This window comes from Lolium rigidum, chromosome 4 (assembly GCF_022539505.1).
Source record: "Lolium rigidum isolate FL_2022 chromosome 4, APGP_CSIRO_Lrig_0.1, whole genome shotgun sequence".
Lineage (NCBI taxonomy): Eukaryota > Viridiplantae > Streptophyta > Magnoliopsida > Poales > Poaceae > Lolium > Lolium rigidum.
In genome coordinates, this window is record NC_061511.1 from 7,566,739 (window position 1) to 7,638,827 (window position 72,089).

Below are 72,089 nucleotides of genomic sequence, written 5' to 3' on the forward strand. Positions count from 1 at the left end.
TAAGTAAATGATGCTAATAATTTTTCAAGTAGAAATTTAAGCATTCCTAATAAGGCAGTACGAGCTAACAAAACTAGGCAGTTCATATGAACAATGCGTTTTCATAGAACTCACAGTAAATTCATTGACGGTGTTGTCTTGACGGTGGCTCAATGAAAGACTGCGAACGGTCGTGCAATTGTGTTACCCCGAAACCTTATTACCGTATTCGTGTAGATTTTGACGTGGAAAAGGCTCGAAGATAACCACTTAATGCTCAACTGATGTGATACTTCCACAACATTAAGAAGTAAAGAAACGAGTGCGGTTCTGAATTTAATGGTGCTCAACCATGACGGCTTGTACCTTTTTTTTCTAATTCAATGAAAAGCAGTCATCAAAAAAAAGTTATGTACCCCTTGAAATTAGCCAATTAACACTACGTACATTGTATAACAATTAAAAGGAGAATTTTTTTTCCTATGTAACTGCCCAAATAATAGCTTGAATGAACTATTCAATTCAAAGTTTAAATCTCATTCAAACTTCCAGAATAAAGAGCAAATTACACGGTTTAGCATAAACAAAATGGACTTTATTTGCTAACATCCGCACTACGCCACACGACTTCTGCGAGTCACAAGTAACAAGTCAAGTAGGTAATAAAAAAAATCTTCCCCGTGTTTGTGTCACAAGCCACAAATTCTTAAATCATATATGCAGGTAATCACACCCTTTGCGCGTTTCAACTCTGAAGCATAGCTCTGTGTGTTTCTAGTATTTGACGAAACAACATTAGCATCGTAGTAGAAGTTAGTCTAAAAATTATTATCCTAGTAACATGGAAATAAACTTTATGGATTGTGTTGGGAATTTTCCAAATTTTAGAATGATCTCATGCAGGTATATGCCAGCCTATCTGGAATGTCCTAATATTCCCGTCGAGACCATGCATACTATTGGGTCATCTCCCTCCACATTGAGGCGTGTTGCCAGCCCAACAATATCACCTATCCAACACTTATCAACCTTAATTAGTTAATTTGATAGACGTTGGCTGAGTTGTCTTCTTGTAAGGTAGAAAGGAGAAATCTAGCCACCCTTGGCGGTTGTGTGTGAGAGCAAATGAAGCAAGCCAGAATATGGTTGCTGCTGCTGCTGTGAGAGGATGGGAGAATACAGTAGAACATCACGCAACCAAGTGAGAAGAGAGGAAGAAGAAGGTGAGGTGATGTTGTCCAGATTTTTTTTAGATCTGACCGCTCTGTCTTCAAACTGGTGTTTGGAGGCTTAAATGTTCTTGAATTAAATTCAAACTCGGTAAGCTTGTTTCTTACTTCGAGTACTTCGATATGGCTAGTTGGTTTGAGATTTGGGTCAGTGGAGAATCAAATTTGAGAGCGACCTTATCAGTTCGGTCTGCTGCAGTTTCGAACAGAGCATATTTGGGAGAGAACAGTTTGGGCAGGCAAACGGTGTCCAATTGAGTTGTTTTTTGTCAGTATGTTGGGAACTTATATGTCTACTTGTCTACCAGATTTGGTGCGGATTTCATCCGCGGTTTAATGGCAGTTTGCTAATTACTGAAGGGGGCAGAAACAATGATATCTCCTTTTTTGCATCTTACCTCTTATTGTTGTTGTTGTTGTTGTTGTCAATGGACAACGAGCTAAAGTGTGTTGTAATCTCTAGATATTCTAGAGAAGCATCTATACACAGGTTGCTCATAGTGAAGTTTGCATGGGCTGGTTGGTCCATACCCGTGGTTTTTTCCCTCGTCGCGTTCAGGAGGTTTTTCAAGTAAATCCTTGTGTCAGTAGTGGTGTGTGTGCTTGTGTTTATTTTTCCGCTGAACATGTATTTCACATAGGCTGGTGGGTTGTGATGTTGTTTATCTCCCCTCCTTGCCCCAACACATATTCCATATTCTTAGCATCCCTCCTGGACCGCTTTCTTAGGTGCTAGCATGTGCTTTTGACCTTATGGGTGTAATCAAAGATTATAAAAATCACCATATCCATCTCTAAACCATTTTCCGCCATAGCTAGAGTATTAGATGCCTCTTCTTTGCCAACGGCCAAAAGAAAGACGTCATCCTCATCTTCTCCCGCCCCACAATGTTTTCGGGGTCAATCCGAGGAGTCAGGCCCGGCCCTGGGGCAGGGAGAGCGGGACGGCCGCCCTGGGCCCATGAAACCAGGGGGCCCTCCAGGTGTACTCTGTACTGTATACTACGTTGGAGGCGGCCCAAAAGAAGAAGAGCCCGAAGGCAGGCCTAGTATGCTCCGACGGAAGACGGCCAGGCTCTCAGGCGTTTCCACGCCGAGTCGCTCAGATACGGACTAAAAAAATAAGAAGATCGCCAGATCCGGGCCTTGACAGCTCCAGTGCTGCGGTTGATGATCTCATCTGCGCGGCGGCGCAGGCCAGAAGCCGTGGACACCGGCCCCGACGAAGGCCCCCCGGCGGCGCTCTCTGGAGAATTGGTGAGCATCCTTCTCTATCTGAGAATTCAACATGATCCCGCTCTGTCGCCTAAGCTGACAGTATGCTATTTGGGCGTTTGGCCTTGCACACCAGGAATGGATAGAAAGGTCGGGGCAGTATAGTGTATGGAGGATTCATTGGTGGTTTAATTGGGTTCGCGTTCGTTGGGAAAGAAAGCCGCCGGTTTGGTATTAAGAGTTTTATCAGGTTGGTTTGCTTTCATTTTGTGAACCCTCTTTGATTGGCAGGATTTCTAAAGAGAAGTTCAGAAATAAAATTGTACAGATTTGATGTCATGGCAGTTGTTTTCTGCATTAATTGTAAACATCATGGATTTTCAGGAGTTCCGCTTAATGCAATTTTATTCCCTTGAAATAAAAAGTGAAATAACACCAAGGAATTTTACAATTATATAATAAATCAAACAATCTCAATAGGAAAATTGCAAGGGATCAAACCCCAGCTTTGATGCTTTGGTGTTCCATCAAAGGCGGAATATTTTTCTAGTTGGAGGCAACATACCGTCAATAATGAGATGCATGTGGTGACTTCGACAATCCTAATACCCATTGGCTCAGTCTCGGTATTCATATGGATATGGATATGGTGTATGTGTGTGCGTCCATAGAGGTCAATATATGTACATACTTCTAAGTGTCTATATTTATACTATATTTCTCAAAAAATCCTAATGGTTAAAATGTTATTTCCCTTTTGACTCAAAGAGATCTTTTGACAATCTCTAAAAAAGGAGACCTTTTGTGCCTTGAAATATAAAATGTAACAAGAAAACAATAAAGTTAATATGTATAAAAATGTATTGACTATTATCCATATTTTTATAAACTAAGGGGTCTCGGGTTCTAGTTTCGCCCCGGGCCCTCGAAATCTCAGGACCGGCCCTACCAAGGACCTGAAGGAGTGGGCCACAAAATACCTCTCCCTAGATGTTGCCCTCGTCTTCTGTCATTGCGTGACTGGCGTCGTTCGAACAACATCCCTCCTTCGTGTTGGCAACAGATTTCACACATGGTGCTATTCGACTATGTGTTCCCGGTCTGACTGCTCCATTATGGTAGGCCATGACGTGACCCTACCTACCTAGTCACATCGTCTCTATTGTGGAGCTTGTCTAACACAACTTTTTTTATATATAAATACTGATTCCCGTCTCTTCGAATTTGAAAGCTGATAAACAATTGTTTAAATGCAAGTTCATAATGTGATTGAAAGTTGATTCCGAAACTTTGAAAGTACAAAAAGTAGTTGAAAGATAGTTCTCAATACTTTGAAAGCTCATTTCCTTGGAAGTTCAGATAAATTGTGAAAGTTGATTCAGAAACTTTGGAAGTACAAAAAATAGTTGAAAGAGTACTTTGAAAGCGAATTTTCTTGGAGGCTCAGGTAAATTGCAAAAGTTAATATGAAAATTTCTAAATATCTTGGTAAAATATTTGAGAGTTCATGTACAGATGAGAAAAATGGATGGCTCAAGTCGTAGGAAAAAAGGAATACCACGTGGAAGATGAAATTCGAGTGAGACATGCTCGTCGATGTCGAAATTAGCCAATTAGCCACCCCTAGAGTATGATACAGTACGTGGGACTCAGACCTGCGAGATTGTCTTTCCACCACCGCACAGATCATAAAGCAAGATATCAATGGATTAACATGCACGTTTTCATGCGCACCAAATTCGCCGCTCCCCTGGACTTGCCCTTTGATCACCTGACGGAACTACTGGCTCTGGTTCGTATTAGGCTGTTCATAGTGGAGAGTAACTTAGTTTAGTAACATATGTCATGTTACTAGTCTAAGTTACTATCTTTATAGTGGGTGGTAACTTAGATGTGGTTTCATGCAACGTGTTATTAATTATGTCGTAGACTCGTATTGCTTTGGGATGTGTGATGTTATGGTAACATAGCTAGTTACCACCTCACTCTCTTTCTTCTTTATTATCATGATATGTCATCAAAATGCCTTGAGATGTGTGATGTTACTACCTATGTTACCCCTACTATGAGCAGTCTTAATCAACACGAAACAGTGTACACAATTTGCATGCAAGGATGGTAATCTCCGTGTCGATTAATTGAGACCGGAGGGAGTATATAATTGGATGGCTCGCCATCTCTGAACTGTTCGCACAAACGCACAGATAAATTACTTCATGTCCTGATTAACTAATACACATGGTTGAAACATTCGCCGATCGATCGGGTGTCGGATGATCAATATGGGAAATTTGATTCATGACGCACAGCTCTTTGTCAGGAAAATAACGGCACGACAAAGACATTCGCGTATAAAACCCCGTTGTTTCCAGTCGAGTGACATAGTTTCAGCACTTCGTGGGATACGGCAACGACACAGTTTAAGAGGTGTCCGCTTAGATTATCCCGTGGCAAGGCGCGACAAAAGCGGACCATCCGGAGACCAAGCCCCTGGAGCTCATGGAATCTGCCTTGGTCGCCATCACTAGGCATTGTACAGACGCAAGGCTCCAACTGACACCTTTTTCGGCCCTCGTCACCATCGATCAGCGATGTAGACGCAACGGCAAAACAACTCTTTGAGGCATGCAAAGCTCTCTTCCGGCCGGTAATGGTATCCTTGTTGCCACACCAATGGATCATGCAGCTGTACACATCTGCTGATCTGCACAATTTATATTTCTCGAGAGCACGCCATTGCCTTGCCCCCCTTGTTAATTCTCTATGATTGGTCGGCTCTATCTTAGTGTGGCCCAATTCTCCCTATAAATGGAGGCCAAAAGTGGCTATGTGTTCTCATCGCTGGGACATACAGTACAATATAGTGAGCTTTCTCTTCTACTCGACTATTCCTCAATTCTTTTGATACGATCAAGATGAACGCCAGGATTTTCGGCAACGGCGGCGAGACGCTGGTGCTCGCGCACGGCTACGGGGGCACCCGGTTCGTCTGGGACGACGTCGTCCCGTCGCTGGCGGAGAAGTTCCGTGTCGTCGTCTTCGACTGGAGCTTCTCGGGCGCGGCGGCCGACAATGGAGGGCGCTCGGAACGGCCCTGCTCGTACCACGGCTTCGCCGACGAGCTCGTCGCGCTGATGGACGAGCTGGAGCTGAAGGGGGCGGTGTACGTTGGGCACTCCATGGCCGGCATGATCGGCTGCATTGCGTCCGTCGCAAGGCCGGATCTGTTCAGCCACCTCGTGCTGGTTGGAGCGTCCCCTAGGTCCAGATCGAACTCTCAGACTCTCACCAAATAAGACGATTTATACGAAAGAAAATACCGTAGAGGATGTCACTGAACCGTGCACGTTTAATTTGTACGTACGTTGGACCAGGTACATCAACGAGGACGGGTATGAGGGCGGCTTCGACCGCGGCGAGGTGGACGCCATGCTCGCCGTCGTGGAGGCCGACTTCGCGGCGTGGGTGCCGCTCTTTGCCCAGGCCGTGGTCGGGGAGGACCACCCGACCGCCGTCGCGAGGTTCGCCAAGCAGCTGGCCACGATGCGCTCTGCCACGGCGCTCCGCGTCCTGCGCGCCGTGCTCACCTGCGACGTCCGGGCCGTGCTCCCGGACGTCACGGCGCCGTGCAGCATCGTGCACTGCGGCCGGGACACCGTGGCGCCGCTCGCCGTCGCGCGGTACATGCAGCGTGCGATGGTCAGCTGCGCCGGCGGCCGTGGCGCGGACACGGTGGTCATCGAGTCCTCCGGCCACTTCCCGCAGCTCGCCGCGCCCAAGGAGTTCGTGCAGGCCATTGAAGCCGTCTTGATCGACCACTGAACTGCTACACATAGAACAATCCATGGCGATGTTGAACGTTAACTATAAAACTGCGTCGTTTACTTGTTTGCATGCATGCTTGTAATCACGCTCTAATAGAGTAATAGTACATTCCTACGTCATCAGTCCTAGTTCTTTCCAGGTTTCCTCTGCGGCAAACATGTGAGCCGTGAGCAGTAAATAATGCAATTGGAATTGGGTTGTAAATGCCAACGAAATACATATTTGGGAGCTTTCAGAAGTGTATCGGAAAATCTCACTGGTTGATCTATTTGATTTGGAGGTTCTAAAAATGTACAATTGCTATGTCATGCCATCTTGACATAGAAGAGTTCTTGATCTACATGCTGTTTGAGCTTTTTTGTCCGTTGACCAAAGTTACCATTGGTGATGGAAATAAGGCTAGCTTTTGGGGTGATCCTTGGGCTGATGGCCTATGTCCCAAGTGCATTGCGCCTTCCGTCTATGCTATCTCTAGGAAGAAAATTTGGAACGTCCGGAAGTCAATCAACAATGATGCTTGGATCCTCCATCTTGACATATCCGCGGCCTTTTGGTTCAAAACCTCCATGAATTTACCTTGCTTTGGCAACATACCTCGCAAATCGCTCTCCAAGGTGATGTGCCAGACTCTATTAATTGTTTGGAAGCTCACCGCAAATGAGGCATACTCTTGCACGTTGGCCTACAAGGCACAATTCGCCGGAGGCATCCGCTCTTCCATGGAGATGGTCGTTTGGAAGGCTTGGGCGCCCCCAAAATGTAAGATTTTCTCTTGGCTTATCATACAAAGCCGGGTTTGGACGGCGGACCGCCTTGAGAGACGCGGGTGGCCTAACGGGAGGATTTGCCCCCTTTGCCGCTGCCATGACAAGTCGGCGGCCCATATTCTATTCAAATGCCGCCTCTCCGTTCGTATTTGGACTATGATTTGGGATTGGCTTCACATCCACGACTTTGATCCCGCCTCTTGGAGTGAGTTTAATAGTGTGGAATGTTCGTGGACTTCCATGGTTCTTGCTCATGGCGGAAGAAGGAAGGCTATGGCCTCTCTCCTCATGCTAATCGCTTGGGACATTTGGAATGAGAGAAATGCGAGAACCTTCAAAAACTTGAGCACTATGCCAACCATCATCTTCGATAGAATCAAGTCGGGAGCTAGAACTTGGGTTATAGCTGGCACGAAACATTTGGGTCTTGTGATTGCGGGAGAGTTTGCTTTTTCCTTGGTGTGGTTTTAATTCTAAAACTTGGTTCTATGACTTCTCCTTATTTAATGAATTAAGGCAATTTTTTGCCTTTCTTTCAAAAAAAGAAAAACCATAACAAAAAAGATTCTAAGAAAGTGAAGTAAATGGATATTTGGGTATACAGTTTCTAGTAATTGGGAAAAAATCATATGGATTGAAATGCTACGAAACAAATAACATGTGTCCAGATACATCCTGGAAATATGTGAAATTTCTTTAAACCATGTAAGCTCTTAGAGCTTTTTTAAATTCATAGGATAGGAAAAACACATTAATATGAATGAAAAAATGTGTGTTTTACATAGCAGAGCTCGATCTACAAGTTGTTTGATTATACCATAACAATAAAAAAAAATTAAGAAAGTGAAGTAACTGGATATTTGGGTATACACTTTTTAGTAATTGGGAAAAATCATATGGTTCGAAATGCTACGAACAAATAATGTGCGTCTGGATACATCCTAGCAACTGGAAATATGTGAAATTTCTATTAAACCATGTAGGTTATTAGAGCTTGTTTAATTCATAGGATAGAAAGAGTACATGAATATGAACCCTATAGGATTACAGGAAGAGAGATTCTCTTTATTATAGTGAATGAAGTTCCCTCGAACTTGACCTCGTGATTCTCTAATAAAATTTACACTATAAAATTCTTACACTAGTACAGAATAAGCATTCACACACAGCTGAAATGACCCATCTCACACATTTCCCACATGTTTAGTTTAAACCAACTGGATGCTAATTGCAAATAGTGCACACGTTTTTACATACAGGTCCGTGATACAAGAAGATCTATGCCCAGTTGAACCAGCAACCCATAATAGTATGATGATATCAATTATATTTGTTTACATAGTTCATACACCACATATGCATGCATTTTGACACAGATTCATTACTAGCTATACAAATGAGGTAGATACACAAAGAAAATAATTTAGTTTTTTCTTGGTTGTCTCCCTTGGTAGGTTCCCAAAGGCTAGTGCTAACACCATCTTCCGAAAACTCTGACAATATAGCTCTTGTTGTAGCTCTATACGACACGAACTCCATGTCATAGCTGACTTCCTGGCGTGAAGTTCTGAACTTCCTCAAGTGAGATGCAGTTCTTGACCACAAGTGAGGTGCAGTTGTGGAGTTCCTCACTGGAAGTGCAAGTCATGACTCCTCAAGGAAATACTATGTAGTTGTTAGCGTTACGATTTGTTGGACCCTAATGGGTCATATTATCACACATGGTTTTTTTTGGTAGTCGAGCGCCTAGGATAGGACCTCTTGGTACATGATTTGATTGTTTGTGATTAACCTTATGGCACACGTTTCTTTGTAATAAAATCGTATGTATTATTTCACGGATGAACTTATCGAGGAGTCAAAAGTTGTTTTACATTATGGTACTCATTCTTGAGAAATGAAACTGGCTGGAGAAACTCGTCGCGCTAAATTGGAACCACCCCTAGTGGGTGAATAAAAGGATCCCACCGCCCACATACATATTTTAATCGACATTGCCTTCTTCTTCATCAGTTGCTCTACACACGACTCTCTTCCTAGCCATGGCCGACTTAAATTTGACATGCTAGTTCTTAGACTTCAAAAGGTCACTATTAAGCTAGAAAATACACTATTACTACTCATGTGCTGATCATCTGCATCCTAACTGCAAGCATCTCCAAAAGAACACTGCATAGCTACAAACTAAAGTAGCACTACTCATGTGCTGATCACCTGCACTAACCCAAATTGTCTCCAAAAGTTGTCTTCTTCTTCAAATTGACATGGTACTTCTACCCTGCACACCATCTTCTTCACATGTGGCAGCAGCTGGGAAGATGAAGCCCTGGGACTCATGTAGTCCATGCCAACGGCAGCCCAATCATTGGTGGTGGGAACTGTTGAACATGCACCAACAATTCACTTTCTGCATCGAAACAAAATTCAGTGAGGCCCTCTTGTCTCCTCCATACTCGGTGACTTGCAGCACCGCTGACATCGGCTCTGAGGAGGTGCCTGCCGCTGTCGCGCGAGCCCTGGAGTCTGCCATGCTAGCAACTGGCAACTCCATCAGCATCATCACGCTGAAATCGGTGTCCCTCTGGATAACGAGCTCCACCCCCCTGCGCCTGCACTCCATCCCCATCCGGAGAAGATCCATCCCAGATCGAGGCATGCTCAACTCCTACTGCGGCACCCCCGCCAAATCCAGCAATGCCGCCGCTGCTTCCTCCATCTGCTGCCTGTCTTTCGTCGGTGGTTGCAAGTACCAAATCTTCTCAATCTCCATCCCGTCGGTGGCGCGAGAGGTGGTGTGGGAGGAGGTGGCGGTCGGATTTTGGACAGAATAAGGAGGATCAGGCTAGATTGGCTACGGAAGAGGCCGCCACGGGAGGAGGAGCTCGCCGCCGGAGTCCATGGAGAAGTGAGGAGTGAGCGATGGAGATGTTAGGAGTGAGAGTCAACGATCCCAGGGGTTATTTAGACGAGCGTCGTCATGGCCTTTCGGAGATGAAACCGATGTCCAGCGTCTCCAAAACCTGGGACAGATGTGGAAACAAATGAACAAATGCTCTGATCGTCCACTCTCTAGAAAAGAAAGTGAGCCATTGCGAATCAGTGGTGGGAATGGAAAATGGGAAGAGGAAACTCCATTGGCGCTCTTGAGAATGGTTGTCAACGCCGAAATCTTTGGGAGGCTTGGGCTTCAGAGATATGGTCTTGTTTAATCAAGCAATGTTGAGGTGACAATGTTGGCGCCTAATATCTGAACCGGATTCTCTGTGTGCCAGAGTGCTCAAAGCACGTTATATATTTTCCGGATTGTGATGTACTGGATGCACCGCAACCGCGCTCCTCCTCCTATACTTGGTGGAGTATTCAGTTTGGTATGAAGTTGGTGAAGAAAGGGATCCATTGGGGTATTGGCGATGGAGCAAAGACAAAGATCCTAACTGATTCTTGAATTCCCGATTTGAAACCATACATGCTGCAACCTTTGGTGCCCATCCCTCAAGACCATACAGTTGACTCTTTAATTCTTGAAGACGTGCTTGGGATGTGGAGTTAGTTCCCTCAATCTTTGATGGGGATACACCTAACAAGGTGTTGCAGGTGCCTATTAGTCGCCATGGTGGAGCAGACCATATGTCCTGGCCTCATGCTCCCTTCGGTCAGTATACGGTGAGATCCGCTTATCACCTGGCCCGTGAGGATCGCTTTGCGGTCAATCGGAGCAAGTCTGGTCTGGGCTCTTCTTCAACAACTCTTGAAAGTGTTGACTCTTAAGCTGTGGAAGAAACTCTGGGCAACTAAAACGCCAGGCAAGATGATTATCATTATGTGGAGGTTTGCCCATGATTGTCTTCCTTGTGGACACCAGTTTCAAAAACGCAATATTCCGGCGTCAACAGAGTGTGTCTTATGCAACAAGCATGAAACATTTAAACATGCCATGTTGTTTTGCCCATATGCCAGGGAAGTTTGGCAAGGAATCCAATCTGAACATCATATTCATCTTCGAAGGAAGTCATTTATATCTCCAAAAACCTGGGTTATGGAGTTTCTGGAACGTGGTTCGGATGTTCAGTGCTGCTATTACTGGCACATATGGGATGCAAGCAACAAAGCTCGAGAGGGAGAAGGTGTTTTGCATCCTACGTCCTTGGCTGCCAAAGTGAATGCATATATTGATATGATCCTGGTTCATCTTTACAAACCTGCTACTAACCATAGGCGTGAGCTCTCTTCAGGTGCTAAATGGGTTCCGCCGCCGAAAGATACGGTTCTGGTGAATGTTGATGCAACTATCTTTTCGCCATCAAAGCAAATGGGGGCTGGTATTGTTGCAAGAGACCACACTGGTAATTGTATCGCTGCTTGTGGCGAGCGATCGGATAATGTTGTGACACCAGAACTGGCGGAGGCTCTTGCCATCCGCAAGGCTGCCTTGTTTACTCTTGATGAGGGTTTTTCGAAGATCATCATTGCATCCGATTGTCTTTCGGTGGTATAAAGAATAAAATCTTCTGTGACTGATCGTTCTCCGTACGGCATAGTCATCGAAGATATTAAGGCTATCTCAAGACGGTTTACTTCCTGTGGTTTTCGTCATGTGCTTCTCGTGCTCAACGTTGCTTCTCATCGGTTAGCTAGGGAGTGTTTTTCTTTAGTTAGCGCTGTGTGGCGTGGTGTTTCTGTTAGATGTATATATCTGTCTATTGTAGTTTCCCCAGATGTTAGGGGGCTTTCTGCATATGTGCACCTGTACATGTACTATATATTGTGGCCTTTGGCCCCCTGTAATACAACAAGCATATTTTCCTAACATGGTATCAGAGCAAATATTGATCCTCTAGTTTCCCCGGGCCGAAGTTGCTTGTTCAATCTCCCGTCCGTCGCCCGATTACTCTGCTCCAATCTCCCGGCCGATTCCGCCCGGCCTCGCCGCCTGCTCTCCGTCCCGCTCCCGATTCAGCTCGGGACTCCGTTGCCTCCGTCCGCACGCACGTCCGTGCGTGGTGCGTGGATTCTCCCCAAGCCCCGGCCGATTCTCCCCAGCTCCGGCCGATTCACCCCTGCCGATCGATTTCCGCCCGTGCGCGGCCGCCCCCTGGCCGATCAGCTCCGGCCGATTCGTTTTCTGCCCGTGCGTGGCCGTCCCCTGGCCAATCAGCCCCGGTCGATTCTCCCAGCTCTGGCTGATCTGCTCTGGCCGATCTGCTCCGCCCGAGGTGGCCGCCTCCAGCTCGGCCCGCTCGGCCTAGTTGACTTCGTTCTGTTCGATCGTTTCTCTATCCTGACTACGATCTGAAAAAAAAAGCAAAAAAAAAACTGTCGTCGGGCTGTTGTTACCTGATGTCTTCTTCCGCTGATCCCGCCCCTTCTTTGGGCCCACCTTCGGTACTTGGTCTTTGTCCGCTGTCTCCGTGTATGACGGCTAGCCATTCTTCGTCGCCTTTTGCGGTCTTTCATGCTTCTCTGCTCGCGCTTCACCGACTTTGTCTCCCACGGCCTGCCGTTCTCCAGACTACTCGACTCTCCGTTCTTTTGGTTGCGTCTGCTATGTCCTTCTGCCTCCTCGCGAACGCACCAAACTGACCGCTCAGTCTGTTGAGTGTGTTTTTCTCGGGTACAGTGATGAGCATAAGGGCTATCGCTGTTGGGACCCCGTTGGTCGTCGGATGCGCATCTCTCGTGACGTCACGTTTGATGAGACGCGTCCCTTCTATCCTCGCCCCACCTCGGGTACTTACCCGGTGGATGATATCTCTTTTCTTCTTTTTCCGGATGCACCCCATGCTGTCCCTTCTTCCTCTTCTTCTGATGACTTGTCTTCTGCAGATGAGCTTCCCCCTTCCCGACCTGTTCGTCAGCGTCGTGCTCCAGTTCGTTACTCTCCTAGTCAGTATGGTCTCTCTGTCGTTTCCGAGCCGACTTCTTATCGGGATGCCGAGCGTCATCCCGAATGGCAGCTTGCCATGGCTGAGGAGATCGCTGCGCTTGAGCGCACTGGCACTTGGGATCTTGTTTCTCCCCCTTCTGGTGTTCGTCCCATCACGTGTAAGTGGGTCTATAAAATTAAGACTCGCTCTGATGGATCTCTTGAGCGCTATAAAGCGCGTCTTGTGGCTCGTGGTTTTCAGCAGGAGCACGGACGTGACTATGATGAGACTTTTGCCCATGTGGCTCATATGACTACTGTGCGTACCCTTCTTGTTGTTGCTTCTGTTCGCCGCTGGTCCGTCTCCCAGCCTTGATGTTCGAATGATTTTCTTAATGGCGAGTTGAGTGAGGAGGTTTACATGTTGCCTCCTCCCGGGTATTCTGTTCCCGATGGGATGGTTTGTCGTCTTCGACGTTCTCTCTATGGTCTCAAACAGGCCCTCGTGCCTGGTTTGAGCGCTTCGCCTCTGTCGTGACTCGCTGCTGGTTTCTCTCCTAGTCTTCATGATCCAGCACTTTTCGTTCACACTTCTCCTCGTGGACGTACTCTTCTTCTTCTCTATGTTGATGATATGATCATTACTGGTGATGATCCTGAGTATATTGCCTTCGTCAAGGCTCGTCTTCGTGATCGGTTTCTTATGACTGATCTTGGTCCTCTTCGCTATTTTCTTGGCATTGAGGTTTCCTCCACTTCTGATGGCTTTTCTATCTCTCAGGAAAAGTACATTCAGGATCTTCTTGCTCGTGCTGCTCTTGGGGATGAGCGCACAGTCGATACTCCTATGGAGCTTAATGTTAAGCTTCGTCCTACTGATGGTGATCCTCTTCCTCGATCCCACCCGTTATCGCCATCTTGTTGGGAGTCTTGTTTATCTTGCTTGTCACTCGTCCCGATATTTCTTATCCTGTTCATATTCCGAGTCGGCTTGTCTCAGCTCCTACCACTGTTCACTATAGTCATCTCCTCCGTGTTCTTCGTTATCTTCGTGGCACGATCACTCGTCGCCTTTTCTTTCCCCGTTCCAGCTCTCTCCAGCTCCAGTGCTATTCGGATGCTACATGGGCGAGTGATCCTACGGATCATCGTTCGCTTTCTGCTTACTGTGTGTTTCTTGGTGGTTCTTTTGTTGCTTGGAAGACGAAGAAACAGGTCGCAGTTTCCCGTTCGAGTGTTGAGGCTGAGTTGCGGGCTATGGCTTTGTTGATTGCTGAGGTGACTTGGTTACGGTGGTTGCTTGCAGATTTTGGGGTCTCTATTACGACACCCACTCCACTTTTGTCCGACAAGTACAGGTGCTATCGGTATTGCACGTGATCCGGTCAAGCATGAGCTGACCAAGCATATCGGTGTTGATGCTTTTTACACACGTGCACGTGTACAGGATGATGTTGTTGCGGTTCATTGTGTGCCTTCAGATTTGCAGGCTGGCGGATTTCTTTACGAAGGCACGGACTCGAGCGCAGAGCATGATTTCTTACTCTCCAAACTCAGTGTTGTGGATCCACCATGAGTTTGAGGGGGGGGGGGGGGTTAGATGTATATATCTGTCTATTGTAGTTTCCTCAGATGTTAGGGGGCTTTCTGCATATGTGCACCTGTACATGTACTATATATTGTGGCCTTTGGCCCCCTGGTAATACAACAAGCATATTTTCCTAACAGTTTCTTCGGATTGTATCCGACAGGCTCTGTGTAATGATGTTATGTTTATTGAACAATAAAGAGCACGCGTTTCCCTAAAAAACCTGGGACAAAACAGCCAATCTGAAGTTAGGTGGTAATTTGTCCGGTATTAGATAGTTAGGGAGGTAATTTGCCCCACTTAATATATAAGGAGGGTTAGCGCCCCAAACCTCATACTTAGGGGGTGATTTGCACTTAATTACGTCCTGCAACCACAGGCGCGGCCGGCCTTGCTTGCTTTACTGGACATCAGCGACAAGAAGCTCCGCGGTTGGACTTGATGGACCCTTCCCGTCCTTCATCTCTGCTTGCACCGGGCTTGGCCTCGTCTGCAGGCACCACCTTGGAGCATTTTCGTCCCCGCCAGCGTGGATAACCTACTTTCGGCTCCGTCGCCAGCAGGCCAACACCACCTCCGATCAGTTTCGTCTCCACCAGCAAGATCCGGATGAACTCTAGGCTACATCTATAGAAAAATAAAGAGGGGGAAATCATAGGTGCAGACGCCCTCCATACAGTGGTAGAAATGCCGTAGGTAGCGAGCGACTTTTCAGGCTGCAAATCGTCGAGAAAATGCACTAGTCCCATGCACGGGACATATCGTGCATGGGAACACCATCCATTTATGTAATATTGCTTTAAGATTAAGATATATAGAGAATCTTTTGCATGCACATAATACTACTACCCCACACTAATACTCTCCCTCCTCCTTTAATACATGAATCTAATCTTTAGTGTTGAATTTAAAAGTGTAATATTTATTGAAATATATATCAAAATATGAATTTGTTTGAATATGTGAATTTATTTTTATGATATATTTTCAACAAACCAAAAAATTGGTTTGATTCGACAAAATTCAAATTATGAATTCTAAAACACATTTAAACATAATGATGCACAATAAAATTTGATAAAACTAGATACAAAAAAACGTATTTTTAAACTAAAAAGTAAGGCAACTGCAAAATATTTTCTGAATTTGATGAACCAAGTTTGAAACTGAATGAACCAAATTGTTTCGATGAAAATTTTCACCTTGTTTCATTCATTATGTTTGATTGTGTTTCAAAAGTTGATTTTTAAAAGTTACCAAAATATATTCAATGTTATAGTTATTTTGTATCTCTGTTTAATAGGAGCCCAAATGTTCAAACGGTTTTCAAATTGAACTTCTAGTTTAAAAGATATGGATTTTATAAATTTTGCATCTAGTATGAATGGAGAGAAGTAAACTGACGTAAACGAGAAAAAGTAGAAGAGAGAAAAGTAGAAGAGAGAAGGTGGGTCCGTGCACCTCCCATGCATGGAACAAATGCCACTCTCGCAGATCATGTGTAGGTTTATCGACGGACCGTTTATCTCTCTTCCCTCCGGGTCTTCGAGAATAAAAGAGTTGTGATACAAGACCACATGCTGCGGTCTTCTCCAGGTGGCCGCGCACAAGAAAAAATGTTAACAATGGAACTGTGATTGTCAGGTGCTCGGGAGATGCAACAAAGGAGGGTTGCGAGTAGCTATGACTCCTCGTCTCCTCACTAGGAAGACCCCCCTGATTCACATTCCGGACAGAAAATCAGCAACAAGACCTAGCTCCTGTGCATATGCCCGATGTCACATGACTTCCGCAGAAATCAGTGATTCGGTAGTATCTTCATACCAATCAGGGAGTGGTGATGAAAATAATTTAGCGGGCGCAAAAGAACAGAATCAATAAAAGGGCCGTGAGCAGAACAATCAGCAAACCACCGCAAGCAGCCACACAAAACAAACCTGGTACGAAATATCCACATTTACCATGCATCCAAAAGGGTTCCGGTGATGAGCAAATCTGAGCTCGTTACACCATGTTCACTCCAACAACACAGAAGTCCATTAGACCCGCATCAGAAGGCGCCTACGTCCAAGTGATGCACACACTATCCTAAAAATTCATTCAACGCACAGGCTGATGGTTGTAGTGGTTCTTCTCTTTCTTCTTTGCTGCCGCAAGCTTTGCTCTCCTAGCTGCTGCCTCAGATGCTGCAATCTTTGCTGCTGCGTCCAACTCTTTGCTCGACTTCTTTTTCTTCATCGATGCTACCTTCTTTATGCGCTCCCTGACATCCACCGGAGCGATGTCTTCATCAGGTTCTGCACCAGCAACATCATCGGCCACATCATTCTGATCATTTGCTTCCTTTGCCTCCTTTGAAGACTTGTCTTTCTTAGCTTTCTTCTTCTTGGAGGTCTTGCTCCCTAGAGGAGCAGGCGCATCTTCCTTTTTCTCTTCATCAGCAGATTGACCTGTACTTTTCTTATCTGGAAAATATGCACAACAAGATTATTAAACTATCGAAATAACCATCTTTGGGCCTTACAAAGAAGTGAAGTCACAAAATTTGAAGCACAATAATTACCAATATAAAAAAATATATCAAGGTACATTCAAGTTTTATGGACGTGGTTTTAGTTCAAGTTTGAACTAAATCCATGACAAGAATTATGGAACAGGGGGAGGGGGACTAATTTATTGGAGAAGGGGAAATATTTTAACTTGCCATTTGTTTCATCTTGAGTAGCATTAATTCCAAACTCAGCCAATACTGCATCAAGCTCTTCCATATCTTTTTTCTTTAACTCCTTCTTGGAGAGCTGTCTTTCAGTTTCTTTGGGCGCTGCAAGTGGAGCTACAGCTTTGGGAACTGCCAGCTGGGAAGGGGCATCATCTCCTGCCTCATGTTCATCCTCAGCGGCAGGATCAACCTCATCATCAAGGCTATCATCTTCACTCTCAATTTCCTGCAGTGTGCAGTAGGCATATGGGAAGTTATTACTTAATACTACAAAATATAAAGGGTCATACCAAATGGTACTTCAGAGTAATTGCCAGTGTAATACCAATCAAACTGTACTGGAACCTGAATTTTTTTTTCTAATATAGGAGCAGCACTCCCAATTTCATTCATCATGTAACCTGAACTCTAAAGCAACACCGGAAATATGGCGAAAGGTGATAAAACAGCTCAACTAAAAAGCTTCTGCTGTTCTGAGGCAATAGGAATGGCTCACAGACCACAATAGCATACCCTCAAATTCAGGTCTGTCCACAAAGTATGGAACTATTGGCCCACTACAGTCACTTTTTTTATGCTCCAAGATTTTAAAAGTCAACATAACATCTTATTATACAAAAAAATACAGTTGTCAAGAAATCGACAGAATTAGAATTTTCCAAAACATCCAACATGCCATTCACGGCAGAAGTCCAAATAGTGCACAAGTGGTCCCATGTTACAAAGTGAATCAAGCAGGCCCAGGATTTGTACAGCCTGGTTGGGTACTGGTCTGTTCTGGGTTACGATGCAAGATGTCCCTGGCTGGACCCAACATTAGTAAGAAAAACTAAGAAATGTTTTCTACATTGAATCAGCCCAGGCTACGGCCCTGGCTGCCTTCATTATGTTTCCTGCCCTAGTCTGAGTGATGCTACGTATAACAATATTTGATGGCAGTTTTTTCCATCGTGTTCATCTTAATTTAAAGAAACACAGCACAATAGCTAGATTTCGGGAGCATCTAAAATGATTTTAAAAAAGACAATATCTGGCAAATACGGAAGTTCAAGCTAGAACCTAAGAATAACTATGGACAGATATTTCTTGTCAATGAAAAACCCACATGCCCAAAATAGTCCTTTTACGGCATATACCCAAATAGGCAGGTGATAGTAATGCCAGCATCCAGGAATATCTGTAGGCCCAACCTGATTGTGCACATCAGTATTCTTTTATATGGGCCACAAGAAGTACACTAGTACAAAATAGTTTTTCCCCACTAAATTACAAGTTACACATACAAGTACACATTAGGCTCCGCTGGGTCACCATGCTATGGCTTCTAGCCGAATGAATTTGTACAAAGGAACAGGTGGACAGTGAGCATATTCTCCATACCACCAACAAATTAACTACAAAAAGCCTTTTGTCAGTCCTAAATCCACATGTCCAAAGATTATATTGAAGGCATGCACGGAATCTAGGCAGGTGATAATGATGTCAACATCCAAATTTATTTTAAACTTCAACCTGATTTCCCAAACACTCTTTAGTCTAACATCAGCATTCTCCGAGATGGGCCACTAGTAAATTGTACTCAATTCTCAGGACATAGGAATTTTCACTTACTAATTGCATTGTCGTTCGGCCTGATTCCATACAGGCACATATTAGCTTGCGTCAGCAAGCGCTAACTTGATGATTTTTTCCACGGATAGTTTCAGCGAGCGAACTACACGTGCCACCAACGTCAATTAAACAAGGTCAATGAGCATACTATCCACGCAATAAATAAACCAATTCCTATTTATAACACATGACTATACCCTCACACATCAAACACCAGTGGAACAACATCCCTAAGTTGACTGCCACATAAACAGCAAATTTGATCATGTATAAATGCAGTGTACAGAATGATCTCAAAACATTCCAATAACGGAAAAGGCGTGTTATCACGCAACAATCAACTTTCCACAGCATTCACCCGTCCACGTGCTACCTATGAATGCACTGCGTGACGCTACGGAGCCTATTGACATCCCGAAAAGGCGAAGACACCATAGAAATACTGGCTCCTGAAGGGCAAATTCTGTCCTGAAGACTCAAATACCACTTGTTCACACGACACAACATCATGTCATGCATATAACAGACAGATAAACAGGCATAGGAAGAGAGTCTTGCAACGGTGAGGCGTCACTGAATTTCGTTCAACGACACATATATGAACAGGCATATATAGAAGGGGGCGCAAAGCAGCTAGTGGGGGAAGAAGTAGGGTAAACCTGTTCAAGGGCAGAGTGCTCCTGGTCATCCTCATGGCCGGCAGCCGCGTCGTCCTCCTGGGCCTCCGACACAGGGCGCAGCGGCGCGGTGGTGGCGAAGTAGTCGTCGTCGTCATCATCCTCGACGTCGGCCCAGGACTTGGTGGTGAGCGGCGCGGGCGCCCAGACCACCTCGGGCTTCACCGGCTCCGGCGCCTGCTTCTTCGGCTTCTTCTTCTTCTTGAGAGTCTCGAGCGCCGCGAACACGTTGCCGGTACCGATCCTCACCTCCTCCGAGCCAGCTCCCCTCCTGTTCCCTCCCCCAGCCATCTCTCCCTCGCCCGCAACAACGATCGAGGATAAAAAAGGAAGAAAATCAGATCTTGCCGCAGCGCTACCTGGCGCTGTCGGAACTAGCCGATCTGCGGGAAGAACGCAAGATGGACACGGACAGGGCACGCGGTCGAGCTTGAGAGGATCTGACGGGAAAAACCAAGGGGACAAGACCGATGGGCAGGTGTTCCGCGGGATTGCGTGCTGGAGGTCGGATTGGATTTTGCGGGGGATTTGGTTTTGGTCTGGTCTATTGGAGAAGACGAAGTGGACGGCTGCCTGCTGCGTGCTGTTGTACGCCTCGATCTCTATCGCCACGGCAGCAGATAGGGAGTACAACTCGTATCGTACTCTTATCCGGTGATGAACGGGAACCTCGACCTTGCAGTGTACACGTGTCATAACCAAAGGAGGTTGTGATTGTGACGACGCCTCCCTCCAAGAACTTGAGAATCCAAAGAGGAAGGGGGCTTGTGACGACGCCTCCCTCCAAGAAGGTGAATGATGCAACAATCCATTATCGACGTCGGCAGAGACTAAGGTCTTGCTAAGCTTCCGTCTAGCCCCAAACCACTAACCCTAGAGCTTGGCCTAGTCACAGACTAACACAACCGACATCAACCAAAAGAAATGGGAGAAATCGTCGTCATCAACTGTGGCTTGACGCCTAGCTAGCGAACACCCTAGGCACTAAGATGGCCGCCGGCTACCAAAAGAGACGTAACGTATAAGCAGCTAGGCCAGACATTGCTATATGACCACGTCGACGGAGATATCAAAGGATGATTCAAAAGAGACTGCTAGAGGAGCTCACACAAAGCAAGGACACCCGGGAGAATCAGAACGAAGCGGAGGAGTAGAGTCCATCAAACAAACAAAAAAAGGAACTGCATGGGGACGCTTTGAAGAAGAGAATGGCACCCGGAGGTGTCGCCTTCACCAGCAATGGTCATTTCCATGTGAAGCTTTCGCCGAGACCCATCCAATTCTAGAATCCGACCGCCACCACGAGGGAGTGGAGAGGGCAGCAAGATGTCGCTCCAAGACCACCAACCCGAGAAGAGTGGTCTAGCCCCAACTAGATCACCCGCATACTGTATCCGGAAACCCTAATCATCCAGAACGGCTTGGCCGGGCCCGACCTAGATCTAGGCGCACCACAACGGCACAAGATCTGGTGGCACCACGGCGATTCCACTGACGGTTGGAGAGGCGAGCCACAACCACGATGCCAGGGAGGCCCAACCCGCGTCAGATCCACCCTAGATCCAGGGCGCCCTGCACCCAAGCAGGACGAGCACCACATGCGGCATGGCGTGGTAGCGAGGAACGGCGAGGCAGAGCTCGCGCGGCCTGATGTGCCCGACGAGGAGGACGAGAAGTGTGACATAGACGGACATGGTCTCAGGGAGTATGAGAAGGAGAGGGGAAGGGGGACGGGGGGAGGAGGAGGGAGCCGCAGGGGAGGGGGAGAGGGGGCGCCACCGCCTACAACTGCGAGGAGGGAGGAAGTGGGGACTACCGGCGATGCGAGGTGGGGACGCTCCGGTGCCACCCGGGAGCGAGCGACACAGGAGTGGTTTTGGACATGGAGGCTACTGGCGTCACAGGGTGAGTGTTCCGTTGATGATGACACTGCAGTTCAAACCGGAGAAAGAAGAAGATGAGCTACCGACGGAGGTGGAGTGTTAAGTGAAGCGGGTACAAAATTTAAGCGATTCGGCAAATGGTCGCGTTTGTTATTCAATAACCATTGGTAGTGTGGAAAGATTCGGCGAATTTAAAAGCAACAATTGGCGACCATGATCCAGAGAGATAGACGAGCGAGCTCCGTTATATGCATGGACCTTATAGCATCTCTTCTCACGATTGAATTTAACATTTGCAAGCTCCACGAGATTCGCTATGTTATCATGTCTTGTATCTCTGATAGCATTGACCACCTCCAAACAATCCGATGCAACATTGAGTCATTGTAACTGCAGATCAGCTGCTAGGGATAAACCTTCACGACAAGCAATAACTTCTAGCGTAGCAGGGCCAGAAATATCATAGATAGCAAGAGCCGAAGCTCGAAAATAAATATCATTTACATCCCTACAAACAGCTGCGACCAGCGACCACACCCCTGTTACCATGCTTAGAAATTCCAGCGTCTACATTTATTTTAACAAACCATTCAGAGGTTCTATTCAAGATGTAGCTGAAGTAGAAGAATATCTAGTTGGTCAGGATGATAATTGGGCTCTATTAGGAAGAGAACACGATTCATAGCCCGGAAATGGTGAATGGAACCGCAGGTACGCGCGCACCCGTTTACGTAAAGTTCAAAATAATGCTATTTAAAAGTTTAAAAAAATGTGATGTAAAATTTTACATGTATATACTATGTTGATACTTACTCATGTGTGTTTTCACGGAAAAATACCATTGTATGTGACCTACACAAAAATGACAAAATGCAAATTCCTATTCCAGTGAATAGTACAAATTTCTGTTCACTATTCTCATTTGGACATTTTGTCATTTTTATGCAGGCCACACACAATGGTATTTTTTCGTGAAAACTTACACGAGTAAGTATCAACATAATATGTACATGCAAAAATTTACTTCACATTTTTTTGAAAATTTTTAAATAACATTTTTTGAACTTTTCGTAAACGGGTGCGCGCGCACCCAGGTTCCAAACGTCCGGGTCGATTCATAGCCAGCCTTTTCTCCAAAAGAAAAACACGTTTATGTCTTAATTTGCCCAAGAGAAACCATTTTGCGCATTTTCAGTTCAGGATGATCAGAAAATAAACTTGTTTTCTTAAACACCAGTGTTTGTTTATGTAAGATAAAGTGGTCGGTTGAGATTTAGGACATGCTTGGTTTATAGGATTCTAAAAACTACTATAGTAGGAGAAACAGAAGAAGCAACTAGGAATGGATGTACAAAATAGAGGATCGAAAACATTAGAATTTTGTAATTTTGGTTCACGGGAATAGGAAAAAACACATCTTTCCTAATAAACGTGGTCAAGGTAAAGTTAAACTAAGTGAAAAGATATAATTAGGGTGTTATTATGCCACTAGAGACCCATTCTTGTTTTTCGTGGGTATAAATTTGGAAAGAGGCTCACCTAGATTGGTACAATTTCTCTCTTTTTTTTCTTTGGAACTGAGATATAATAGGAAATTTGCTTGCCTTGTTTGCTCAATTTTTTTGAAGTAAATGGATAAATAGTGCCACTAGGTATCCATTGCTGGTATGAACAAGTCCAAGATGGGGCCCGCACCGGAGTTTGTGCGCAAGCTAATTGCCACGACATAGGCGAGTGAAGACCAATGTTCATGCGCTGTACAAGCTCTTTGTGGTGATCCCGGTAAACCTCGTTGGCTGCCTAGAAGGTCCCATGTGCGGAGGTGGAGGCGTGGTGGTTGTCGTCGCCGGGCTCATGTGCAACGGTCGGTGTAGTGTGAGGTCGCATTCATGTCGTCCGAAATACTCAGGAGCCACTGGGACAACACGAGCATCATGTCGGAGGTTTTTTTTTTCAAAAAAGGGAGATGCACTGGTCTCTACATTGACTGATGCATACAATTTTTTATTTTATTATTGAAAGTTTCTGGGTTTACAACTTATGAGTCACAAAGTGTTGATAAATGAATCACACACTTAAAAATAATAACAAAAGATAACATGAGATAGCTGCTCATCCAGTTGTGATTCTATTACTAACAGGTTGCCGGCACTTCATATTACCCTTCCATTTTCTCTTTACCAAGTTATCCTTTGTTAAGATCACCTTGAGATGGATGGATCACATAAAAATTCTAATTTTGAGCGAAACCTTAATTTTCGAAATGTGTTGCAAAGATAGATTGTATGTCCATTTATATGATCTAAGTACAGAGGTTTAACCCACACAATACAAAAAATAGTTGACTTCCAAACGAAAACATCATTCTGATGTGATAAATGCACCTCTATCCAACGTTGAACCAAATGTCGGAGCTGTTTTGATCACCGTAGCGCGTTTTTCTTCTTTTTTGTAGTAGGGTTGTGTGCACCCATAATTTCTTTAGGACATCTCGTTGTTGCAGAGGATGAGTGTAATTGGTATCTTTGCGATATTAATATGTTCTCTTTGTCGAAAAAATGTCATCCATTTAAGACTCGTGACACACCACTTACCAAGAATTAGAACTGTAAGATTGTATTATGTCTCACAAATTGATACAAAACTGTTTGGGGTACAAGGGATATAAATAGTAGAGCCAACCGACTAAGCCTAAAACCCTAGCTTGCGTTACAAGTTTAGCTTAACCGAAACATATAATCTAACATCCCCGCAGTGTCAACGTGGGGTTCAATCACGTTGAGACTGAAACGAATGTCATGAAACGGCTGTGTCGGCAGTCCCTTGGTAAAGATGTCGGCGAACTGCGCTGTAGTGGGAACATGAAGAACTCGAACTTGGCCCAAAGCAACTTTCTCCCCGACGAAGTGAATATCTATCTCAATATGCTTTGTCCTCCGATGCTGAACTCGGATTGCTTGGATATGTAAACCGCTGAAATATTATCACAATAAACAATAGTGGCCTCCTGGATGGGACGATGAAGTTCAGCCAACAACTGCCAGTAGCCAAACTGTCTCAAGCAACTGCATGTGCAACAGCTCGATACTCAGCTTCTGCAGACGAGCGTGAAACCGTAACCTGTCGCTTAGAAGACCATGAAAGCAAATTGTTACCCATAAAAACACAGTATCCGGACGTGGACCGACGAGTGTCGGGACATCCAGCCCAGTCCTGTTATCACCAGAATTTGACCAAGCTAGAGGTGGGCCGCGATCGAGATGGACGTGAAGATTATACATGGAAGAAATACGTGAATCGGCCTTTTATACCAAGTTGGGCTAAACCGCCCATGTATCTGTAACATATTAGATCGCATCTCAGTTTAGAAGTTAGAATCTATCTCGTGCACGGTTTAGTGCACGCCCACATTAGAAAGTCCCCGGACTATAAATATGTACCTAGGGTTTATGGAATAAACAACAACCAACGTTCAACACAAACCAATCTCGGCGCATCGCCAACCCCTTCGTCTCAAGGGTTTCTCCGTAAGCACCATGCTGCCTAGATCGCATCTTGCGATCTAGGCAGCACGAGCCTGCCCACGGTGTTCATGCGTTGCTCGTACTGAAGCCTTGTTGATGGCGAGCAACGTAGTTATCATAGATGTGTTAGGGTTAGCATTGTTCTTAGTATCATATGCTGTCGTAGTGCAACCCTTGCGCATCTAGCCGTCCTCGTACCTCATCATGGGTGCAGGGCGGCACCCCGCTTGATCGTTATGTAGTAGATCTGATCCGTTACGATTGCTCCTTGATTTATCAGGGATTAGTTTAATATCTGCAATAGTTAGGCCTTACAAAGGGTTGGAGGATCCAGCGGCGTGTAGGGTGTAGTTTGCTGGCCCTAGACAGGACGTTCCGAGGATCAACCTCGTGTTGGTTTTTAGGCCTTGTCTAGGGTTGGCTTACGATCACCGTGCGCGAGCGCGAGGCCCAATCGTGAGTAGGATGATCCGATTATGCGGTGAAAACCCTAGATCGTCGTGGATCTCATATGCTTTATCTTGATCAAGCGAGACCACCATATATTCGGCCACCTTGGACGAATCATGGGTGGATCGGCTCCATGAGCCGATTCACGGGATAACCTCGAGAGCCGATCGAGGCTCGTATTTAACGTGTACGTGTGTGCCCTGCAGGAAACTAAGCGAGGCATTATCCACACCTTCCCGACCGGGTATAGGTCGGGTGGCACGCCCCTGCAATTTGCATCGGCGCGCGACCGGGAGGCTTTGCGGGCCGTCGCTCCGAGGGATCGGGGCCAGCCGCAGCCCTAGTTGTTCCCGGCTCTACGGTGTTGGCCGATCCATCGCCCGCCGGTGGGTTTCTGACGTCAACACATTCTGGCACGCCCGGTGGGACCATCTTCAACATCCACGACATCCACCACATCGCCATCTACATCCGAGATGGCGGAAGAGACTCCGGTCACTTACGAGGACCTCACTGGCGAGCTCAAGAAGAAGTATGACGAGGCCAAGGTCCTCCTCGAAGCCGACCTCATCGGCTCTTTCCACAGGACCCGCTCCCATGGCATCAGATGGAAGGGGTTCTCACCTGAAGGCGCCCTTGATGGAGTGGATCTATCCACCCCGTCGAAGAACGCACCGGGTCGGCTGCGTCGGGAGATCAACTTCATGGTGGCTCATTCACTGCACCGCCACTCTGAGAGCCTGGTGAACATGTTGGAGCGCGTCGCCCTTCGCGTGATCCAGGAAATCATGAGCCATCAGTACTCTCCGTCAGGACCAGCTCTCGGGATGCATCAAGGAGAATTGCCACTCCAGTCCCGTCCGCCGCTGCCACATGCGTTGGCAGCACCAGCTGAAGTGCCGGCTACACCGGCATTCGTCGTCTACAAGATCGGTGGTGACCCTAGTGACTACCAGTTCTTGACTGAGGCGCCTAAGGAGATCCCGCACGGATACGCATGCGCATACGTGCCAGACTGCAGCGCCTGGGCACCCTCAAACCAGGCCACAACATCAGGGACTCCGGCGAAAACAGGAGGAGCGTCAGAAACAGAGCTCGAGAAGCAGACGTGGCTAGCTAAATACGCCACCCCGACAAAACTCCAGAGCCCAGCTCCTGCAGTTGGCTCAGAACCGGAGAAACAAGCATGGCTGGTTAAGTACGCCACTCCGGCGAATCTTCAAGGTTCGGCACCTACAGCCATCACCGCGGATCAGATTTGTACGATTCTGAAAGATCAGTTCGGCATGATGCCGAAAAGGAAGACGGTCGGCTATACCAAGCCGTACCCCAACGAGTACGAATTGATCCCGCTACCACCCAAGTATCGGCTCCCGGACTTCACAAAGTTCAGCGGATCGGATGGTTCCAGCTCCATCGAGCATGTGAGCCGATATTTGGCACAGCTGGGCATGATCTCAGCGTCAGACGAGCTGCGTGTGAGGTACTTCTCACAGTCCCTCACAGGATCGGCTTTCGGTTGGTACACATCGCTGCCACCGAACTCAGTCCAGACTTGGAAGCAGCTGGAAGAACGGTTCCATGAGCAATATCACTCAGAGGCTTCCGAGGCTGGCATTGCCGATTTGGCACAAGTACGACGAAGCGCGGGAAACGAGTGTCGGAATACATCCAGCTCTTCGGGACCGTTAGGAACCGATGCTATTCGGTTCACGTAAGCGAAAAAGAAGCGATCGAGTTGGCGGTGGTGGGTCTGTCATCATCGATCAAGGACGTGGCCGCCCAAGCGGACTACCCTTCATTAGCGCACATGGTGCAGAAGCTGTCAGCGTATGAACAGCGCCACCCAGATGTCTACCAGGACAAATTCAAACGCGTGGTTACCATGGTTGACGCAGGCGAAGATGAAGGCGCTATGGGAGACCAAGAAATAGCGATGGCTGAGTGGACTCGGGAGGAAACCCCGTGTCCCGCAAATGGGTAAAGCCACCGGGGCCGCCCGGGGATTCGATTTTGACGTGACCAAGACGGAGCAAATCTTCGACCTCCTGCTCAAGGAGAAACGAGTTGACGATTCTCGAAGGTCTCAAGTTCCCCACGGCGCAAGAGCTGAACGGAAAGCCATACCGCAAATGGCACAACTCGCTCTCCCATGCCACCAACGACTGCAGGGTGTGGCGTCAGCACATCCAAGCGGCGATAGAGAAGGGGCGTCTAATTTTCAACCAGTACGCTATGAAGGTCGACACCCAACCCTTCCCCGCCGTTAACATGGTGGAAGTCACCTGCCCTGAGGGTGGCCAGCCAGGTCCCTCGTTCAGCATCAACATGGTAGGACCTGGGAACCACTCTGGCAAAGATGGAGCTGAGAGCAGCTGCTCTCAGAGCAAGGACACAGAGGGGGCCGCTCCATGCGATCGGCTCCGTCAAGATGGCAAGTGCTACGTCACGGAGGGGGAAGTTAAGAACATAAGATATCAACGACCCCTCTCTGATCACCTCCTCAATAAGTACGTGAGTCGGTATGATCAACGCCGGCGACACGGCGACGATGATGAAAGAGGCCGTCTGGCCAGAAACGACAGAAGACATCGTCGGCATAATCACGATGAGGAGCGGCAGGAGCGCCACGCCAGGGAGCAGGACGATACGGACAGGCATTGGGACTGCCCTTTCTTCAGACACTGCTGGGATTCAGGAATGAGCCGATTACCAACAATCGGCAACTACCCAGAATGCAACCAGAAAAAGAAGGAGGCAGCCAACGTATCTGTGTTCGAGCGCCTAGGGCCTCTCCCACCACAAAACAGACGTGCTGAGATCCCTCGGTTGGAAGATCTCGAGGATTCGGAAGACGAGGGGGAAGACGAAGAAGACAGGTACCACCGTCCAAGGTGGTGCCCTGATGGTCTCAGCCATTCACAAAAGCGCAGGGTTCAGCGATTGCGCGGTCTGGAGGAAGCCGAAAGGTTATACTTGCATACGCTGAGTAAGGCACGACCTGATTTGGCTGCGAAAATCCAGAGGACCCTGGATGAAGAGGGACTGCCGCAAAGAAAAGAGTGGCGCCCCAAGCAAAGGAAAGCCGGTGATGAAACATCGGCTGGCACAAACATGGTGCTCGTTCGTCCGGCGAAGTGTAGGGCTCCACGATTACACGATGCACTCGAGGTGGACGACAGCAAGCGCACCAACGTGATAAAGTCAGAGATTGGGCTGGTTTTGTCTACCGGCCTGGGCGAGTAGCAAGACTACGTCAATAAGCAACGTGGCAAGGCTGATCCTTGCGATCGGCCCTCCAAACATTTATGGAGGAACATTATAAAACCTTCACCGAGCAAGCAATGTGGAGGCCGATTCCAGCGATCGGCCAAAATTATCCTCACCATCCATTCTGCCTGGGATCAACGTTTGACCCAACAGGGACTACCTGACGAGCCGATACCATCAATTCTCTTGACAGAATCGGCTCGGGGGGGCACCTAGATGGATAATACTAAGTATGGGGGCCGATACACAAATCGGCCTAAAAATTTTAAACATTTTACAGCCGATGCAAGGGCATCGACTTTAGAATTGAGAAGTAGCCGATGCGCGGCCATCGACTCAAGAGGAATAACTGTTACGATCAGAGGATCAATGAAGCACGAAAGGGGATTTTAATGGAAGAACTCCTCAATGGAGTAATTTAAGGGCTCGGATCCTCTCTTCAAGAGCAGCTTGGACGTGCAGATCAGGTCGAGGATGGATCGCATTAGATCCGCCATAGGAAAGGAGCCGATCTGACCAGCAGGCGCTAGGAGCGGACCGAAGAAGCTCGGGGGCAGCCCACCTTGAAGGCTCTCTGCAAGCCGATTTATGTGCAAATCGGCTGGCTCTGCATGATCAAGCCCAGGCTAATTCAGCTAAGTTACGCGTCCTCGTTTCTGTTTTTGCCTTGGCCAAGACTCGGGGGGCAGCAGGCCTGGTGGATATTTTGTTTTGCTCTGTTTAAAGAGCCGATTGGGATACCATCGGCTGATCCTTCATTGCAACCTTCTTCACAAATGATGAGTATTGAAGAGGATTATTGGGTTGGTTGGAAAAGTTCAAAGGTTTTCCTGAAGATCCTGCATTTTCTCGCCGATTTAGAAAATCATCAGTTGAAGAAGGGAAGGGCGAGTTTCAAAGGACCGATGCGGTGCTATCGGCTCATTACGCATTGGCAAAGGGGACGAATCGGCAAGGTCAGTAGAAGAGGGAATCGGCTCAATTAAACTCAAAGGAAATCGGCAAAATCAAATTGGGGAAAAGTTCTTCATTAATAGGCGAGATTTCTTACATAAAGAGCCAATTACTCTCAAAAGGAAATACTAGGGGATACATTGCCCCATCTACTACCACTGGCCCTATTCTAGAAGTCCTATCTACGGGCCATCACTGCCCTCGTCGTCGCCGTAGTCGCTGCCGTCGGCGCTGCTCCCGGCGGGTTCGTCGTCGCTCCAATGGCCGCCGACCGGGCCCTCGTTGTCTTCATCTTCTTCGTCAGCGTCGTCTTCGTCACTGTCGAAGTCGCTCAGGTTGCCCGGCCAAGGGCAGAACCGCTTGGCCAGCGGCTCGTCGGAGGAGCTGTCGTCGTCGTCCTCCTCCTCTTCCTCCTCCTTCACCCCTCGGAAGAGGTGAAGTCATCCCGGGAGAAGCGATCGTCATCGCTCTCCTCCTCCGGTTCCCCGTTGGCGAGGAAGCGGAGGTCGCTTTCCCCGTCCGTCGAAGACCGGGTCGTCCTCGGACCGGATGGAGAAGTCATGGTCCGACTCCTTCCCGGCCGCAATGGCGCGGCGGATGTTGGCCGCGTGGACTTCTGCCGGGTTGTACTCCGGCGTCGGCTCGCGGGATGTGGAGGACTGGCTGGAAAGATCCGATGGAGGAGAGGAAGAAGAAGACATTTTGACGCAGGAGGGCTTTTTGGGATGCTAATGCGAAGGAGATGCAGAGGAGAACTGTTCGTAGCAGTTAAATAAAAGGGGATATAGTGGAAATTCAATGCCACAGCGGTTTCCGAGGAAGTAGTGCCAAGACTGTCAAATCGTGCGGAGAAGTTGAGAAGGCAAGTTATCATGATGAAGGACTCTGCGACGGTTCTGCTCTGCCACGACATGACCCTACGAGAGGAAATCGTAATGATTTTGGAAATGTCATTTCCAAAACCAGGGGGGCATGTGTTATCACCAGAATTTGACCAAGCTAGAGGTGGGCCGCGATCGAGATGGACGTGAAGATTATACATGGAAGAAATACGTGAATCGGCCTTTTATACCAAGTTGGGCTAAACTGCCCATGTATCTGTAACATATTAGATCGCATCTCAGTTTAGAAGTTAGAATCTATCTCGTGCACGGTTTAGTGCACGCCCACATTAGAAAGTCCCCTGGACTATAAATATGTACCTAGGGTTTATGGAATAAACAACAACCAACGTTCAACACAAACCAATCTCGGCGCATCGCCAACCCCTTCGTCTCAAGGGTTTCTCCGGTAAGCACCATGCCGCCTAGATCGCATCTTGCGATCTAGGCAGCACGAGCCTGCCCACGGTGTTCATGCGTTGCTCGTACTGAAGCCTTGTTGATGGCGAGCAACGTAGTTATCATAGATGTGTTAGGGTTAGCATTGTTCTTAGTATCATATGCTGTCGTAGTGCAACCCTTGCGCATCTAGCCGTCCCTGTACCTCAACATGGGTGCAGGGGCGGCACCCCGCTTGATCGTTATGTAGTAGATCTGATCCGTTACGATTGCTCCTTGATTTATCAGGGATTAGTTTAATATCTGCAATAGTTAGGCCTTACAAAGGGTTGGAGGATCCAGCGGCGTGTAGGGTGTAGTTTGCTGGCCCTAGACAGGACGTTCCGAGGATCAACCTCGTGTTGGTTTTTAGGCCTTGTCTAGGGTTGGCTTACGATCACCGTGCGCGAGCGCGAGGCCCAATCGTGAGTAGGATGATCCGATTATGCGGTGAAAACCCTAGATCGTCGTGGATCTCATATGCTTTATCTTGATCAAGCGAGACCACCATATATTCGGCCACCTTGGACGAATCATGGGTGGATCGGCTCCATGAGCCGATTCACGGGATAACCCGAGAGCCGATCGAGGCTCGTATTTAACGTGTACGTGTGTGCCCCGCAGGAAACTAAGCGAGGCATTATCCACACCTTCCCGACCAGGTATAGGTCAGGTGGCACGCCTTGCAATTTGCATCGGCGCGCGACCGGGGAGGCTTTGCGGGCCGTCGCTCTGAGGGACTGGGGCCAGCCGCAGCCCTAGTTGTTCCCGGCTCTACGGTGTTGGCCAGTCACTGCCCGCCGGTGGGTTTCTGACGTCAACAAGTCCGCATCAGAGTATGCTGTCAAACTGGTAGGTGAAGTGGTGTTTATGTGAAGGCCATAATCTAATGTTCCTTTTAGATATCTAAGGGTGCGTTTCATGTGATTGTAGTGAGAAACTCGTGGATCATGCATATATAGACAGGCTTGTTGGACAGAATAAGATATTTCTGGGCGTGTGAGAGTAAGGTATTGTAGTGCACCCGCAATGCTACGATAGAGAGTTGGGTCTGAGAATGGTTCGCCATCAGTAGAGAGTTTGGCGCTAGTGTCAACAGGTGTACGAGCAGTCGACGGTCAATCATGCCTGCGCGGTTGAGAAGATCTAGAATGTACTGACGTTGGGAAAGAAAAAGACCATTAGAGTCACGTGTAACAGTGATGCCAAGAAAATGATGAAGCACACCAAGATCGGTCATAGAGAATTCAGAGTTAAGCAGTGTAATAATATGATCAAGAAAAGTCTTAGTGGAAGCAAGTGAGAATGATATCATCAACATAAAGAAGAAGATAAGCTGTGTGTGTGGAAGTGTGATAGACAAAAAGAGAGGTGTCGGTGAGAGAGGGAGTGAAACCGATTGTTTGAATGTAAGTTGAAAAACGTTGGAACCAAGCCCTAGGGGCTTGTTTGAGACCATAAAGAGATTTTTGAAGGAGACAAACATGATCGGGAGCAGAGGAGTCTTCGAAGCCTAAAGGTTGTTGACAATAAACAGTTTCTTGGAGAGCACCATGAAGAAAGGCATTTTTGACATCGAGTTGGTGAATGGGCCAAGAAGAGGAAGTGGCGATGCTAAGAACAAGTGCGAATAGTGCTAGGCTTGACAACGGGAGAGAAGGTCTCGTCGTAGTCGATGCCGTGCTCGTTGAGAGAAACCACGACAAACCCAGCGAGCCTTGTAGCGAGAGAGAGTTCCGTCGGAGAGAAATTTTTGGCGGAAAACCCATTTGCCGGAAACAATATTTGCACCGACAGTGGCGAGGAACAAGGCGCCATGTATCATTGTGAATGAGAGCAGAAAACTCATCACGCATAGCGGCAGCCCAGTTAGGATCGAGAAGAGCACTTTTGTAGGTTTTAGGGATGGGGGAGATCGGAGAAGTGGTGGCATGAAGATTGAGATGCGGCCTTTTTGGAACGTGAAATCCCGTTTTGGCCCGAGTGCGCATTGTGTGATCATTTGTGGGAGCTTGGGTAGGAACAACATGGGGTGGTAGAGGTGGAGTGGGATGAACAACGACGTCAGGCGCAGCGGATGAGTCAGACGTCGAAGATGGTGGAATAGGTGGAGAAGGAGCGGCGGGGGAGATGAGTGTATCGGGTGGAGCTGCGGACGCGGCAGAGGAAGCAGCCGACCCCGCTGTCACGGCAGTGGAGTCGGCTGAAGGGTCTGCCGCGGCAGGCGAGGAGGGCACTGGGGTGGCGGTAGGAGGCGGATGTATGGGTGTAGTAGGAGCGGTGTAGTGATGAGGAAACCTAGCGGGGTGAGCTATGGGACGATGTAGGGTAGGCGATGGGTCAATGGGAGTTTGGGAGGGTGTCCGTGTGGAGAAAGGGAAGATATGCTCGGAAAAAGTAACGTGCCGAGAGATGTGGACGCGGCCGGAGACGAGATCCGGGTAGCGATAACCCTTGTGTTCATCGTAGTATCCTAGAAAGACACAGGGAATGGAGCGAGGTGATAGTTTGTTGGTGGAGATGGCGGCAGTGTTTGGAAAACAAAGACAGCCAATGACGCGAAGTTCAGAGTAGTTGGGATGACTAAGGTAAAGAGAGTAGAATGGTGTAGAGTTTGGGTTGGACTTGTGAGGCCGGATGTTAAGTAAGTAGGTGGCCGTGCGTAAGGCTTCGGCCCAAAATTTTGGTGGCATTGAGGAGTGGATTAAAAGGGTGCGAATGATGTCGTTTATTGTGCGAAGCGAGCGTTCTCGCCTTGCCGTTTTGAGGTGAAGTGTATGGGCATGAAAATCGGAGAAGAATGCCATGTTGAAGAAAGAAGTTTTGGTTTTGAAAGTTATCAAATTCTTTGCCGTTGTCACATTGGATAAATTTAATGGGAAGAAAGAAGTGTGTGGCGACATATTTGTGAAAGTTTAGGAAAATGGTGTGTACGTCTGATTTGTTGCGTAAAGGAAAAGTCCGGACAAAGTGTGTGAAATCGTCTAGAACGACTAGATAATATTTAAAGCCGGAGACACTAGTATGGGGAGATGTCCATAAATCGCAAGTGCAAAAGTTCAAAAGGAAATGTACTAACAGTAGTAGAGGAACTAAAGGGCAAGCGAACATGTTTTCCTTGCTGACAAGAGGGACACATGGAGGTATTATGACTATCCGTATTACAATTTATTGAAAATTCGCTAAGTATAGAAGACAAGGTAGCGTTGTGGGGGTGGCCGAGACGGTGATGCCAGAGGTCGACGGACGCCGCCATGGAGGTGGGTGGGTCGTGGGTGGCGGCGCCATGGAGAGTGTAGAGGTCGCCGGAGCTATTGAACCGAGCGATCTCCCGCTTTGGTCTGGTAGTCCTTCGCGGATAAACCAAACGGATCAAATTCCATAGAAACAAGATTGTCACGGGTGAACCGACGAACGAAATTAAGTTTTTGATTAGCGCGGGTGCAATAAGGACATCACGTAGGAGGAGTTGTTTGGTGGGTGTAGGTATGGTGGTTTGGCCGGTGCAATATATAGGTATAGTAGTGCCGTTTCCTAGGACTATGGAGGAAAGTGGTGTGGTGGAAAAATTTGACAGCATATTACTAGAAGCACACATGTGACTAGAAGCACCGGAATCGAAAATCCAGTCCATACCTGAGTTTCCCTGGGCAGCGAAGTTGTTCATGGCCTGCAAGAACGCAGATTGGTCCCAGCTCGGTGAAGGAGCGGAGGTCGGTTGATGCAGCGGTGCAGTTGGAGCAGGCGGCATGAGGACATGCGAAGGCTGAAACATCTGGGGGTGCTGATATGGCATGTATGGCATCCCCCCGTCGTAGTAGGCCGGGGCGGCGTGGTAGGCGTTCGGCGGGGCGCGCTGGCCGAGGAGTCCGGGGGAACCAGGTGGGGGCGAAGACCCGGCGCCCGAGCACCCGTGTAAGCCGGAGGAGCGCCGATCGGAGAGGGGGCCGCCCGGGGCATGGACCAAGCCCGAACCATGCCGGTCCGGGGATCATGAGGAGGCGCGGTGTAGGCGGCGCGGCAGTGCCGGCGCAAGTGTCGGTGCCGCCGGTGGCGGGCGCCAAGCGGGAGGAGCGGCGGTGCGCCGGCGCGGGCGTCGAGGCGGCTGGTGGAGTGGCGCATCGCGGCGGCCGCACATGGGATTCTTGCCCTTGTAGTTGGGGCCGGGACGCCGCCCGGAGAGGAGGCTGCCCGGCCGAGGCCGGAAACGGTACCGGGGTCCCGCCGCGGCGATGGGCTGGCTCGTCGGGCCTGCCGGTGCAGGAGTAGGCAGCAGGGCGGCCGGGTGGAGGCAGCGAAGACGTGAGGCCGCGCCTCCCGCCGTGTGAGGTCATCATCGGTGTTCTGCAGCAGGGACCGGATCTCCGCAAAGGAAGGGCGAGGCCGCATGAAGGGAATCATGGCCGCTGAGTCTTGAACCGGTCGCCGAGCCCTTGGAGAAGGATGTTGATAAGCCGGCGACCGGGCATAGGATCGCCTAGTTCGCGGAGCTCATCCGCCATCGTCCGGATGCGCCGACGTAGACGCTGAGCGAGGAGTCCCCCCGAGGGGTGTTGCGGATCGCGGAGTGGAGGTTGTTGATCCGGGCGTCGGCGTTGTCCCGGAAGAGCCGGGCGCAGGGACGCCCGCAGGGCGGCGGCGGTGGCGGCCTCACGGAAAACGAGATTGAAAATCTCCGTGGACACGCGTGTGTAGATCCATTGGATGATGGCGAGATCATCCGTGATCCAGCCGAGCGTCGTCGGGACGAGGGGCGGCGCCGGCGGCGACGTGGTGACGGAGGTTGCAGCGCCCGAGGTGAACCTCAAAGAGGTGGCGCCAATGGTAGTAGTTGTGTTGGGCAAGATCTAAAGTAATAGGTATGAAGGGGGTGACATCGGCTATAGTGTCCGTGGTAGGGAGAGAGGAGTAGCCGTGGGAGGGGTAGAAGAGGCCGAGGCCTCGGCGGGGCGGCGGCCTTGGCGAGCTGGTCGAAGTAACCAGGCGGCGGCGGCGGCTTAGGCGGCGGCGCCATAGGTCGGGATCGATTAGTCTGATACCATATAAGATTGTATTATGTCTCACAAATTGATACAAAACTGTTTGGGGTACAAGAGATATAAATAGTAGAGCCAACCGACTAAGCCTAAAACCCTAGCTTGCGTTACAAGTTTAGCTTAACCGAAACATATAATCTAACAAGAACCATCCATGTGCACTCCCAATGAACATGGACCGGCTTAATGAAATACAGACCCTCTTGATTATGATGTTGCCTTTGGACGGAGGTACTCTCTAATTGTAGGATAGTACTTCACATGACTTGTGCTGGAGTACCAACCAAGGTTAACCACTAGGTGAGGATGGATGAATGGCTAATATTTATTTCAGGGAACTGCAAAAATGCTCTTAGCTAAAATCAACATAATTGAGCAAGTCCTCATTCGACTTGGCTTTAGTATTGCTTATTAGAGAAAGATTATGCAAGAAAGGCTCCCATGACCTTTTACTCTTGCTTCACCCTTTGTTTCTCGGGGTGGTGTAGGCTGGCATGGAAGTTTTCGAAAAGAAGCCAGAGACCCGTGACCCACAAAGATGACGAGAATGTGAAGGTGGACGCATGTTGCAAAAATGGCTAATAAGAGGTAGCAGCGGTCGAGTACGAACAGATCAACCTAGTCGACAGATTGGTAAAGGCCGGAAGGAGGAGATCATGGACAATTGGGCAGCAATTGCGGTCTGCCACTACCCACTTCAACGTCGGCTAGGATTGCGAGGCATCAAGGCCAGGGACGCCTATCGTTGATCTGAGGCTAGGGCACTGCCAATTCAGGGAATATGGGAACGAAATGACTGGGCAGGGAGAGGAGATGAACCACTTGATGTATGTCCGTGTCATTTCAATCCATGGAGAATGCGATCGATCATTAGGAATTTTTTTTCCATAGTATTTTTGGATATCAATTAAGGCCCTCTTTGACTCAAATTTTTTTGCATAGTAATTTTGGAGGATCCAAATCTTTGGAAGTCTCACATTTCACGCAAGCCCCCTTTTTAAATCCTTTGTTTTTTCTATTATGAAATCTAACAAATTTTGATGTATGAAATCGTGTAGAACTAAAGTGCGCATGACTTTGCAATTCTTTTCTTTACATTCTTGCATTTTATAATCATTTGAATCAATGATGCCCTAAGGCATGGATCATCCAAGGAGAAACATATCCAATTTTATCGAAAGTTCACTACAATTTGTGATTTAATATGAGGGGAAAACATGTGTACTTAGTAACAAGTAGGAACCGAATTCAAAATTTTGGCCCATTCAAAATTGGATGTAATTTCCCATAATCGTTTCGAAACTAACATTTTTATATATTTGAAATTTTCAACCAGACAGCCGAGATGGAGCGGCATGTTGCAACATTGAGCAGTTGCATAGACTGATTCGCCGAAGATCTATCGTTACAAAGAAACTATTACACCCTCCCTCCAATCTAAATTACTTGTCACGAATTTGAGCAACATGTTGCCTAAAATCTGTCTCATCTAGGTACATTAAATTTGTGACAAGTAATTTGGATGGGATGGAGTAGAAACCAAACCAGTTTCAGGGAACAAGGCAGACGTAGAACAATGGAAAATCATTGGTCACTGACAGAACACGAATTAACTGAGCGAAAAGAATTAAAGCATGCACGCATCCATGCATGCATAAGAATGAAATCAATAGGACACCGCCACTGCTAGCTGCGTAGATGTCATGTCCGGTGATCGAGCATGCGCGCGCGTGCATCTAAGTTAACCAGCCAGGCGGTGCCAGCCGGTGTGAGTTCCTAGATCGATATCCAGGGAGCCGCTCACGCAGAGGCGCCGGCAGCGGGCGCCTTGGCGGCGCTGGCACCCTTAGCGGCCTTGGCTGCCGCATCGGCGCCGCATGCCTCGTTGCACATCTTCACGCAGGCGGGGTCCTGCTTGCCGTTGGCGCAGCGCTCGTAGCAGTCGTCGTAGCAGCCGAAGGCGGTTGCAGCCGGCAACGACGCCGCCGCAAACACCAGCAGGGCGACGAGGCACAGCGCGACCACGGTGTTTCTGCTCTGAGCCATCGCTGATTAACCTCTCGAGCAGTTTAGATGATGATGATGTATAATTATGGAGATTGGTTTTGCTTGTGTGGGGGGCTTGTGAAAGCTAGTGTGGTTGCTTTTGTAATATACAAGGGAGAGCGAGGGGGGGAACGCTGTGGGGCCATGAGAGCTTCGCGGACGACGTGAGGTATGGTGTCAAACTCGCCGCATGCATGCATGCCGGACTGTTCGGGCCACCGCTCCCCTGATTCTTTACCTGACGCAAACCAACTAAGGGCATATACAGTAGTATACAGTCAGCCGTCTGTAGCGTCGAACACGTCAGATTTTTATCTAAGTGGCAGAGAGAGAATAGCGAGGAAGGAGCAGCCCGTCTGTAGAATTACCGATCGTCTAGTGCCGCAAAAATCGTGGCTTAACGATAGCTATTCTCCTGTTGTACGTGAGGTGTCTGTAACTCACCGTTTTTTCCTCTCACGATCGATCTAATCCCAACCGTTTGGTGCGTGATTGTAGGTGATCAAACAGAAAACTGAACAGACGATCCGTTGTACAAGGTGTCTGTAGGGTGGTCTGTATCTGACATGGAAGGACACTAAAGACAGCCATCGTCTAGACTGTTGTACATGCCCTAAGACATATTGGGTCAGTTTAGAACTGAAAAGATATACTCTTGCGGACAATGTTTTTGCACCCAGAACTCCAGAAGTAGCTCATGCTTATGTTAAAAACATGAGCTAGCTACTTCTAAATGTCCACAATAAGTTTTAAACAAAATTCGAAAAAATACATGTGGCAAAAAATGCCGCACGTAGATCTCAATGGCGATTTTTTTAAATAATATGAAATAATTATTTAATTCCAGGACTATCACGCGCTTTCCAAAAATTCCAAAAGTGTGACTCTGTCGGCATGTAGGAGGCCGATCGGACAGCAGCGGGCCGATCGGACCACAGCAGACCGATTGCAGGTCTCTGCGGTACCTCGTCAGACGACAGCACCCTGTCGGTCTGCTGCAGTCCGATCGGACGCTAGCAGCCAAAGCGTGGCATGGCCCGGCCACGCGCGCGCAGGCGTCGCTCGACACGGCCACGCGCAGACGCGCCTCTCTCCCCGGCCTCCCTTTTCTTCTTTCTTCTTCCTCCTCTCTCCTCTCTTCTTCCATTCTCTCTTCCCTGGCTGCACAAGAACAGCTCGAAAACTTCACCATATTTCGCAGATCCCTAGTGATTTAGCCAATAAAATTTCACCATTTTGCTGCTATTAGTTGAGGGAAGCTCGATCTACAGATGGGTTAGGTTTTGAAGAGGATTGGTGGTGTTGTTTAGCAGCAATGGTGATGAAGTGGTGGAGGTTGGTGGTGGTGTAAGGGGCTGAGCTTCTGCTGGTTCGTGGTGGTGCTGAGGTGTTGTGTGCTGTTCGTGCTGCTGCAGTTGGAGAGGATGCTCACGCTACAAGGGTAAACCCTAATCTTTGCATAGTAGTGTTAACTGTGTAGGTTAATATTGTGGGCTGGGTTTAGTGTTAGTGTATTTATGTGGGCTGATTTTAGTAGTTGACAGAATTTCTTTTAGGTGAGCAAAGATGACAGATGTGGTGAAGATAGTATTTTACTATGGTATGGGTAGTGTCCGATCAGATGAAATGGGAGTTAATCTGAGTGAGTTCAAATCTATAGAGATGAATATGACTGCTCCTAGAACATGGACAATTGAGCACGTGAAGGACTGGTTGACAGAATATTTCGGGCTTAATCCTGAAGTGCACACAGTGGGTGTGCATGCATTATGGACTAAGTCGTTATCAAACATTTTATGGTATCTGAGGCCTGTAGATGATAACTCTAAGTGGGTGAGCTGGTTAAAAGGGTCTGATAGGAGAGGAACTAACCCTGTGGCATTAGTTCTTCCGGTGGCGAAGGAGGTAGCGCCTCCTGAAGGCGGTTATGGTGGAGGAGGTGGTTACGAATCAGGCCATAGCAGTCAAGCACCGGGCGGTGGCGGTGGTTATGAATCAGGCCAGAGCAGTCAAGCATCCGGTGGTTACGAGCCTAGACAGAGCAGTCATGCGGAAGATGTTTATGTTGGTCAGGGTGATGGTTACGTAGGAGAAGACGGTGAGGCAGCAGCAGGCCCCTTTCATGGGAGGAGCAGGATACACACAGGGTATGTACTATTCTATATATTGTGTTCCATATGGACTATACTCCACTTAGTTTGACATCATTTATGTTTCGTGCCACAGGATACACGCAGCACACTGCGTCCAATCCTTCATGGGGAGCTAGTGATCAGGATCCTGAGCACATAGAGTATTACAGCACGCAGCAGAACTATGTCGGTATGCAGACTCCTCCACCACAGCCCACACAGGAGACACAGTACGACCCCGAGTTCGGGTCCTGGATCCCTGCTCGCATAACCAGGGCCCCGGACAGGTTCGGTTGGACACCCCGTTCTACGCCTCCCGCACGAAACCCCAGACGCCGTCCATAGTCTCAGACATTTATGTATCTATGTATCAGACATTTATGTATGCATCACCTATGTATCAGACTTCATGTATGAACTATGTATCAGTATGTTGTACCGTTTAAAAATGGCGCCATAAGTACCTTCAGCTATACCCTGCTAATTAACCCTAAGCGTCATGCAAACGAAGGAAAATACATCCATGCAAATAATCGGGTATTAGCAGGCCAATTAGTTTGTAGTAGCCCAATTGGTCTCTAGCTGTCTGGTCAGCTATCGACCAACGAGTCTGACAATCTGGAGGCCGACTGCAGCCGACACCTAGTCGGTTTGCTGCTGTCCGATCGGCCTGCTGTACGCCGACCGAGTCACACTTTTGGAAATTTTTGAAATCGCGTGATAGTCCTAGAATTAAATAATTAATTCGTATTATTTTAAAAAAAATCGCCATCTCAATGTTCTATGTGCTCGCAAAGTCGTTTCACACAAAAACAATATATTGTTTATGCCACGTGTGAAAAGAACAAAATTCAAGACATTTTTTTATAGAGGACACAAAAATGTCGGCTTTCCACATGTATGCACGAAATTTTCGTTTCATTTTTTTTTAAATTTTTTAAAATGTCTTTAGAGTGACAGGAGCATATGCACCTGGGATCAAAAGTGTATTTCGAGCTTTACAATATCTAGTATTCCTTCCTGTATTAGCTTTTTAGATGGTAAAAGTTCATGTTGTTCCTTCTTTTGTTCCTTTTATTCATATTTGCTGCAGATTCTGAATCAGGATGAATGACAATAGCAAGGAAAGGCACGGCGGCACGCCGCGCTCAGCCTGGAGTTAAAGAATAAAGGATGTTTTAAATCAATAGAGGCCTGATAGTAAATGGACCTGAAGTTGTTTTTACCGTAGCATGATCAATTGGATATGTACCACTTATTTAAATGTTAATTACCACAGTAATGAAATAAAGAGATTTAAACAATATAGTACCAATGATTTTAGCTCAAATCAAGCTATGAACTGGCATACACAGTTTTTCTCAATAGTAATATATTTGCCCATTCTCGTAGTCACCTAGAAGAGTTAGAATTTGTAACATAGAACATACATCTGAATGACTTAATCTAAATTCATCACCCAGAAAGAGATATACACATTGTGTAATCATTTGAAGATCGTTTTCTAAATGTAAGTATTAACAACCAACCTTTGAATCTTGAAATTTGCACCAAGTACCATTTTTCAGGGGAATTCAAAATGAGAATATTGTACTTTAGAAACATGCACATATTAACAATAGACTTCTAATCTTCAAATTTGCACTAACTACGCATTTAAGGGGAAATGGGCGTTCAAGATTTAGAAAAGCTCATGTCATAGAAAGAATCCAACATGAAGCGAGGAACCAAGCAAATAAGGCATGTTGGTTAGATGAATCCCAGAGCATTGGGAGTCACCGAAGGACCAATACTCCATACTCCGATGCCACCTTTTCCTAGTGGATCATCGAGCTGATCCTATCTGAAATTGCCATTAAACACACAATTTCAGAATAAGAAGTTGAGTGGACTATCTATCCTTTAATTACTGGGGGGATGGTGGCTTGCATGTTATGCTATAAAATTAACAATACAAATTCATGCATCGTATTGGATTAGTATTTGATATGCTATCTGAAATGGTGGCAAGTGTATTTCGTAAAAAGAAGATGAAGGCAAAACCCAGCTATACTGACATAGGCAGCTTTGTGACATAAGCTTGGAATATATGACGTCACATAGTAAAAAATGGTGGAACAATAAGATTAAAAGTAGCTTCATTTTCTTATTATTTTCTTTAGTTAACTCTAAAAGATTAAAATAGGGAACACAAAGAAATGGTAAGGCTATAAGCAGACAAGGTGATTCTCTGCCTATATCTATTGTCCGCAGGTGCAAATAAACTCAGTTGTTATATAGATGCAGATGCAAACGGTTTTATAACAAATACATAGTTTGAGCACCAAGAATATGATGGTCAGAGCTAGTGTCCTGCTTGAAATTGTTATAAATAATTACTTGTGCAAAAGGAAATATGATGGTAGATGTATTCTTTTCCACAATTTTTACCCCCAGCTTGGTTCGAATAAATAACTCAAATGTAGCCACATGATGTATTTACCTTCCTAAGGAGCGAAAACACTTAGGATTTTAGTTCTTTGAAACAAACAGTAAATCAACATAAAAAACTTCAAGGACCATATACTTTTGCTTATTCTAACCTAGGTTGTAGCTGAAATGGTAGATTAACCGATTAGATATCCCTACAATATCCAGCTATCACTACGAGAGAGCTCCAGTCTGCCGACGGCCGCCAGCCGTCGGCACAGCAAGGAAGGCCGTCGGCACAGGCTGTGCCGACGGTGACCGTCGGCGTAGCGTCGTCGGCATAGTTCTGGTCGGGGACTGCTCGATCACCGTCGGCACAGACTGGCCGTCGGCATAGATTGTTGTGCCGACGGTTATACCGTCGGCATAATATTTCAAAATTTTCAAATTTTTTTTTTGAAAAAAGATTAAAAATATTTTCTTTGAAAAAATATTTTTTTTTCAATTTTCTTCTTATTCTTTTTTACTTGTTAATCTTTCACAATCACACTTACACTTAGTACATCTAATCTTAGGTCAAATTGTACTTGTAGTCAAACTTCCCAGTTGGTCACCCATCCTCACACTACTCCCGCCCCAGCACGCTTAACTTCTTGGTTCTCTTCGGATGAGCTTCCATGAAAGAACGGACGCCCTTGTTGTTAATACTACCATATCAATCATATTAACCCTTTGACCGTGCTGCCACATCTCTATATTTTGTAATTCTAAACAATTACTTAAGTAAACAACAATGAATATATATAAATGATAATAATATAGAATTTGAAAAACAATTAAATGATTTAATTTTTGTCTTTTTTTTAATATGGAATAATTAATATCAGTAAATATGAATTTGGCAAATAATATGTCTAAATTGATCAGAAAAATAAGAGGAATACAAATATGACATCCATATCATATTTTGAACCTACAATTTAATTTACCCAAAAATCATGAGCAATAGATCAAGTACCTCTAGCTTAAATCTGGTTGACTTTATCGAAAATGAGGTGGGAAACGGCCTGGGCATGGCCTAGTTTGCCGAAATGAGGTCATATTTGGCACGTGTGTGGGTCCTAGGATGGGAAGCAAGACCCCGGACGCAGATTTCTAATCCGACCCATGGGCGACCATATTTTCATTTTTAGCGTGCCCAAATGGTTTTTATTTGTGAAGCAGCTACATGGGGCGCATTTTAGTATGACGTGCAACCTCCGTGCGATGATAGTAGACCACCTATGCACCACCTATCACATGACATGTGCACGCATTAGCTTTTTGGGAACTCATGCGGCTTTCGGCGGTGTCCCGCCGAATCCGCTGGAAACTGACCGGATTTGAACTAGGGCTCAACTATCCGTCGCTCCAGAAATTCCGAAAAAAAATGTTTTTAGTTCTACGACGCATCATTATATGTGCTAATTTTTGTCCGTTTAGTTTTTCGCGAATACCGCATGTCCTGGGGGGGCTGTTTTGGCCAGATGGCAATTTGAACGAAGTCAAAAAATCTCACGGAGCCGCGTGGCGTCATTTTATATGTCATAGTAACTATTCCGTTTGTCAAAACTGGGATGTGGCAATTATTTTGGAAAACCCTTCACGAAAAGAGCTATCACGTCAGGAGTTCTATGGATTTCAGGGGAAATGAGGTGGGAAACGGCCTCGGCATGGCATAATTTGCCGAAACAAGGTCATATTTGGCACGTGTGTGGGCCCTAGGATGGTAAGCAATACCCCGGGTGCGGATTTCTAATCCGACCCACGAGCGACCATTTTTTCATTTTTGGCGTGTGTGAAAGCCATGAAACCTCGAACATTATAGCTCATTTATAAGAAAATTTATTTAGGTATTGGAAATATTCTATTTTTGATATTTTCCTATGATAGATCTTGTTTTTCTGCAAAATTTGATATATTATACTTATTTTTCTTAGTTAGAATGATTTAGTTATGCTTTTTTGAAGACTGCGTTGAGAAATAGGGAAAAGCTATGCCGACGGTTTAACCGTCGGCACAGTTCTGTAGTGGAAAAAAAAGGAAAACAATGTTGTGCCGACGGCCGATCGGTCCTGTGCCGACGGCCGAGACCGTGCCGACGGTGACCGTCGGCACCTCCAGCCTATACCGACGGCCAATTTAACGCCGACGGTCATCCTCGTCGCCGCGCTCCGGAGGCTACTGTGCCGACGGCCCCGACATTTGGCCGTCGGCACATCGCCTGGCCGTCGGCGTACAGCAATTCTCCCGTAGTGTATAGATGACTAAGAAAAGTAACTTCGATGAGGAAAAGAAAATAATTTGAAAGTAGAGAACCATATCAACAAAAATACCATGATCATGAAGCAAAGAAAGTATGGGTTTGTCCTGTAGGGAAGTCTGAAAAAAGGAGGCCAGTCTGCAATTCTTATTACTCAGACTGCACCCAAGTAGCCTGACAACTGTTCCGAAACAAGCAAGTGAGAAAGAAAAAGAAACCCAACAGCAGCAATAAAACTGGGAACACATAGACATTTCTGGAATGGCAAACGAATGGATACTACTTTTCTGTTCCATACTTCCATGCTACAACACGTTTTGGCAAAACCAAATACGACATAGTGAATTATTACACAAGGCGTTCATGAGTGCTTAGCTTAGCACAGGTTACATGGATCCACGGGATTTTACATAATATAAGGAAGAAGTACGTGTGATCAATCTAAGATCACTATAGACTGACGATTACACCAAGTAAGAACATCTCTTCAGAAGCTCAAAAACACCCTCTTCATATCATCGTCCATATCCGAGAAATCAAACTGTTTGAGTGCTTCTTCCCGTGCTTCATCGTTCCAAGATTGGATCTGGGCCCTGTTAGCTAGGAAGTCATCGTCGACCTCGACGTAGCCATGCTTGTCATACTGGTTGCGGATCCTGGCCTGGAAATTGGAGAACCTCTCTCCAATAGCGTAGAACACGCGCGCGCCGGCGTAGATTCCCACCAATCGCTGGTTCATCTCCTCTTCCGGCGAAGGAATCAAGTCAGGATTTCGGCGCTTCAGGGCCTTGTAGTCACGAGGGGCACGGCTGTCGTCCATCACCCGGCCGAGGATGTACTGGATTTCTTCCTGCGGCAGCCGCGTCATCTTCCTCACAGGAGCCTTGTCCTCGTGTTTGGCCACCGCCGTTGATCCCTGCTCCAGCAGCTCAGAATCGGCCGTCTTCCTTTTGATGGTGCGCAGCCTCCCGTCGCCTGCTGCCGCCGCCTCCCGCTTCCTCTTGGTAGCGCACGACATGAGTGTGCGCTCCTCCACTGGACCATGCTTCAGCACACACTCGTCGCCGCCCACCGCTGCCTTCACCGGCCTCTCATCCGCCGCCATGATTTTGGTCGTGCTCTGCTTCGACGAACCTTCCTCAACACCGGCCATCGGTTGATTCTGATCTTGTGTGACTCAACTCACCACTAGTTGATTTGGATTTTGGGGCAGATTTTGAGGAACCCTAGCTCTGTGCAGATGTGAGGAACCCTAGCTTCCGAAGGGAGTGGCACTTTATTTGTTCCGGTCGGGACTGACTGACAGTGTCGGGGTCGGACTCGGACTCTCGGAGTTCCTTTTCTTTCCGGACTTCTATTTTTTTCCGACCTTGTTTCTCGCTTACAGCGAGGTCGCGCCGCTGGCCGCTGGATGGACATCGGACGACCCACCCGCGACCAAGGTCAGACGAGGACAGAGATAGCCGTCGCCAGCCGCCTTGCCTCGCGCGTCCGCGCCGCAGCCATACGCGACCGGACACCGCGTGCCATCCGCGGCCACGTAAACCTAACCCATATTTGGACCGGGTTTGCTTCTCCGTGCCACCATAAGGGTATCTCCAACACGGCGACCCATCCCGCGACCGCGCGTCCGGATGGGTCCAGCCGGACAAAAACCCGACCCAACGCGGCGACGCACCGCAAATGCGGATGGCCGCGGCGTCCAGTACGACGCAAACCCGGTCCAAATATGGGTTAGGTTTACGTGGCCGCGGATGGCACGCGGTGTCCGGTCGCGTCCGGCCGCTTGGCTGCTCGTCTCCCTTGGGCCCACCTGTCGGTGACCGGGGAGGCTATTAAATGTGGACTGGAGGGGATCTGTCCCTCCAGTCCAGTCCCCACTCCACTTCCCGAGCGCAACCGCCGCCATGGCCCCCAAGCGACGGTTCGCTCCCGGAGCCAATGACGACGAGGCCTGCAGCAGCCGGCGTCCGCCGCCGGCGCTGCGGGGCGGAGGGAACCGCGGCGGCCTCCACATCGGAGAGGCCGCCCGCGGAAGCGCGGCATTTCCGCAACCGGCGCCGCCGCTGCTGCAGCCCAAGCCGGAGTCCTCGGAGGAGGACCCCGACCTCCGCGCCGCGCTGCTGATATCGGTGGCGGAGGAGGAAGCTCAGTGGCCGCAACTCGAAGCGGCCATTCGCACCTCCGCGATGGAGGAGGAGGCCCGGCAGGCGGTCGAGGACGCCGAGGCCTAGGAGCTTTTCGCCCAGTCCCGCCGGGAGGTGGAGGAGACGCGGCGGCGCGAGGAGGCCCGGCACCGCCGCGAGGAGCAGCAGCGGCAGGAGGCCAGGCGCCGCGTGTAGCAGGGGAGGCGCCAGCAGGCCAGGCGCCTCGCCTGGCAGGAGAGGGAGGCGCAGCTCCGTGCTGCTGCGGCGGAGCAGCGGCGGGCTCCGGACCCCCACTCCCCCTGGGAGGAGGCCCTGTGGTCTCCGTGGCCGGAGTCCCCGGCGCGGTCGCACCACAACAGTGCCTCGCCGCCCGGAGACGTCGTTGACACCGACACCGCCGACGCCCACACGGACTAGGCGGCGCACCAGCGGCCACCACGTCGTCGACCAAACCCTAGCATAGGGTTTTTTAGTTTAAATTTTAAAGCCCATATAGAGGGCTTCTTTTGATAGTTATTTGCCCAAAATAGGGCTATGTACAAATTTGCCAAAAATATGGCATATGCTTAATCAAATTTCGTTTAAATTTGCATTTTAAATTGCTTTTTTCTTTTTCTTCGAATATGCACTGCGTCCGCGCGTTGGGCGCAGCGTGCGACCCAAACGGACACGCGGACGCGGGCCGCTGTCCGGGTGTCCGCTCGGCACCCAAACGACCCAAAACAGACGGTCCAACACATCCGTTTGGGTCGCTCGGTTGGAGATGCCCTAAGAGCATGACCGTAGTGCGGTTGGTACCGACTTCGAAGGACCATATCTGTGCATTGCCACACGCTGCTCAGCTCAACTGAAGCAATGAGAAACAACTCATCCAATTGACAGGTACAACCAAGCATCCAAAATCCCTCAGTGGATGAGCTCCCACCAGCACCAATTGCACATCCCAAACCTGAGGAATAGCACGCGGTAAATGTGACACATTTCTCACATGTAATGTCTTGATAAAATTTCCTTGCTGAATCTTACATATTTTGATTAGATAATTATTCATTGGTGTAGCTCACTGTTTTCCCTTTTTTTACCAGCTTCATGGTCATTGTTCACACTTCACAGAACCAAAATCTTCATCTGCTGTCTCATTAAGATCAATGCCAAACAAATAACCAAAACCCCTTGCATAGTTACTTTTTTGCGCAAGTAGAATGTAGCAACAATTGATACTGCTGCTGCTTGTAGCTGTACCCACTGTTTATCCCATTTGAGTTAGTCTTAGCTTAGGTGCCTAGAGAGTAGTTGTTCGGAGAGTTATTATTTAGAAAGATGAACTCTATCCGATCTTCAGAGAACACATTCCTCATCCTCGAAAAAAAAAGAGAACAGATTCCAAAAAAAAAAACTGAAACCAGTGCCTGCAAGAGTTGCCACTTACAGTTAAATCTTGGGTGTCGAAACATGCAGGCACGATTTGAGTTCAGAGGCAGCAAAAAGGATCATCACATGAAAAATCTGATCCCACTTTGAGGCTCCAAGGACTACCTCCTACAGGCAAGCTACTGATCTTGAATAGCAATCTGCAGTCCCTGTTGGCCCAACTAGCAGAACTGACAGCCCTCAGTTCGGTAGCCACAGCTAGCTTCTCGATGTAAGTTAGTACTTTCTTTTTATCACTACTGAGCATAGTTCCAGACTTACGTATTTGCTATGCCCATGAGAACTGAGTTTTAACTCAGTGGCAAGGCAAACGAGTGCGCAGCCAGCTCACCCGAGTTCGAATCCCCATCTTACGGTAATTTCGCAAGGAGGGGCGAACTTTAAACCGGGTTATCATCCTAACGTCCATTCGTCGGGAGAGTCTCATCCTACCTAACAACCTTACCTCCAAGGGAGGGATCATTCCTCCGTTGGTCAACGTTTTTATTTGCTATGCCCATAATTTCAGAATTTCAGTGTTATGATTATACTACTGAACATAGTTCCAGACTTACCTATTTGCTATGCCCATAATTTCAGACTTTCAGTGTTATGATTATACCACTGAACATAGTTCCAGACTTACCTACTTGCTATGTTCTTTATGCCAGACTGATAATAGTTACTAGAGGCATAGTACTAGTGCTGTTTATGTGTTCTCATAGCTTCCTATATTTCACTGCATTTGTTGAGTTTGGGAGCATTTTATCCTAGCACTGCTACAAATTGCTTTGGTTTACTTGAAGAGCACCTGATCCAAACACTTTACATGTTTCATTATTTTCTACATGTTTCTGTTTTTAATTGCTGCATTCTTATTCAAAATACCCCCGGAACTTCATGTGTTTAATTGCAGAACTGAAATTATCCATATCTTGTTTGAGATCAACGCAGTCAATTTTTTTTTGAAGACTAATCTTCAAAGTTGATAACAGTGGTCATGAATAAACATATGCATGTGGCTGTTTGGTGAGCTGAGGTAGAAGTACTGCTATTTGTCGAAGGGCCAATGGCCAAACTTTTATTAAGAAGAAAAGAATTGTTTGTACAAGGTGTACAAGGGGACAGAGAAACGCACAGAAGTGCGACAGCAACTAGCTAAACAGCAGCTAGCTAACAAAAGACAAAAAACCCAGAGCTAACAGGCTACACACTGAAGTACTGCTATTTGGATATATAGAGGCGTGTTAGCTAACTGATTTAGTTTGTGGAGAAGAAAAACAATGTAGTTTTGTATGTACAGTTAGACATGAATAGTTGATTGATTTAATTTGTCCAGAAGAGAAACAATGGGAGGAGTATACTAATGTTGGCCTGGATTTTGTCCGTGACATTCTATTGAGCAATCCTTGTCCAATCAGATTCCTTCCATGGTAATATGTTATGGGTTGTGTTCGTGTGCAGCTTGACCTCGTTTTTTGTATTGCAAACCTGGTTTTGTCCTGGTGTTAATGCTATTAGTTGAGGTACAAAATGAAGAAGCTCCTAACTTTTAGTAGTTGTCTTGTATAACAGGTTGATGTTGATGAAACCATCCGTCGGAAGCTGGATGAAGGCAATTGTGTTTGAGCTCTGGTCTTTCGCATGACATCAAGCTGAAGTTGTATTTATTTGTCTTGCGAGGGGTAGTTTCTTTATGAGTAAACCGCACCGGTTCCAATTCTTTTCTCGCCCCTTCACTTTAGTTCCTATTCTTTAAAATTGAACGTCTAGGTCCTAAATATTTTATAAGTGATTCGTCGGAGGTCCTAAATCGGTTTGGCCATTGTTGACCTGTCTATGTGGCGTTTGACCACTACCACGTCGACAGTGGAGCCCTCGAGACGTACCGGCTGGACTAGCAAATTTGCCAAAAGGCCCACTATTTTGTAATTCTTTCAAAGCCATGGCAGATGGGCCCACCACCACCATCGTTGGGTACTCCCGCTGCCGTACTCCGGCGAGGTAACGGTGCCTCCGGCGAGAAGACGGGACCTGGCCGTGCCGCACCACCCGCTCCGCCGGAGGGCGAGGAAGCTCACAGCGAGTCCCCTTGGAGGACAGCCAGGAGGATGGCGCGAAGGAGAGTCGCGCGGTGGGGGGGGGGGGATGGCGCGGGAGGCTTCCAGTTGGCCTCCATCGCGAGCACAGACGAGGCTAGAGGGAGCGCACAGACGTGCGTGGTAGGAGGAGATTGGACGGGGCGGCGTCCGACTGGAGATGGGGAAGAAGTCGTCGGGGCGGCCAATTCTTGGTGCTTTGGTTCGATTCCTTGCACCATAAGGGGGAGGACGTGGAGGCAGTCCTGCTGGGCGATTTGGAAGAGCATGGGAAGGACCGGTTTTTTTTCGGCACCACGATAGCGGATTGGAGGAGGACGACTTGGCCGGATGTTGTGGGTATACTTTATGGGTATATCAACGACATGGCCTAGATCCGGCAAGCCCGGGTGGCCCACAGACGGTGATGGTGGCATGGGGCCCATCGGGCGGCCCAGTTGCTGTTGATCGTGAAGGATGAAGTCCAGCCCAGGAACCTGGAGCCGGATCCCAACCGACCTACGAAGGAGGCCGGATCCGTGGAGGCCCATAAAGTATCCGGATCCAGCACGACCATAAGGAAGGCGGATCCTTGACGTACACGGCAAGATATTGTACCGTAGTTAGGCAACTTGTATTCCGGCTAGGACTCTCCGTGTAAACCCTAGATCCGTGCGCCTTTATAAGCCGGATCCTGGGAGCCCTAGAGGCAGAACCACAACCATTGTAACAACGCGCAAGCGCCCAGATAATTCCAGACAAGCAGCAGTAGGCCCTGTCATCGTGCAGGTGTTCGAAGCCGGGTAACTCGCGTACCACCGTCCCGTGTGCACTCCGCCCTATGGCCCCTACTTCTTCTCCCCTCGTGAGGATCCCTCCTCCGAGGTATCGTCGATTAGGCAACGACAGTTGGCGCCCACCGTGGGGCCTGAGGCGTCTGGAGGCCGGAATCGGGAGGGCTCCGCCATGGGAAGCTACGACGACTCGATCGCGGTGGGGCGCGTACTTTACGCCGGGAATTTTCCGATCGTCCGCCCGGACGAATTCTGGATTCCGGCTAGGTCAAACCCCGTCAAGCTCTCCATCGTCCCAATCGGCGGCATCCACATCTTCATCGGCGAGACCGTCGATTCCGACGAAACGCACCGGTAAGTAATCGTTACCCTCCAAAACCCCCGACGGGCTTTGGTTAAGCAACACGAAGAGCCGGGAAGCTCCCGGGGCCGCTTAGTGGATCCCTGGCACCTCGCGTCGTCCCGCAAATCTTCTGGCGCGCGTCCTGGCGGTTGCTAGGGCGTGCCACCTGACCTATACCTGGTCAGGAAGGTGTTAGTGCTTCGATTGTTCCTGCATGGTAGACACGTGCACATTAAATACGAGCCTTATCGGCTCTCAGGTTTCCCTGTGGATCGGCTCAAAGAGCCGATTGCCCCATGGTCCTTGATGGATTAGCAATGGCATGGGGATCCTGCTTGATCAGGACAAAGCTAAAACGATCCGCGACAGTTTAGGGTTTTCACCGCATAATCGGAACGTCCTACGTGCGATCGGGCCTAGCAGCTACGAGAGACGATGCAAACTACCCCTACGAGAGGCCTAAAAACCAACATGTGTTGATCCTCGGAACATCCCTCGCAGGGACGGTAAACAACGCCTAACGCACCACCGGATCGTCCGACCCCGACGCATAAGGCCTAACTATGCAGATATTAAACTAATCCTTGCGGATGCAAGGAGCAACTATAACGGATCGGATCTACTAAGCATGATCAAGCAAGATGCTGCCCTTACGTCTAGATCGACGTAAGGGCAGCAAGGTGTCTAGGGACGGCATTGCCACGCGGATATGCACGTGAAAGCACCAATGCAAGCCCCTAAACACCTAAGGATAAATAGTACTGCTCGCCATCAACAAGGCTTCAACGACGAGCAGTACAAGGATAACGAATAAACTTACGTTGCCTAGATCGCAAGATGCGATCTAGGCAGCATGGTGCTTACCCGGGAGAAACCCTCGTATGAAAGGGGTGGCGATGCGCCGAGATTGGTTTGTGTTGGTTGAACGATGATTGTCCTCCTTTTCGATAACCCTAGATACATATTTATAGTCCAAGGGACTTTCTAATTGGGGCGTGCACCTAACCGTGCACGGGCCAGACTCTATCTCTTTAATCTAAATACAATACGATCTACTAAATTACAGATACATGGGCAACTTAGCCCAAACCCTTAGCGCAAGGCCGCTTCAAAGATGCTCCACGTGTGCGTCCTTCAAGCCCATCTTCAATTACGGCCCACCTCCTGATTTGGCCAAAATCGGGTGGTAACACATGCCCCCCTGGTTTTGATAATGGTAATTGCAAAACCATCTGTTTCTTTGAAGGGTCATGTCGTGGCAGAACCGTCGCAGTTTTCTTCATGATGACGTCTTGCCTCCTCAGCTTCTCTGCACGATTTGACGGTTCTGGCACCACGTCTTCGGGAACTGCTTAGGCATTAAACCATATATTCCCCCTTTTTATTTGGCCACTTCCTGTAGCTTCCTCCTTTTGAGGGCAACCAGCTCTTCCATGTAAGAAATCTGATTTATCAATGAAGAATTTCCCCCAATTTGACTTTGTCGATTTTCCTCAAATTGGTTTAGCCGATTCTCCCTCAACTAATGCTTAATAAGCCGATGTCAACGCATCGGTCCTACGTAATCCATCCTTCCATTCCTCAACTGACGACTCGAGACCTCGGTAATCTTCAAGGAATTCATCATCTCGTTGAAGAAAGTTGCGGCGAAGGATCAGCCGATGATATCCCAATCGGCTTCTACCTCGAGAATATCCGCCAGCGACCATACGCCCCTCGAGCCTCGCGCCAAGGCGAGGTTAGTGGTGAGAGATGTGCGGAGTCGAACAAAGGGCTTTTGTAGGTAATTTGAGACGAGGCAATGCACAAAGCCAGCTAAACTTGCCCCCATTGATTACCTTCCCTCGCCGACGGCCGATGTTGTAGATGAATCACTAACGAGCTCAACCGATGCTCCCCGGCCGTACTACCGCATTCGTATCTCGAACATGCAGCCGGTAGCTCGGCGTAATCGTACTAGCGTCGACGTCTAAGCATCGGCTATAGCTGAGATCCTTCGTACTTCCTCGATTTTTACCGGCCGACTAATTCTGACTCGGCTCACCTGGGTACATTTCTTGTACATGCCCCCCCTGAGCTCCTTTCGCTCACGTCTTGCGCCTTGCTGATCAGATTGGCTCGCCGATCTCGCGGCCGAGACTAATGCAGCTCCTGGTGAGGATGTTTCCTGATGCTATTCCCCACTCTGGTCACAGTAACGCCGACCGAGTCATAGCCAAACCTTAAGCACAAAATGCCATAGCCGATTGCTTCATCATCGACTGCCCTCCTGGTGTTAGCAAAGACATGCTCCTTCGTCGGGCTCACCCTTACCCTGAACTGCATGTTTGTGCTTGCTCCTCGCTGGTCATGATCGTGGTCGTGATCGGTGGTCGTGATGCCTCGCCGCTCACTGCTAGCACTGGCTCGGACTTCGAGGAGAGCTACCGGTGTGTTTGCCCTTCGCGCGAGCCTCGCTACTTGGTGATGGCTGCTCCATCAGACTTCGCTCGTAGCGACCGCACCCCTTGAGTCGATGGCCGTGCATCGGCTTTTAATCCTTAAGTCGATGTCTACGCATCGGCTGTGCCCAAAAATTTCTGTATTTTCGATTTTTTACGGCTGATTGTTTACGTATCGGCCCCCATACTTGAGCTGCTCTGCTGGAAATTTGACATCCGTTCCCAGCTCCGTATCCTCATATCTCATCCATCTATGTGCCCCCCGAGCCGATTCTGTCAAGTAAGTGATGGTATCGGCTCTTCAGGCATCTGTTGGATCAATGCTGAGCACAGATGAAGGTATGTTGAGGATAATTTCGGCCGATTGCGGGAATCGGCCTCCCTTCTCATTGCAATGCTTTGGCGATGATTTGCAACCTCTTGGATTTCCACTGTAGCTACGTGGCATGTTGGAGATAAGATCCTTTATTTTTTTTCATTTTTTGAGGGCCGATCGCAGGGATTGGCCTTGCCACGTACGTCCAATGTCTTGGACGTGCTACTCTGTCAGGAGCACGGACACCATGTTTGTGTCAGCCGATGCATCTGCATCGGCATCAGCCGATGCCTGTGCATCGGCTTTCGCCTGTTTTGGGCGCCATACTTTCTTTGGCGGGCGCGCCTTCGTCTCCACTATTTGCTGGATTTTCGCGGCCAGATCGGGCCGCGCTCTTCTCAACGTGTACATGTAGTGTGCCTCGGCTTCTTCCAAGTTTCGCAGCCGCTGCTCCCGACGCTTCTGAGAATGGCTGAGTCCATCAGGGCACCACCTTGGTCGGTGATACCTATCTTCTTCTCCATCTGACTCCTCGAAGTCTTCTTCTTGAGATGACTCAGCTCGCTTACTACGATGGTGGGAGAGGTCCTAGACGCTCGAACACCGAAACTTCGTTCGTCCTTCTCCTTTGCTGTGTGCATTCGGGCAGTTCTCGATTGTTGGCAATCGGCTCATTCCCGAGTCCCGAGCAATGTTTGAAGAAAGGACGAGTCCCGGTGCTTGTCCACGTTGTCTTGCTCCTTTGACCTTCTTGCGGCGCAGACGTTCGTACCCGTCGTTGTTGCCGCTGTTACGACGATACCTCCCGTTCTCTCGCATCGGACCGACGATGTTTCTCATCGTCTTCGTCGTAGCGTCGACGTCGGTCGTACTCGCTGCTCATATTTGTTGAGGAGATGCACGGATAATGGGCGTCGATACCGTATGCTTCTCACCTCCTCCTTGGTCGGGTACCGTCTATCGTCGTCTTGGGGCCGGTCGTGTGGAACGGCCTCCTCTTTGTCTTTGCCACGAGAGTGGCTGCCTCTCGCTTTGTCCGCGCCATGGCGAATCACAAACCCTGCCATATTGACATCGAAAGAGAACCCAGGTTCTCTTATGGAGTGGCTGAGATCTACCGTATTGACGCCATGCGACAGACACGTGTTTCCTCTGAGCTTGATGTTGTGAGGACGGGTTGTCTCAGAGGAGCCGATGAGTTCGGCTTCACAGATGGCCTTCAGCTCATCGTATTTCTCCTTGTGCTCCGCAGGGAGATCCTTGTATGTGACCTGCTCCTCTGCCATCTCGGATGTCGGTGTTGACGTGGATGTTGCAGAAGAGGTCCCACCGGGCGTGCCAGAATGTGTTACCCTCCAAAACCCCCGACGGGCTTTGGTTAAGCAACACGAAGAGCCGGGAAGCTCCCGGGGCCGCTTAGTGGATCCCTGGCACCTCGCGTCGTCCCGCAAATCTTCCGGCGCGCGTCCCGGCGGTTGCTAGGGCGTGCCACCGACCTATACCTGGTCGGGAAGGTGTTAGTGCTTCGATTGTTCCTGCATGGTAGACACGTGCACATTAAATACGAGCCTTATCGGCTCTCGGGTTTCCTCGTGGATCGGCTCAAAGAGCCGATTGCCCCATGGTCCTTGATGGATTAGCAATGGCATGGGGATCCCGCTTGATCGAGGACAAAGCTAAAACGATCCGCGACGGTTTAGGGTTTTCACCGCATAATCGGAACGTCCTACGTGCGATCGGGCCTAGCAGCTACGAGAGACGATGCAAACTACCCCTACGAGAGGCCTAAAAACCAACATGTGTTGATCCTCGGAACATCCCTCGCAGGGACGGTAAACAACGCCTAACGCACCACCGGATCGTCCGACCCCAGCATAAGGCCTAACTATGCGGATATTAAACTAATCCTTGCAGATGCAAGGAGCAACTATAACGGATCGGATCTACTAAGCATGATCAAGCAAGATGCTGCCCTTACGTCTAGATCGACGTAAGGGCAGCAAGGTGTCTAGGGACGGCATTGCCACGCGAATATGCACGTGAAAGCACCAATGCAAGCCCCTAAACACCTAAGGATAAATAGTACTGCTCGCCATCAACAAGGCTTCAGCACGAGCAAGTACAAGGATAACGAATAAACTTACGGCTGCCTAGATCGCAAGATGCGATCTAGGCAGCATGGTGCTTACCCGGGAGAAACCCTCGTATGAAAGGGGTGGCGATGCGCCGAGATTGGTTTGTGTTGGTTGAACGATGATTGTCCTCCTTTTCCGATAACCCTAGATACATATTTATAGTCCAAGGGACTTTCTAATTGGGGCGTGCACCTAACCGTGCACGGGCCAGACTCTATCTCTTTAATCTAAATACAATACGATCTACTAAATTATAGATACATGGGCAACTTAGCCCAAACCCTTAGCGCAAGGCCACTTCAAAGATGCTCCACGTGTGCGTCCTTCAAGCCCATCTTCAATTACGGCCCACCTCCTGATTTGGCCAAAATCGGGTGGTAACAGTAACGCTGACGCGTCCGCCGCTGAGCTGGACGCCGTCGCGAAGATCCGATCTGAGTCGCAGGAGCTTCCTAAGGAAGGTTCCGCCTTAGATCAGGAAAAATCAAAACCCACCCAATCCGCCCCCGAGCGAGAGAAAACGGTGGAAGACCAATGCAGATCCGCCTGGGTCTCCTAGGTGTTAGAGAAGAAAGGTGTCACTTCGTGCACTTCTTGGCCCATACCGCAGGAGATGCCCTCCACCAGGACGAGGCCGATCCTTTGCAGGTTGAGGCACCCGGAAACAACGTAGCTCCGGATCTGCCAGAAGCAGTCGGAGACAGCGACGCTCCGGGACAAGAGGAAGCCGGAAACCCTGAGGAATCAATCCTCGGTAACCTGAGCGCAAATTCCGATGATGCCTCCTCAATAGGCACGAGAAGAATACAATCGCTTGACGAAGGAGCTCGCGATCGGGGAAGAAGATGACGGCGCTTCATCCATGAATACGAGAGGAATTCAGCCGCAAGCTCGAGGAACTCGGAGGCGGTGAGCAAGCTGAAGTAGAATCCGCCCAGCCGATGCGAGGTTCTAGCAACCGTAGCACCGCTGGATCAGCCAGGAAACGGAAGACGAAGCTTCCAACTCCAGCCCAGGACCATCCAACGTGAGGCCTCCCTTAGGACCGGCACGACCACGAAAGGATGTCCTGTCACCGTAAGAGATGGTCGAGCAAGCGCGCATGGATTTAGTTGCAAAGTCTGATATCCTCAACAAGCCAATAACTCCCGAGGAAGCTGCAGATCCGGAGGCCTTAGAAGCCAAAAGACAGGAGATGCTGGCAACAGCTCAGAAGTTTGCCAAGACCGCTGCCGCAATGCTGGAAGAAAGAACCTTAGCTGCAAATTTTGTGGACTACTCCCTAAAAAAGGATCGCGAAGTCGACGAAATGATGGCGACGGCCAAGGGACTCCGAAAGGAGTGGGAGAAAAGGTTAGCCGCTCAGCAGGGCGGAGGCTGATAGGATCGCTCGAGGAGCCATCCCTCCCCGCAGGATTACCTTTGCAACACCCACAGAACAACAGCCGCTCGCAACCCCAAAGGATAACATGAAGAAGGCTGCGGAGATCCTGAAAAAGAAGGACGAGGAGATTGACATCAACTACGTCCGGAAACTCGTTGCCTCAGCAATGCAGCAACAGAGCAAGGCAGACACTTCGCGCAGGTTGGAATCCAATCCGGAACACTGCATATCCACCGCGCAGAAGGACGCCACAGCAGGTCAACACCGTGATGGCGAATCGCGCACCGGATCCACGGAGCGCAGGAGGAAAGTCAGAGAACATCCGAATCCAATCCCGGTGTCCTCGGATTCAACTCCGAAAATTCCGTTAAAGGGAAAGGATCCGATGTATACTGGCAGAGACAAGTACCGTGTTCCATCACCACCACCCCGAGCTTCGCGTCCTCCGCTAGCTCCTCGACGTCGCAGCCCCGCCGGAAACACCAGACCCCATGGGCCAGGTGGAATCAACATCCGCGACAACATGCCGCCTCCTAGGGACAGGAGCAGGGAACGTACGCCGGAACCGCGCAGAAGCCGGAACCAAGACCGCGAGCCTGAGCCTCGTCGGAATCAAGACCGCGAGCCTGAGCCTCGCAGAAGCCAAGGACGCGAGCCGGAACCAAGGAGGAGCCGGAACGAAGAGCGCGCACCTGAGCCACGCAGGAGCCGGAACGACGGAGGCGACCACCACCAAGAGGAAAGGAGCCACCGCAGCCGGAGCCAGCCGAGGGAGCCACGCCGTGAGTCCGAAGGCGGAAGATCATCTTACAGGCCCCCTCGCAGATCTCCCTCGCCACCACCCAGTGGAGGCGGAGGTGGAGGCGGAGGCAGAGGCCGGAGATCCCGTTCCCGCTCGAAATCGCCCGGCGGTGCCCCCCGTGATGCCCGGGATCGCCTCAACGAGTACATATCCGACTACATTGGTCCAAGGTGCTTTGGCCAGATGATCCGAGAAGAACCAAAGCCAAGAAGCTTGAACCTTAAGATACCAGGAAACCTGAAGCATTATGATGGCAGCGAGAGGCCGGATACCTGGATTGAGGACTACTACAATGCAGTAACCTTCGCCGGAGGAACCCTGAATATAGCCTGCCGCATGCTCCAATTGTACCTTATTGGTCCAGCTCGTGTTTGGCTCAGTGACCTTGAGGAAAACACTATCTTTTGCTGGTTGGACCTGAAGAAGGCTTTCGAGAACCACTTCAGGGGTACCTACAAGAGACCGGCCACCACCGGTGACCTCCAAGCTTGCATCCGAAGAAGGGTGAGACATCTAGGAGCTTCCTTACCCGATGGTTGGCAACCGAAACGAGTGCGAGAACGTAGATAACCGCACAGACAATGCACGCCTTCATTGGTGGTTTGCAGCGTGGGGGCTGCTGCGCCACAAGCTTACCTCGCTCGGTGAACGCGAACAAGCTCACTCTTGATGAGATGATAAACATCGCCGGCGATCACACTCGCCGCCGATGACGACGCAGGCGGAGATCTCGCAGCCTACGGCCATACCCCCGCACCAACAGAAGAAAAACCGTGATAATGGCGTCAGCAACAGCAACAAGCAGAAGAACCCCCCTGAAGACCAGAAGGGCGGAGGATCCGACATGGTAGCCATGACGTTCCAACGCGGAGGTTCAGGAGGCGGAAGAGGCCGCGGACGTGGAGGCCGAGCAGGCAGGGGCCAGCAACGCGCTGACGAGGTCACCGCAGCCGGATCCCGCGCCCCCCAAACGTACGAGGAATACAGGGATATGCCGTGCCTGGCCCATCTGGATCCAGCTACGGGCAAATCCACCCATACCAATCGCAACTGCAAGTGGGTCAACGATCTGAAGAACGACCCGGAGGCAGGATACAAGCGAGCCCGGAAGCACCGCCCACGCGGCAAAGGAGGCAAGGGCAAGAACAAGGACAAAGAGGAGGACAGTTCCGAGGCCATGGACGAGGATGATGCTTCGCCGGAACCCAAAGAGGGTACCGCAGCCAACAAGTCCAACCCCTTTGGCAAGAAGAGTGTCGGAACTTACCACACCTTCCTCGGAACCCCAACTATCCGCGCGAAAAAATCGGCGCTCCGGATCTTGAACGCCACAGTTCCGGCTGTGCCGCAGTATGTCAAGTGGTCGGAGAAAGCCTCGTACCTTTGACAGGTCGGATCACCCGGCCGTCATCCCCAAAGAGTGCTACGCTCTGGTTGTGAGTCCCCGCATAGACGGGTATGACTTCTCCAAGTGTCTTATGGACGGAGGAGCTAGCCTGAACATCATGTACCTGGAGACCCTGGAGAAGATGAACCTTGATGTCTACGTTCCCCCTCCTTTCCTGTAGACAGTGTTGGGCCTCCAAGTGCAGAGGTTTGTAGAACAGTAGCAAGTTTCCCTTAAGTGGATCACCCAAGGTTTATCGAACTCAGGGAGGAAGAGGTCAAAGATATCCCTCTCATGCAACCCTGCAACCACAAAGCAAGAAGTCTCTTGTGTCCCAACACACCAAATAGGTGCACTAGTTCGGCGAAGAGATAGTGAAACACAGGTGGTATGAATATATATGAGCAGTAGCAACTGTGCTAGAAAATAGCTTGCTGGCGTGTAGTTGATGGTGGTAGTATTGCAGCAGTAGTAACGCAGTGAAACAATGAAACAAGCGGTAGTAACGCAAGTAGTATTTAGGAACAAGGCCTAGGTATTACACTTTCACTAGTGGACACTCTCAACATTGATCACATAACAGAATAGATAAATGCATACTCTACACTTTTGTTGGATGATGAACACATTGCGTAGGATTACACGAACCCTCAATGCCGGAGTTAACAAGCTCCACAATAATGCTCATATTTTAGTAACCTTTAGTGTAAGATAGATCAAAACGACTAAACCAAGTACTAGCATAGCATGCACACTTGTCACCTTCATGCATATGTAGGAGGAATAGATCACATCAATATTATCATAGCAATAGTTAACTTCGCAATCTACAAGAGATCATGATCATAGCATAAACCAAGTACTAACACGGTGCACGCATCGTCACCTTTGCACACATGCAGGAGGAATAAAACTACTTTAATAACTTTGCTAGAGTAGCACATAGATAAATTGTGATACGATGCACATTGCAATCATAAAGAGATATAAATAAGCACTTCACTACGCTCTTCAACGGTGAATAAGTACTTCGTGAAATATAGCCTAAGAGACCCACACGGTGCACACACTCGTCACCTTTACACACGTGGGACAAGGAGTCTCCGGAGATCACATAAGTAAAACCCACTTGACTAGCATAATGACATCTAGATTACAAGCATCATCATATGAATCTCAATCATGTAAGGCAGCTCATGAGATTATTGTATTGAACTACATAGGAGAGAGATGAACCACATAGCTACCGGTACAGCCCCGAGCCTCGATGGAGAACTACTCCTCCTCATGGGAGCAGCAGCGGTGATGAAGATGGCGGTGGAGATGGCAGCGGTGGAGATGGAGAAGCCTTCCGGGGGCACTTCCCCGCTCCGGCAGGGTGCCGGAACAGAGACTCCTGTCCCCCAGATCTTGGCTTCGCGATGGCGGCGGCTCTGGAACTTTTCTCGTATCGTGGCTTTCTCCGTAAGGGTTTTCGATGCGGGGGCTTTATATAGGCGAAGAGGCGGCGCAGGAGGGTCAAAGGGGCGACCGGACCATAGGGTGGCGCGGGCCCAGCCCCGGCCGCGCCACCATGTCATCCGGGCCCACGAGGCCCCCTCCGGCGGCTCTCGGGTGTTCCGGATGCTTCCGGGCAAAATAGGAACCTGGGCGTTGATTTCGTCCAATTCCGAGAATATTTCGTTACTAGGATTTCGAAACCAAAAACAGCGAGAAAACGAGAACCGGCACTTCGGCATCTTGTTAATAGGTTAGTTCCGTGAAAATGCATAAATATGACATATAATGTGCATAAAACATGTAGGTATCATCAATAAAGTAGCATGGAACATAAGAAATTATCGATACGTTGGAGACGTATCAGCATCCCCAAGCTTAGTTACGCTCGTCCCGAGCGAGTAAAACGATAACAAAGATAATTTCTTAAGTGACATGCCATCATAATCTTGATCATACTATTTGTAAACATATGTAATGAATGCAGCGATCAAAACAATGGTAATGACATGAGTAAACAAGGGAATCATATAGCAAAGACTTTTCATGAATAGTACTTCAAGACAAGCATCAATAAGTCTTGCATAAGAGTTAACTCATAAAGCAATAATTTAAAGTATAGACATTGAAGCAACACAATGGAAGATTAAGTTTCAGCGGTTGCTTTCAACTTGTAACATGTATATCTCATGGATATTGTCAACATAGAGTAATATAACAAATGCAATAAGCAAATATGTAAGAATCAATGCACAGTTCACACAAGTGTTTGCTTCTTGAGGTGGAGAGAGATAGGTAAACTGACTCAACAATAAAAGTAAAAGAAAGGTCCTTCAAAGAGGAAAGCATCGATTGATATATTTGTGCTAGAGCTTTGATTTTGAAAACATATAGAGAGCATAAAAGTAAAGTTTTGAGAGGTGTTTGTTGTTGTCAACGAATGGTAGCGGGTACTCTAACCCCCTTGCCAGACAAACCTTCAAAGAGCGGCTCCCATTTTATTTTATTTTTGAGTGGCACTCCTTCCAACCTTTCTTTCACAAACCATGGCTAACCGAATCCTCGGGTGCCCGCCAACAATCTCATACCATGAAGGAGTGCCTTTTTATTTTAGTTTTATTATTATGACACTCCTCCCCACCTTTGCTTTCTCAAGCCATGGCTAACCGAATCCTTCGGGTGCCGTCCAACAATCACATACCATGGAGGAGTGTCTATTTTTGTTAATTAATTTGGGACCGGGAATCCCATTGCCAGCTCTTTTTGCAAAATTATTGGATAAGCGGATGAAGCCACTAGTCCATTGGTGAAAGTTGCCCAACAAGATTGAAAGATAAACACCACATACTTCCTCATGAGCTATAAAACATTGACACAAATCAGAGGTGATAAATTTTAAATTGTTTAAAGGTAGCACTCAAGCAATTTACTTTGGAATGGCGGAGAAATACCATGTAGTAGGTAGGTTTGGTGGACACAAATGGCATAGTAGTTGGCTCAAGGATTTGGATGCATGAGAAGTATTCCCTCTCGATACAAGGTTTAGGCTAGCAAGGTTTATTTGAAGCAAACTCAAGGATGAAACGGTGCAGCAAAACTCACATAAAAGACATATTGTAAACATTATAAGACTCTACACCGTCTTCCTTGTTGTTCAAAACTCAATACTAGATATTATCTAGACCTTAGAGAAACCAAATATGCAAATCAAATTTTAGCAAGCTCTATGTATTTCTTCATTAATGGGTGCAAAGCATATGATGCAAGAGCTTAAACATGAGCACAACAATTGCCAAGTATCACATTATCCAATACATTTTACCAATTACTACATGTAGCATTTTCCAATTCCAACCATATAACAATTTAACGAAGAGGAAACTTCGCCATGAATATTATGAGCTAAGAACACATGTGTTCATACGAACTAGCGGAGCGTGTCTCTCTCCCACACAAGGATGAACTTATTCAGAGAACTAAGATAACAAAACAAAAACAAAAATAAAAGCACACAGACGCTCCAAGTAAAGTACATAAGATGTGACCGAATAAAAATATAGTTTCACTAGAAGAAACCTGACAAGCTGTCGATGAAGAAGGGGATGTCTTGGGCATCCCCAAGCTTAGATGCTTGAGTCTTCTTAAAATATGCAGGGATGAACCACCGGGGCATCCCCAAGCTTAGACCTTTCGCTCTTCTCGATCACATTATATCACCCTCTTCTATTGACCCTTGAAAACTTCCTTCACACCAAACTTCAAGCAAACTCATTAGAGGGTTAGTGCATAATCAAAAATTCACATGTTCAGAGGTGACACAATCATTCTTAACACTTCTGGACATTGCACAAAACTTCTGAAAGTTAATGGAACAAAGAAACTCATTCAACTTAACAAAAGCGGCAATGCGAAATAAAAGGCAGAATCTGTCAAAAACAGAACAGTCCGTAAAGATGAATTTTAAGATGGCACCAGACTTGCTCAAATGGAAAAACTCAAAACTAATGAAAGTTGCGTACATATCTGAGGATCACGCTCGTAAATTGGCAGATTTTTTCGAATTTTCTACAGAGAACTGTGCCCAGATTCGTGACAGACAGCAATGCTGTTTCTGCGCAGCGATCCCAAATATAACATCAACTTTAACATAGAAACTTTACTTGGCACAAAAAAACATGATAAGGAGAGGTTGCTACAGTAGTAAACAACTTCCAAGACACAAATATAAAACAAAGTACTATAATAAAAAAACACATGGGTTATCTCCCAAGAAGTTTTTCTTTATAGCCATTAAGATGGGCTCAGCAGTTTTAATGATGCACTCGCAAGAAATAGTATTTGAGGCAAAAGAGAGCATCAAGAGGCAAATTCAAAACACATTTAAGTCTAACATGCTTCCTATGCATAGGAATCTTGTAAATAAACAAGTTCATGAAGAGCAAAGTAACAAGCATAGGAAGATAAAACAAGTGTAGCTTCAAAAATTTCAGCACATAGAAAGGTGTTTTAGTAACATGAAAATTTCTACAACCATATTTTCCTCTCTCATAATAACTTTCAGTAGCATCATGAGCAGACTCAACAATATAACTATCACATAAAGCATTCTTATCATGAGTCTCATGCATAAAATAATTACTACTCCCAACATAAGCATAGTCATTCTTATTAATTGTAGTGGGAGCAAATTCAACAAAGTAGCTATCAAATATAGGAGGTATATTGTAATCATAATCAAATTTATCCTCCATAACAGGTGGTAACAAAAGACTACTATCATTATAATCATCATAAATAGGAGGCAAAGTATCATCAAAGTAAATTTTCTCCTCAATGCTTGGGGGACTAAAAATATCATGCTCATCAAAGCCGGCTTCCCCAAGCTTAAAATTTTCCATAGCATTAGCAACAATGGTGTTCAAAGCATTCATACTAATAACATTCCCATTATCATGCATATAAAGTTCCATGGGTTTTTTAATTCTCTCTTCAAACACATCATGTCCTAATTCAAGATAAAGTTCATAAAGATCTCTCATATTTTTGTTGTTTTCCATTATGCCTAACTAGTGTAAACAAGAAACCAAATGTCGCAATTGCAGAGTCTAAAGGAAATAGCTTCGAGTACTTACAACGGCGCCGGAAAATAGCTTAGTAGCCGAGGTCCGGAGTGTGAGTACCTTTTACCTTTCCTCCCCGGCAACGGCGCCAGAAAATAGCTTGATGTCTACGTTCCCCTCCTTTCCTGTAGAGCAGTGTTGGGCCTCCAAGTGCGAGAGGTTTGTAGAACAGTGAGCAAGTTTCCCTTAAGTGGATCACCCAAGGTTTATCGAACTCGGGGAGGAAGAGGTCAAAGATATCCCTCTCATGCAACCCTGCAACCACAAAGCAAGAAGTCTCTTGTGTCCCCAACACACCAAATAGGTGCACTAGTTCGGCGAAGAGATAGTGAAACACGAGGTGGTATGAATATATATGAGCGGTAGCAACGGTGCCGGAAAATAGCTTGCTGGCGTGTAGTTGATGGTGGTAGTATTGCGACGAGTAGTAACGCGGTGAAACGAGTAAACAAGCAGTAGTAACGCAGCGTAGTATTTAGGAACAAGGCCTAGGGATTACACTTTCACTAGTGGACACTCTCAACATTGATCACATAACATAATAGATAAATGCATACTCTACACTTTTGTTGGATGATGAACACATTGCGTAGGATTACACGAACCCTCAATGCCGGAGTTAACAAGCTCCACAATAATGCTCATATTTTAGTAGCCTTTAGTGTAAGATAGATCAAAACGACTAAACCAAGTACTAGCATAGCATGCACACTGTCACCTTCATGCATATGTAGGAGGAATAGATCACATCAATATTATCATAGCAATAGTTAACTTCGCAATCTACAAGAGATCATGATCATAGCATAAACCAAGTACTAACACGGTGCACGCATCGTCACCTTTGCACACATGCGGGAGGAATAAAACTACTTTAATAACTTTGCTAGAGTAGCACATAGATAAATTGTGATACGATGCACATTGCAATCATAAAGAGATATAAATAAGCACTTCACTACGCTCTTCAACGGTGAATAAGTACTTCGTGAAATATAGCCTAAGAGACCCACACGGTGCACACACCTTGTCACCTTTACACACGTGGGACAAGGAGTCTCCGGAGATCACATAAGTAAAACCCACTTGACTAGCATAATGACATCTAGATTACAAGCATCATCATATGAATCTCAATCATGTAAGGCAGCTCATGAGATTATTGTATTGAACTACATAGGAGAGAGATGAACCACATAGCTACCGGTACAGCCCCGAGCCTCGATGGAGAACTACTCCCTCCTCATGGGAGCGGCGGCGGTGATGAAGATGGCGGTGGAGATGGCAGCGGTGTCGATGGAGAAGCCTTCGGGGGCACTTCCCCGCTCCGGCGGGGTGCCGGAACGAGAGACTCCTATCCCCCGGATCTTGGCTTCGCGATGGCGGCGGCTGCGGAACTTTTCTCGTATCGTGGCTTTCTCCGTAAGGGTTTTCGATGCGGGGGCTTTATATAGGCGAAGAGGCGGCGCGAGAGGGTCAAAGGGGCGACCGGACCATAGGGTGGCGCGAGCCCAGCCACGGCCGCGCCACCATGTCATCCGGGGCCCACGGGGCCCCCTGCGGCGGCTCTCGGGTGTTCCGGATGCTTCCGGGCAAAATAGGAACCCGGGCGTTGATTTCGTCCAATTCGAGAATATTTCGTTACTAGGATTTACTGAAACCAAAAACAGCGAAAACGGAAGCGGCACTTCGGCATCTTGTTAATAGGTTAGTTCCAGAAAATGCATAAATATGACATATAATGTTCATAAAACATGTAGGTATCATCAATAAAGTAGCATGGAACATAAGAAATTATCGATACGTTGGAGACGTATCAAACCTCACCAAGGAACAGCTCAAACACAGCACCACTGAATTTCATGGTGTGGTTCCGGGTAAGAAGGCAAATTCTCTGGGCAGCATCAAACTTCCCGTGAACTTCGGCAATGTGAACAACTACCGCGAAGAGATGATCACGTTTGAAGTGGTGCCCTTCAAAAGCTCCTACCACGTGATCTTCGGCAGGCCCACCTACCACAAGTTCCACGCTAGGGCATGCTACATCTACAACAAGCTCAAGATTCCGGGTCCTAACGGTTGGATCACCGTGTCCGAAGACTACAAGAAAGCTAGGGACAGCGAGGAAGGCGAGGCCGCCTTTGCAGAATCCGTCATATCTGGAGAGGAGCTGCAAGCCTCCAGAGCCGCGGTGGATCCGACTGAGATGCAGACCACCAAGAAGCAGATCTCCGAACAGAAGACCTCGTTCAAGGCCGCGATAGAAACCAAGAAGCATGACCTCGTTGAAGGTGACAACTCCAAGCAGGTTTCAGTCGGAGCCAACATGGACCCCAAATAGGAAAGCGCGCTCGTCGAGTTCCTCAGAGCTAACATGGATATCTTCGCATGGCAGCCTTCTGACATGTCCGGAGTACCAAGGGAACTCGCCGAGCACTACCTCAACATAAATCCGGGTGCAAAACCGGTGAAGCAAGCTATGCGACGCTTTGGAGATAAGAAGCGCCGCGCCATAGGAATGGAATTAGCAAAGTTACTAGAGGTAGGTTTTGTAGTAGAAGTTATCCATACTGATTGGGTCGCAAACCCCGTCCTTGTACCCAAAAAGAATTCTGAAATACTAAGAATGTGCATCGATTACTCCGGCGTGAATAAGCATTGTCCGAAAGATCCGTTCCCTTTGTCGCGCATTGACCAAGTCATTGATTCGACGGCAGGGGCGGAACTTCTGTGTTTTCTTGATGCATATTCAGGGTACCATCAGATCCTGATGAAGGAATCTGACCAAAAGGCGACATCTTTCATCACACCCTTTGGCACATACTGCTATGTTACCATGCCTTTTGGCTTGAAAAACGCAGGTGCCACATACCAACGTACGATGCAGCGGTGCTTGAAGGACCAAATTGGCCGGAACGTGCATGCCTACGTCGACGACATCGCGGTCATGACCCGGAAGGGATCCGACTTGCTGAGCGACCTTAAGGAAACCTTTGATAATCTCCGACGGTACAAGATGATGTTAAATCCGCTAAAGTGCATCTTTGGCGTACCAGCAGGAAAACTCCTTGGCTTCATTGTTTCTCACGGGGGCATCGAAGTTAACCGGAAAAAATCAAGGCTATCCTGAACATCAAAAGGCCAACTTGTCTCAAAGATGTGCAACGATTAACTGGTTGCGTTGCGGCAATCAGTAGATTTGTTAGTCGTCTTGGCGAGAAAGCCCTACCTCTATACAAGCTGCTGAAGAAAACAGACAAATTTGTCTGGGATGAGGCAGCCGACGAAGCACTTCAGGGGTTGAAGAACATACTCTCATCCCCACCAATACTGACAGCTCCAGCTGAGTCAGAGCCTATGCTCCTCTACATGGCGGCTACCAACAAAGTTATCAGCCTCGTAATCGTGGTGGTGCGAAAGGAAGAAGGATTTGAGCACGGAGTCCAAAGGCCTGTCTATTACATTAGCGAAGTCCCGACGGAATCCAAGCGAGAGATACCCTCACTTTCGAAGCTAGCATACGGAGTTTTCCTAGGCAGCCGGAAGCTGAGACACTACTTCCAGGAGCACCCAATGACAGTGGTGAGCAAGGCTCCCCTGGCAACAATCATCAACAACTCCGACGCAACGGGACGCGTAGCAAAATGGGGCATCAAATTATCTGCCTTTGACATCAACTACGAAGCCCGAACTGCAATCAAGTCTCAAGTTCTAGCGGATTTCATCGCGGATTGGACTGAAGCACCGGAGGGCACACACGTGCCGGAACACCGAAGCCTGGGTCATGCACTTTGACGGATCCAAGCAACATCAAGGCTCGGGGGCTGGAGTTACCCCGAAGTCACCTACTGGAGAAGAAGCTGCGATGACGTCCTGCGGATTCACTTTGAAGCTACCAACAATATGGCGGAATACGAGGCTCTACTACATGGTCTGCGCATCGCTAAGGAAATTGGGATCAAGCACATCATATGCTGCGGAGATTCCGACACTGGTGGCACAACAAGTAGCCGGAACCTGGAACGCCGAAACTCCGTCATGGCGGCTTACGGAGACGAAGTGGACGAGATCGCCAAGTGCTTCCTCGGATACGAAGTCAAGTACGTCGAAGAGACGATAACACAGCAGCAGACATGCTGTCCAAGCTCGGATCCGGCAGGAAACCAATTCCGCCTGGAATCTTCCTTGAGCATCTACGAGTACCCTCAGTGAAGGGTGCAAACCCGGAAAATCCTGATCTGGCAGTTTCTCCGGCCAAGGAAGTGATGGCAATCATTCCGGCTTGGACTCAGCCGTTCCTGGATTATCTCATTGATCAAAAGTTGCCGGAGGACGAGGTCCACGCACGTCAGATCATCAGACGAGCAAGATCCTACACAATTGTTGATGGACAGCTCTACAAACAAAGTGCAAACGGGGTATTTCTCAAATGCGTCTCTAGTCAAGATGGCATTGAAATCCTCAGAGAGATCCATGCAGGGGATTGCGGGCATCATGCCGCCCCAGGTCCCTCGTTGCAAAAGCTTTTCGGTTAGGATTTTGCTGGTTAACAACTAAAGAAGATGCTGAGAAGCTGGTAAAAACTTGCCGAGGTTGTCAGTACTACGCTACTCAACCAAACGCTCTAGCCCCAGAGCTGAGAACCATCCCTATCACCTGGCCGTTCGCGGTCTGGGGGCTCGATATGGTTGGTAAGTTAAAGAAATCGTCTCCTGGTGGTCATGAATACCTCCTAGTCGCTATTGATAAGTTCAGTAAGTGGATCGAGGCAAAGCCAGTGAGAAAAGCCGACGGTGCTACGGCACTAAAGTTTGTTTGCAGCCTCGTGACGAGATTCGGCATCCCGCACAGCATAATCACAGATAATGGCACAAACTTTGCGCAGGGAGAACTCAAGGATTACTGCGATGAAGTTGGGATCCGGCTTGACCTTGTATCTGTGGCTCATCCACAATCTAACGGTCAGGTCGAACGAGCCAATGGCCTTATACAAGCCGGAATCAAGCCTCGCCTTGAAGAACCGCTGCGCCGCGCAGCCGGAGCTTGGGCTGATGAGCTAGACTCTGTTTTGTGGAGTTTACGAACTACCCCTAACGAGGTCAACGGGATTTACTCCTTTCTTCCTGGTATACGGACCCGAAGCTGTGCTCCCCACGCGACATCATCCACGATTCACCGCGGGTTTCCGCCTACAATGAAGAAGCTGGCGACGAGGCTCGACAGCTATCTATGGACCCGATCGAAGAAGCTCGGAATTTAGGCTGACCAACGCTCCACCATTTACCAGCGAAGCTCCGACGCTATCATAGCCGTCGAGTTCGGAACCGCTCGTTCATGGTCGGAGACTTAGTCCTCCGCCTTCGCCGGGTGAAAGATCACAAGTTGCAATCCCCATGGGAAGGACCTTTTGTCATCAGCAAAGTACTACACAACGGATCCTATTATCTCGTTGATTTCCGGGAACTAAAGGATAGACCTGCCAACTGGCACCGAAAACGAAAACGAGAAGATCCGGGTGATATATATGATGAAACAGATCGTCCCTGGAACATAGCACAACTACGTCCTTTCCACACTTAGCGCTTTACGCATTACATACCTTGAAATATCTATGATACATGATCAATGAAATAAAGCTTTTGGTTCACTCTTAGAGTCTTTTACCTCCTTTACTTTTCATTTCTGGATCGTGTATGTTTTTCCGACTAAAACCGCGAGCTGGATCTTTCCGCCTAGGCGTGTATAAAAGTTGTGATTTTCAAAATCGTCCTTTAGGACGTAAGCTTAAGTTTTACTGGTGGAAATTTTTTCTGTTGCAAACTCATGGATTCCTGGTAGAGACTTCGGCACTTGGGCTGGGGGCTTGTTTCCGCGGTTATTGACGGACTGCCATTGGGCTTCGTCGCCGGCTGCGGCGTTTCCGGCACGGGTTTTCCGGCTCGTGGAAGGTCAAGTGGGCAAGCCGGAAATTATAAAACCTGCACTTGCTTTCAAGAAACAACACATGCAAACAAATATTAAAACGGATAGCGAGGATAAGTATTTTCCGCCCACTCATGCATGCTTGTTTCGTCCCTAACTACTTAATAATTTAAGTTATATTACAAACCCTCGCTGGGGCCAAAATGATGCATTGTTTTCTCCCGCAGGACATAAAAGTTTTCACTCCGCCTTAGACGGAGAAGCATTGCCTTCTGGATCTTTTCCTTTGGCGCCCTCAGCCGGAGACGATACATCTTCATCACTCTCTTCATCCTCTTCGGAAGTTGCAGCGCTGGACTTGGGTTCCTCTTGGGGAGCATCCTTGGAGCTGGTCCGAGTAAGCTCGGGTTCCGGATTCCGCAGGTCGAGCTTCCGCGTCACGCTCCTTTTGAAGTTCGGCTTCAAGGGGCTCGTCCGCAGGGAGAACCGCCTTGTCGTAGAATTCGTCGTGACGGATCCTCCGCGCGATGCGGGTGTCATAGCCACTTACTGCATCTAGCAGCGCTCCGACATCTGCTGTCGGAGGAACACCAGTTGTTACCCGGTCAAGATCCATCTCCGGGTTATGCGCCAAGCACATAGTCAAAGTCATGGCAGCCGCTCCTCTGGCAGACGAAGCTTGCAGATCCGTCACCAGCTCCGGAAGAATGTCCATTCTCTTGACTAGTTTGCGCAGACCGCAGGTGCGGCTCTTCTTCAAAGAAAAGTTGTGGCATATCTTCCGTGAGGCAGAGATAAGATCCTTGCAATCATCGCCAGCGAGAGAAAGAACATCGTCCCGGGGAAATTTATTCGGCGCCTTTCAGAGTATCCAAGTGGCTCTGCACAAAAATACAAGCATAAACATTCAAGTTGAGCACAAGAAACTATGCATCAAGATAAGAAGTTCCGAGTATAAGTACCAAGGATATTTTCGGCCAGCAAGTCCCAATGGTGCTCCGCGGTCTCCATGTAT

The 72,089-nt window shown here is 48.1% G+C and overlaps 3 protein-coding genes across 3 annotated transcripts; 1 reads left to right on the plus strand and 2 right to left on the minus strand.

The window, feature by feature from the left end:
* The first annotated feature begins 5,338 nt into the window (after positions 1-5,338).
* LOC124646645 (strigolactone esterase D14-like) lies at positions 5,339-6,245 on the plus strand. The gene is made up of 2 exons (XM_047186738.1): positions 5,339-5,685; positions 5,798-6,245. The coding sequence occupies exons 1-2, from the start codon at positions 5,339-5,341 to the stop codon at positions 6,243-6,245; spliced, it is 795 nt and encodes a 264-aa protein (XP_047042694.1).
* A 10,159-nt stretch (positions 6,246-16,404) lies between these two features.
* Positions 16,405-20,080, minus strand: LOC124708219 (nucleolin-like). Its single transcript, XM_047239907.1, has 3 exons — positions 19,456-20,080; positions 17,171-17,411; positions 16,405-16,931 (listed from the first exon to the last, which is right to left on the minus strand). The coding sequence occupies exons 1-3, from the start codon at positions 19,762-19,764 to the stop codon at positions 16,567-16,569; spliced, it is 915 nt and encodes a 304-aa protein (XP_047095863.1). The 5' UTR covers positions 19,765-20,080; the 3' UTR covers positions 16,405-16,566.
* A 17,629-nt stretch (positions 20,081-37,709) lies between these two features.
* On the minus strand, positions 37,710-37,955 carry LOC124646647. Its single transcript, XM_047186739.1, has one exon. The coding sequence runs from the start codon at positions 37,953-37,955 to the stop codon at positions 37,710-37,712; it is 246 nt and encodes an 81-aa protein (XP_047042695.1).
* Positions 37,956-72,089: the final 34,134 nt, after the last annotated feature.

Bases quoted from the DNA above. Each gene is read 5' to 3' on its own strand.
- LOC124646645 (XM_047186738.1), top strand. From the start codon at position 5,339: ATGAACGCCAGGATTTTCGGCAACGGCGGCGAGACGCTGGTGCTCGCG. The intron at 5,686-5,797 runs GTCCAGATCGAA...ACGTTGGACCAG, and splicing joins CTGGTTGGAGCGTCCCCTAG to GTACATCAACGAGGACGGGT.
- LOC124708219 (XM_047239907.1), bottom strand. From the start codon at position 19,764: ATGGCTGGGGGAGGGAACAGGAGGGGAGCTGGCTCGGAGGAGGTGAGG. The intron at 17,412-19,455 runs GTTTACCCTACT...TGCACACTGCAG, and splicing joins AGCACTCTGCCCTTGAACAG to GAAATTGAGAGTGAAGATGA. The intron at 16,932-17,170 runs GCAAGTTAAAAT...CATATTTTCCAG, and splicing joins TACTCAAGATGAAACAAATG to ATAAGAAAAGTACAGGTCAA.
- LOC124646647 (XM_047186739.1), bottom strand. From the start codon at position 37,955: ATGGCTCAGAGCAGAAACACCGTGGTCGCGCTGTGCCTCGTCGCCCTG.